Source organism: Solanum dulcamara, chromosome 1 (assembly GCF_947179165.1).
Source record: "Solanum dulcamara chromosome 1, daSolDulc1.2, whole genome shotgun sequence".
Classification (NCBI taxonomy): domain Eukaryota; kingdom Viridiplantae; phylum Streptophyta; class Magnoliopsida; order Solanales; family Solanaceae; genus Solanum; species Solanum dulcamara.
In genome coordinates, this window is record NC_077237.1 from 82,742,420 (window position 1) to 82,814,508 (window position 72,089).

At 36.6% G+C, this 72,089-nt stretch overlaps 5 protein-coding genes and 1 long non-coding RNA gene across 6 annotated transcripts in view; 4 read left to right on the top strand and 2 right to left on the bottom strand.

Moving 5' to 3' along the window:
* Positions 1-5,506: 5,506 nt before the first annotated feature.
* On the bottom strand, positions 5,507-30,473 carry LOC129894928 (protein SABRE-like). Its single transcript, XM_055970520.1, has 24 exons — positions 30,419-30,473; positions 29,746-29,829; positions 29,165-29,325; positions 28,241-28,516; positions 26,375-26,634; positions 24,379-24,592; positions 24,035-24,205; positions 23,861-23,938; positions 22,969-23,220; positions 20,263-22,347; positions 17,369-19,262; positions 16,889-16,989; positions 13,790-14,146; positions 13,566-13,684; positions 13,132-13,381; positions 12,041-12,265; positions 10,564-10,703; positions 8,557-8,629; positions 8,240-8,341; positions 8,003-8,134; positions 7,454-7,783; positions 7,201-7,368; positions 6,639-7,011; positions 5,507-6,004 (listed from the first exon to the last, which is right to left on the bottom strand). The coding sequence occupies exons 1-24, from the start codon at positions 30,471-30,473 to the stop codon at positions 5,904-5,906; spliced, it is 8,001 nt and encodes a 2,666-aa protein (XP_055826495.1). The 3' UTR covers positions 5,507-5,903.
* A 1,040-nt stretch (positions 30,474-31,513) lies between these two features.
* LOC129880497 (uncharacterized) lies at positions 31,514-33,856 on the top strand. The gene is made up of 4 exons (XR_008765407.1): positions 31,514-31,634; positions 31,744-31,816; positions 32,280-32,356; positions 33,580-33,856. It is a non-coding gene; the product is annotated as an uncharacterized LOC129880497 (long non-coding RNA).
* Positions 33,857-52,204: 18,348 nt separating this feature from the next.
* LOC129894936 (uncharacterized) lies at positions 52,205-52,783 on the top strand. Its single transcript, XM_055970532.1, has 2 exons — positions 52,205-52,687; positions 52,772-52,783. The coding sequence occupies exons 1-2, from the start codon at positions 52,205-52,207 to the stop codon at positions 52,781-52,783; spliced, it is 495 nt and encodes a 164-aa protein (XP_055826507.1).
* A 5,335-nt stretch (positions 52,784-58,118) lies between these two features.
* Positions 58,119-60,026, top strand: LOC129880503 (farnesylcysteine lyase). The gene has a single exon (XM_055954573.1). It carries the CDS (start codon positions 58,293-58,295, stop codon positions 59,775-59,777), a length of 1,485 nt encoding a protein of 494 aa, XP_055810548.1. The 5' UTR covers positions 58,119-58,292; the 3' UTR covers positions 59,778-60,026.
* LOC129880509 (transcription initiation factor IIA subunit 2) lies at positions 60,018-65,145 on the bottom strand. The gene is made up of 4 exons (XM_055954586.1): positions 65,074-65,145; positions 64,805-64,954; positions 63,854-63,904; positions 60,018-60,462 (listed from the first exon to the last, which is right to left on the bottom strand). Exons 2-4 carry the CDS (start codon positions 64,931-64,933, stop codon positions 60,322-60,324), a joined length of 321 nt encoding a protein of 106 aa, XP_055810561.1. The 5' UTR covers positions 64,934-64,954; positions 65,074-65,145; the 3' UTR covers positions 60,018-60,321.
* A 5,506-nt stretch (positions 65,146-70,651) lies between these two features.
* The window catches only part of LOC129880517 (wall-associated receptor kinase-like 20), a 3,375-nt gene continuing 1,937 nt past the window's right edge, over positions 70,652-72,089 (top strand). Inside the window, exons 1-2 of the mRNA XM_055954597.1 lie at positions 70,652-71,616; positions 71,817-71,873. Of these exons, the coding sequence (XP_055810572.1) occupies positions 70,830-71,616; positions 71,817-71,873 (844 nt within the window). The 5' untranslated portion in view covers positions 70,652-70,829. The remainder of the gene's footprint in view (positions 71,617-71,816; positions 71,874-72,089) is intronic.

Sequence of the window (72,089 nt, forward strand, 5' to 3'; positions counted from 1 at the left end):
CCACCACAATTTTGCACATAATGCTTTTGATACATCAAATAAAGATCTAAATCCTATTCCTCCTTCTTCTTTTGGCTTACACAGATGTATCCAAGATGCCCAGTGTCTTCTTTTGCCTTCCTCACTATTGTTCCAGAAGAATTTTGCAAAGATTTTGTGCATGTCAGTGATAACACACTTTGGAGGTTTGATGGCTGATAACAGATGTATTGGTATACTCATTAATACATTATTGATCAGGACAACCTTTCCTTCAAATGATAGTAATCTTTCTTTCCAATTCTGCAGCTTCGTTTTGATTTTTTTGATCAGATCATTGTAGTCAGCCTTCCTTTTTCTTAAGTGAGTGATAGGGCAACCCAAGTATATGAAAGGAAAAGTACCTTTTTTGAAGCCAGTAATATTTTCCATCTGTTGTATCAGATCATTAGACACTTTACTGTGCACATAGAAGGAGCTCTTGTTTTTATTTATGAGCTGACCTGACAATTGCTCATATGCTTGTAGCACCTGCATAATTAATTTTAAAGAAGTAGCATTAGCAGAAGAAAAAATTATTGTATCATCTGCATAAGCTAGATGATTCAGATTTTCCCTCCATTTGGGCATTCCATAGCTTCTAAATTCATTATGCTCAAATAAAGAGTTTAATGATCTTGATAGAACTTTATTAGATAAGATGAATAGAGTAGGAGAGAGAGGGTCTCCTTGTTTCACCCCCCTGGTGGAGTGGAAGAACCCATGTGTTTGACCATTAACTAGTACAGAGTACCAGTTGTTTGCTATCAACCTCCAATCTTCCTTAAAACTCTGATTAAGTAACTCCATGACACTCTGTCATATGCTTTGGCCATATCAAGCTTGAGTACCACATTGGCTGGTTTTCCTCTTAGTCTAATGTCCGTCACTACTTCTTGAGTTAGGAGGACATTTTCAATGATACTTCTGCCTTTGATAAATTCAGACTGGTTAGGAGATATTATAGAAGGTAGGATGCCTTCCAGTTTATCCTGAACCACTCTAGAAATGACCTTATTGATAAAATTGCTGAGACTGATTGGTCTCATATCAGCAAAAGTTTCAATGTTGTTCTTTTTTGGTATCAGAACCAGGTTGGTATGTGTTACTGATTTAGGAAGAGTTTGGCCATCACAAAAGGCTTTCACCATTCTGTGCACGTCAATACCTACTATGTCCCAACACACCTGATAAAAGGTACCAGTCATCCCATCTGGACCAGCAGTACTATCTGGAGATAATGCAAAAACAGCCTTCTTCACCTCCTCTAAAGTTGGTATGCTTACCAGTTGATCATTAGTTTCCTGATCCACCATATTGGGAACATGTTTTAGCAGATTGAAATCAAGAATGGTAGCTTCTTGTGAGAATTGTTGTTGGTAGAAAATGCAAGCTTCTTCTGCTATTAGTGAATCCCCTTCTACCCAAGCACCTTGTTGATTTTTAATCCTTCTGATTTGTAATCTCTTCCTCCTACCTTTCACAATATTATGAAAATATCTTGTGTTTCTGTCACCCTCTGCAAAACTAGTCATATGTGACTTTTGCCTCCAGAATTCTTCCTCATAATGCAGGTATTTTTTTAAAGCTGCTTGTGCTTGTTGTAGTACCATCCTATTCTCAGGAGTAGGATCATCTTCAAAACATTGCTCTTTAATTCTAACCACCTCTTCTCTTACTGTTATTTGTTTAAAGATATCACCAAAAGTGGCCCTACTCCAATGAATTAAAGCAGATTTCACATTTTTCAATTTCAGTTTGAAACTGACAAAATCATTTCCTTCAAAATCTGTCATCCATGCTTGTTTAACAGCTTCCAAGAATGTGTCATGTTCTGTCCAGAATTTTAAAAATCTGAAAGGCTTCCTTATGTGTTGTGCAAATTCACCACAAGTAAGTAGTAAAGGAGCATGGTCTGAGCCAGTTCTGGATAGATGTTGCACTTCCAGGTGTGCAAACCAATCTTGTAATTTTGAGTTTGCAATCATCCTATTCAGCCTTTTGAATATACAGTCACTACCTATCCTCCCATTCCACCAAGTGAATATGCTGCCCTTATAATTTATTTCAAGTAGCTCACATGAGTTGATACAAAATGCAAAATCCTCGTATTCATGTGGGAAAACAGGCAATCCACCAATCTTCTCATCTTCATTCATAATGACATTAAAATCTCCACCTACCAACCAGGGTAGTTCCATTTGATCAGCCAGATTGTATAGACTATCCCATAAACTGATTCTATCAAGATGATCACACTTTGCATAGATCATTGTTACCATAAGTGATTTTTCCAATTCCTGGAAAAAAAGCTTTACAATAATCTGTTGTTCCTGATCCTGTATAATTTCCACATTTATATTTTCATTTACAAAGAACCATATTTTACCATTGCAGTTGTAGTGGGCATGTGTCATGCCTAATCTTCTTCTGAATGCCTGAATATGCCTATAGTGTTGAAAAGGTTCCATTAAAGCTATAATGGAAAATTTGTGATGTCTGTGTAACATTTGAACTCTGTGAAAAGCTTTTTGTGTTTTCACAGATCTGATATTCCAAAATAGTGTCTTCATCATCATTTAAAAATTGGCTTACAACCTCTCCTTGGCACCACTCTCATGGGAATAGTATCTATGTTTACTTGTTTCTTTCCTTTCTTGAGACTTTGTTGCTTAGACCTTGGTGAAAGATCTACTTCTTTGACCACAGTGCTTAAAATCTGCTCCACTGAATCCTCTTCTTCACTTTTAGAGAAAATGTCCTCTACATTTTGCACCTCAGTGGCCTCATGTATGTGATGAGAGATCACATCATGCAGTTCCTTCAAAGGAGAAGATTTTCTTTGGTGGATTGATGACTGAGAGCTGTTCATTTTCACTTGTGCCACTGCTAAATCCATACTCACTTCCCTTTGAGGAGGAAATGAGCCTATTCCATTGTCAATTGAGATGCTCAGATCTCCATCTTTCATTGTATCATTAGGATAGAATTCGTGGCTGTGATCCAAAGGTGCAAGATTTGAAGTCTGGTTTTCCTCAATCTCCAACTCCTTCTTGTCTGTTGTTGAAATCTGCATATCACTCCCACTTGTTTCTATCCCCTGCATTTCATTGACTGGGATCATTTCTGTCTGCTCCAAATTAAATCCTGAGTCGTGTCCATTTTCAGAAAGTATGTCCTCCTCATTAGTACTGATACCATCTTTATTTACTTGTTGTAAATCTGCTCTTGTTTCTTCAAAATTCTTAGAAAGATCAGTCGCTTCAATTTCCTTCTTGTTAGGATCTGTTTCATTAATAACACAGAGACCTTCATCAGTCACCTCACTCTCACTTTCGTGCTCATTTTTTAGTATCTGCCTTGTTTCCTCCTTGATCTTATCATCTGCTCCCTTGACTTCTACATTATCAGCTTCTTCTTCCAAAATTGTTCCTAACTCAGCAAAATTATTATGGGTCGAAACCACACTCCCCAACTTACCATGTTTCTTATTGTTGTTTATTCCTTTTTCCTTTTTTCCTGGATAAGTAACAACTTTCCCACTTGATAGAACTTTAGGAACATATATTTGGTAGGGGCGTGTCCATCCCTGTTGTCTTCTGCTTTTTGAATCGTACCCCTTCTCATGTTCCTTCCCCTTCTTCTTTGCAGCTTCATTGATGTTTGCCGTGTTTGCCACCAGGTTAGGATGCAGGACTCGACAGTCATCAATTGAATGTCCTTGTAACATGCATTGTGTGCAATATTTTGGCAAATGATCATATTGTATTCTCACCTTTTCAACTCTGATGTCCTTAGTCTTCTCATCTTCAATTTCCATCAGCACACACTTAGGTAGATCAGATAGCAAATCTACCTGGACCTTTACCCTTGCGCAGTTGGGTCTAGTTTTATTTATGGTAGCCATATCCAAAATTAGAGGTTTCCCAACTGCAGATGCCAAAGTAAATAACGATTCTTTCACAAAATATGTTGGGAGTAAATTCGGGAAAGAGATCCAGGCCATGGCTATTGATGTTTCTTCCTCAACCTTAAAGGTAGAAGTATAAATTAATGGCCTCATTTGATATGTAGAACCATCCTTAGATTTCAACCAATAGGCACCCTTCGAGGAAATATTGATGAAGTCCTCCATTAGAGAAAATCTTATCAGTAAGTGTCTGTCTCTCAAGAGACCGATATCACACTTTCCCTTCACTCCACACTGTTGAGGGATGATTGTTCTCAACTCTTGCAACTCCGGCCATCCATAAGAAAACTTACCCACTATAGCATTTTGTAGATTTTCCATCTGCTCCATTCTTGACACTTCTGCAGTTGTCCAGCGCACCACCGGGGTACCCTCAAGGTACGATACCTCTTTCATTGGTATGGAAGGACCTTTGGCTTTAGGAGAGATTCCATGCATAAGGATCTGGGCGAAGTTTGGTGAGGAAGAAGTGGATGATAGAGATGGTTGAGTATCACGAAGAGTTTGAGTGAGGAGGGGGAAGTTCATATGGTTCGTAGTTAGTGGAGTAGCCGCCGGTGATGGTTGGCCGGCGGCCAAATCGGCCATAGTTTTTTTTAGGTTAAAAAAAAAAACCTAGATCTGTTTGAGGACAACCCCTATTTTTGGTTTACTCAATAACTTTCTATGGTTACGAAAGAATACTTTAGTAACTTTCACGATTTTATGCAAAGTCGAGCTTATGTTGTTCTCTAAACAGTACCAAATTCCATGAATTCTGCATCATTCTACATTGCTAGCAAAGTCTCAATAAAACAGTTATAGTTACTAATTAGACACTTCTTCATCGCGCCATTTCCAAAAACCAAATGACGATCAAAATAAACACTAATTTTTAACTTCTAAACTCAAATTCAGTTGAACGGAAATCTTTTTAAATCAAACTATACAGAGAGAAAAAGGGGTAGTCCGATGCACAAAGCAACTCATGTTAGCAGGGTTTGGCAAAAGGCCACAACCCGCAACCACATCAATTCAAATAGATGGAAAGAGGATGAATTTAGAACATTTACGATATACATAAATATGACTTTTAACTTGGCTTCAGTTGACTATGACCTCTAACTTTACTAGTGCACAAGTAGATACTTTAACTATCCAAAACTTGAATAAATAAAACACTCGTACTACATGGCAATTTTGTGTCCTACGTGGCATCCTACGTATATTATGTTACGTAGGACACATGTGTCTACTTGTTTAATTTTATACAAGTTTAAGTGTCTACTTATGCATACCCAAAGTTAGAAGGCATAGATGTCAGCTGAAGACAATAAGGGTAACTTTGGGTCATTTTTCATTTTTTTTCTATGTTATAATGATATTGTTTGTTTAATTGACAAATATAGGCAAATGTGCACCAACTTTCAACGGCGAGGGCATAATTGACCCCAACTTTATACGGAGGGAAAAAGTAGATCATTTCGCAAATCATAGAGGCAATTTTGGACCTTTCTTCACAATCGTGATGCAGTGTGAAAGATTTTAGCAAATGAAATTTCATAATTTTACAGTGCTAAATGTATGGGTATTTGCAGTGATAAACTCTTTGGCTTTTTGCTAAACATAGGACATGATTACAAAATTTTGAACTATTACAGGTCCAAAAGTCCATTTTACATGGGTGACAGAATAAAAAGAAGAGTAAAAATGAACCATGACTCAAAGGTTGTCACCTCACATCTATTTTCCAATATATCTTCAGAGCTCTAAACGGCAATGATATGTTAATAGGTAGTGGACAGCTCTTACCTTGTTCTGCTTTTTAGAACAAGTAGGCATTTTCACATAATCTAAGCAGGAGTCGTCGAGGCTGCAATTGGCAGTCCCACTTTACATCCTAAAATCATATTTGTTTTACTGTTATCAAGTTCTGCTACTCTTGCTCGTAAGGTGATGTTTCGCTTGAAGAATCACTGTCAAATGTGGCGTTTGCACTTGGCGATGAGGGAAGTGAATCTTTATGAGAAGATAAACCTGGAAAGGAATAGTGGATCAGCAAAACAGTCACTGATACTCAGTGTAGCATGGAGGTTACAATATTTGATATTAGGGAAAATGGCTAAAATGACGCCTATACTACGGCTGGATTTGTAGTAACACAATTATACCTTATGGGGTTACTACGACCCCCCTGGATATTTTTAAAGCATTTCTTTGACATTTATTGGGTGAGCTGAATAACAAATCAAAGCTTTGTTATTTTATTTGTACGCACGTGCTGATAAAAAGGCAAAAACACAAAGGGGTTCGGTTGTCATCACTCATTTACACTCTTCGAACAAAAGAAAAACGGAAACCCTCTCCTTCACACTTCAATTTTTCCATGAAGAAATCACTTGAATCTCTTGGAATTTAATCTCGTGAATCACTATATTCTTCCATAATCGAGTTTTGGCTTGTGTCACGGCGGATATATGCCAAAAAATGCTTTAAGAAAGTATTCAAGGGGGATAATAGATCCCCCGTAAAGTATGAGTGTGTTACTGCAAACCCGGTCATAGTTTAGTCGTCATTTTAGCCATTTTCCCTTGATATAATGTTATCCTCATGAAAGACAGAAGGCCCAATATGCAAAAAGAGAACATTCGAATGTCAGAGATCAACCAACCTTTTGCTCCTCTAGGACGGAACTTCTTTGTATGTCGTCTAATCAGCTTCTTGGCCTTTGTTATGGTTAGTTGTCTGGCAAAGGGAGAGAAATCAGCCTCACCTTCGCTCCAGTCAGCGTGCAAGTCATCTTCTTCACCCCTCATTGTCCGAAGCACGAAAGCCTTAGCCTTTTTACGCTGAGAATTAAAAAGGCCTTTCACTGAGGTGACAAAACCATCACCTGCACCATCAGTGGGACGCTTAGGCCAGGATAACGGATTCTGCTCAGATTTTTCAGCTGAACCACCATCACTATCACTGAGATTCAGATCAATATTGGGAACACCAGAAGGACCGGCTTCCTTTTGGTTGTTTGCTTTAAACTTCTTTCCCTGTATTAAAATTAACAGACATAGGCCAGAGTTAAGCTTTAAGAACCCCCTGAGGTAATCTAACAGTCTCAGATACTTATCACAGAAGAGGGGTGGTTGTAATGTAGCTACATGAACCAGAAGCTGAAAACATTGATTTAATATTGGCTAGGCAATGAGAAGTTAAAAATAAATTCCAGGGATTATAACCTGCATTCCCGTTACTGATTTAAGAACTCCCCAGATGATATGCTTCCTAACTCGTGAGAATAATCTCTGCCAGGTCCCAGTAAATTCAACACGATGGAATGTATCCATCAGCAGTCTCATATCACCCACAGCAAATCTCGATCCTTCATAAGTAATTTGTAACTCAACCTAACCCATGCATAAATAAGAATGAGTTAGTTAAGGAACTAACAAATTTACAAAACAAACACATAATGACAAAAAATTGACTAACTTGACTAATCTTGATATTATGGAACTCTCTCATTCTTCGGGGCCTAGATTTTTTCTCGTCATGTGCCTTCCCCACCTTTTTCTCCTCGTTAGAACGACCAGATTTAATTAATTTCGATTCCTTGAATTTGTTTCTGTTAGCTTCATCTGGATGCTCAATACTTGCAAGGGACCCACTTTTGGAAGAAGAAACACTTGATGAGTGCATTTGCAGTACAAGTTCATTAGCAACAGATTCAGCTACATTTTCTTCCCAGTTTCTGTCAAAGGAGGACGTTCGTCTTAGCTTAGGGGCCACAACACTAGCATTAGCTTTTTGGTTCTTTGTTGCCTGCACACATTCAGCCCACAAAACTCATTTGTCGAAAAGGATATGCTCGAGAATTGTTTGGTTAGAGATTAAGCAAGTATACTGGAGAACTTGCCCATGTCTGTAAAATAAACTTGAATAAAGAGGACGCACGAAGCACAGTTCACTCCACCGTCTGCTTCCATTAGTTAGCAAGATGAATAAGCAAACAACAACCAGCTTAAGGAATCAGAGACTCACCTGGGATAAATCACCATAAGAGGAAGACTGAGAATCTTTAGGTAAATGGCTACTTGACACTGGTGCTTCCTGCACTGAAGAGCCTTTTTTTGCACGCTTGGCACCAGCAGTAGTTGAAACTTTCCATACTTCCTACAAAAAAAAATGTTTTGAACATTGTCTTGTCACATAATCAAAATATCACATGGGTTAAAAATCATTGTGTAGTACAACTGATAAATGGGACCTGAGACACACCTGCCGCCTGTGGGAGTCTTGTTCCTCTTCTGGAAAAAAATATGCCCACATCATGCTGTACATTGACTCAGTTAGATGTATCTTTAAGGGGTATATTTCCACCTACACAAAGGAAAACTCTAAACAGGTTATAAGAAGAATTATCACAAAAGACAACAAAAGAATGCAAAAGGATTGATCTCTTAGAACTGTCCTAATGCAAAGATCTAATGAATAATTCAATGAGATAAATTTAAGTTCCGGACTATGTGACATCTTCTCAAGAAAAGAAATAACTTAAAAGGTTCAATATCTTTCTCAAAAAGAACTATTATTACCTGCAACAGTTCAATGGTAGAGTTTCCGTCTTTCGGAGCCCCCTGTTTAGCATCTACCCGGACCATCACTTTTCTGAGGTAATGACAAGTAAAGATAGTATGATAACAATGCAATGGAACAAGAAAAAACAACATTATGATTTCTAAGAACATTGCTAGGTAAGCTACCAGTCCTCCCATTAGCAGATTTTTCAATTTTCATCTAATGATGCTTCTCTTTTTCCTTTTCAATATGGATGTGGTGACCAAAAAAAAGAAAAGAATTTTATGCAATGAAAGCCTAGTGGTTTTCAGAAGACATCGACATTAAGCCAAGTGTTGATACTCTTAATTCTAGGTAGAAGTAAAAGAGAGCTCTGTCTTGCCTTTGCCACACAAACTCGATGAATTAGACAGGAATCGAACACCAACTTTAACTAGGTTTCAGATAATAAGGTATACGGAGCTATTACAAGAGGACAGTTGTAATAATCAAGTACGTTCTGTTACTAATCAAATCATGTACACAGACGTAATAATGGGTAAGTACTTTGGCCAAAACTAATTGCCCAAATATGGAATAATTGAGTACTAGGACCAGATTTTGTTCAATTAAGTGCAAGATGATGGTTACAGGGCATGGATTAAGTGCAAAAGGATAAGCATAACAGATCAGGACATGACAGCCAATTAAGGGCATGAGACACTGTTCTGCGGACAGGAAAAATATGTTTCAGGTACTAGAGAAAAGCTGTAAATGAGGACATGTCCTGATGGAACATTATCTTCAATTCAGGAAAAGGATTACAGTGATAAAAGCTCATTAGACATACATACATAGCCATAAAACAGAAAGACTCAATCAATCAGTGGATTACACATGAGTCTGATAGTCCACATGGTAGTAGTATCTGGAAAGCTATCAGGATCCAATGGCAGGAGTTCTGGGGTAAGTGGAGATTTCTGAGGATGATGGAAGGAAGACGGCATTCTGGGAAGATCATTGTATTGGACAGAGCAGTTTAAAGGCCACTAATCCTGTACTATTTTCAATTTGTCCCCAAAGTAATGCTAGTATCAATCAAATGTGTAATCATCAAGGGTGGAACTTAAATTTTAGGAGGGCTCTTAATGATTAGGAAACTGAAATTGTTGCTGCAATGTTACAGTTGTTAGAATCCTTTAATGCCATAAATGAGAGACCAGACAGTCTCTGATGGAAATGTAATACCAAAGGTACCTTCTCAGTCAAATCTGCTTATTGGTACCTAAATCAGAGAGGCCCAATCAAGTTAAATTGGCATTGGAAGGAAGTTTGGAGGGCAAAAATCCCTATGAAAGTCTCATGCTTTATTTGGCTGGTGATCAGGAAAGCTTGTTTAACACAAGACAAGTTACAAAGAAGAGGTCGTCATATTTGTTCAAGATGTCTATTAATTGGGCAGACTGCTGAAAATAATGAGCATCTCTTTTTACCTTGTAAGACAACTACAAATCTGTGAAACATGTTCTTTTGTATTTTGGGTGTCAAATGGGTTATGCCTGGATCGACATTGGGTCTTCTTAGCTGCTGGAAGAGTGTGGGGAAAAGAAGTGGAGATGAAGATTGGTATATATGGTGGATAATTTGGAAAGAAAGGAACTCAAGACAATTTGAAGACATTAGCAGTCCTATCCAGAAGATTAGGATGAACTGTCTTAGTCTACTTCTTTTTTGGTGTAAACAGAATATGTGGGGCGATATAGGAAAATTAGTAGATTTAATTGGCAATTTATAAGTTTTCATCTTTTGAAAAGGGGCTCCTGTTTTGTTTGCAAGTATATTTTTGTAAAGTTCTTAACTTAGCATTTTTTTCATGTGCTAAGTTATGGTTTAATACAATCGGTTACCTTTGACTCAAAAAAGAAACAACAGAAAGATTCAATTAAGGCACCAACCAGCAAAAGGAGAAATGCACAAACAAGATGCATGACTAATAATGCAAGAAGGAGAACAGAGATGAAAAGAAACAAAAAGAGCAGCATTACTTTCCCCATTCTGGAGGAGGATTCCATGCTGATAGAAGCATATCTGACTTGGCATTCGGCAGGCAGTTTCTCATAACAAAGCACTTTATTGTGAACTTAGCAATCCCAATATCTTTGTAATCCCGGTCAAAATCATATATCTGCATTGAGAAATGGAAAATAAAATATTTTGATTCAAGTGGTTCCATGTGAAAGAAACTACATTCAGTTCTGATAACAAAAAATATCAGAATTGAAGATTACAAAACAGCTAAAAAGGACAAGTAATCACTTTTTCCTGGTCAAATGCATTACTAAAATCAAAAGAGCTTCAATAGCAAGAGAATACCCTCACCTAAGCCCTGATCTTCTTAGCCAGAACTTTACTGTTCAAATGTAAGTGTCCTGGTCTGAACTTTGCTAACCTTTTTTCTAATAAGAACCCATAAGTTGGGTGTCTTTATTGATAGCGAACAAAGCTACATAGTAGGAGGATATAGCTGGCAAATATTCAAGCACCAGAATAGGGAAAGAACCATTCTTTTACATTTAACTGACACCGAGTCTTGAAATTATATGTGCACTAGGCACTGCACTTTCATAAAGAATCCATGACATGCAGTGGACTGAGGGCTCTCCTCTTGTGGACCTAGCAGCTTCAAAATCATGGAGGTGCAAAAGACCACCCAGAATGTTTCTCTGCCTTGATTCGAAAAGATGGAACTTTGCTTACTTGAACCTTATTTCTAATGCAGATGTCTAGGTAAAGTAGTGTATTGGAATATATCCTACATTGAATAGACCAGCTAAAAATGATTCGATCATGCTATAGCAGTAAATCAAAAGCCTAGATGATGACTCACATCTGACTAAGGAATGATTTGTTTAGATTAACAAAAAAATTCATAGTTCAGAATGTTCTCTTTGCCACAAGTTTTGCAATCTCCAACTTGTGGATTAGTATGTAGTTTTCCAATATTTTTTGCCGTTCGTTATGGGGAAAGAGGGTTTTCACATTTTTCACAAAATTGCCACCTTTTGGAATAGAAGACCAACCTCAGCATGACGCAGAGTGCAAAACCCTAAGTTATGGAGTGTTTAACAGTACATTACCTGATTTGGGAAATTTCTAACTTCTAGAATAATCAAAAGATTTAGCTGCTAGTTCACTGTAGAACAGTGGTACAGTTTAGACTACTTTGATTATCTTCTGTTTATTGGGCGGAAGCAGAAAGGAGGTCCTGAACTAATAAGAGAACACAAAGGATTAGTTCACTGACAAACAAATACCAGACTCCCAAGCCAGCAGTTTCTACATAACAATTCATTTTGTTGCAGAATTTCAGTATTCCCTGTCAGCTGACTAGTGTGACATAAAAGCCTACTGATGAAAGATATGCATATTTTTTAACTGGTATCTCCTCAATAGAGAACCTCCATGGGAATTTCAGCCTAGGAAAGATTGAACCAAACATGATGAAATTATATAGAGACTCACCATGTCATTTATTTCAGCTTCACCAAATGATTTACCATCCACAAGCATACTCCAGACCACTTTATTAATTTGCAAAGAGATGCGCATAGCGCAAGAAGGACTTTTGTTTTTTTCTTTCTCCATCAACCGTAGCTGTGCCGCCTTCTGTAATGCCATTCTTAGAGAAGCAGATGAAACTTTTCTAGATTTTTTAGCATTTATCAGATCTTTCTTCAGTTTTTGCACCTGTAGACAGTCAACATAAGAAGCCTTCACTTTAATAGACCTCCTATTTAGTATTGTAATAAAATTTGTACAATGACCAATGACCGCCTGCCTTTCAGCCTTGGCATTCTGTTCCAAACAACCAGTAGTGTGACCCGTCTGTGTTTAAAACAACCGATGACACTAGTGACCACTCATGGTGAATCTACTAGAGACGAGGGACCAAACATGCAAATCATCATAACTAGGGTAAATTCCCCAAAGAAACTAGCTGCTAGGTTGAATACTGGGGTGCATTTCGAAAAAATGAATCGAAAGCAAACCAGCCAATTGTTATTAGGATTAACATAAGTTGGCCGCAAATGGAGTGTGCTTCAATATAACCGAATAAAGAGTTACACAGTAAGGAAAAGTAGTGCATGAATTAGATTGTAAGAGAAAGAAATTTAGAAATTTAATATAAGAAAACTAGCCACTTAAGCGGAACTAGAAACCTAAAACTGCAACTTTGCATCTTAATCAAAATCTTAAATCAGTTTTAGTACCTTTTTTTTGGATAAGGTCAAAGTTTTAGTACTTGCTTTAAAAAAATTTCCACTTCATATTTCAATTAGTTACAGTTTTCCAATTATTATGTTCATATAATTGCTATTTCTCTTTATAGTTACCTTTTCTGCATAACATAGGTATGTTTTATTTTTTTCTTCACTGCATCTTTCATTACTAAAGCTCACGCTTTAATTTTCTTTTCGTATAAAGCCCCAATAGACCTTGGGAACTTTTATATGTTTTTCGCCTTTGACAACACTGTTATTTCAGAAAAAAAAAGGTCGGGGACTTGTACCACATTCATAAAGGTGAAGGGCTTCAGAAAGTTCCTGTCTTACCAATATGGACCTTCCACCACTAATAATCCAGAGATCACCCTCCTTTACGGGGCCCGGGTCCGTGGAAACATCAGTACAAAGAGATAATTTCCTAATATCTTCCTGGATCAACTTCTGCGCTCGTGCTTTATGTTCAAGGTCCACTCTTGCTAATTCTACCTCTTCCACTCCATCAGGAACGACTTCATCAACCTCTTCTTCTTCGTCTTCATCACCACCTTCTGAATATGACAAACTAACTTTTCGAGGCCTGAAGTAGCAATCTCAATTAGCTTAGTTGAAAACTTAATATAAAATGATGATTTGGAAGCAACTGTCCTAAAATCCAAGTATTTATAGGAACAAAATAAGATAGATGCCACTCCCACATAAGCAAGTTAAATCTGTAAGATGTTCAGTAAAAATTAATGACACATTTTAATAGGTGTCCGTACTTTGGAGCCCGAGCAAGGAGAAGATTGGTCAACACATCTATCATAACTTGAAATTGGCGAGACGTCATTGCTGCTGTTATGTTGTGTGAATTGAATGACAGTTCCTTCAAGGGTTTCACCTGGATAGAACATTATCATAATTGAGAATCAAACAAAAGATAGTACACTTGTGATCCCATGAAACAATGTCAACAGGTTGTCACAGATTCAGAAACCAAGCATACCTTCAACTGTGTGGTTCCGCTTTTATGTCTAGTGTAGCGGAAATACATATCGCAAGGCATAAACACTCTTTCAAGTAGTGCTCCAGTGCGTTTAACTTTAGGTGAGCATCTACGAATTTTAGGGAGCCACTGCAGTCCAGCCCCTGGATCTACATCAGTTGGGGCAACATGTGCCTGTACCTGTTCTAACATCACAGACAACTCCATGCGATTCCACGTCATTTGTGGTTGAGACTCAGGAATTTGGACACCTCCTCCACCAAGAGCTTGCTCAATCACTTCGCAACCAATGGAAATAACTGAATGGAACGAACGAGCCAAAACACGACCGCTCACAGCAGCTAACAGAAATCTACCCTGTCAAGGAGCAAGGGTTGTGTAGCATTAGCATAGATGAAAAATCAAAGTATTGCTACAGATTACACATAGATCATCTTTAGACTTTCTTGTATCCGTAGGACTACCAATGTCATGTATGTTGGATTACAAATTTCCCTGAAAATGCTTACATAAGAACTCGGAATCGAACATGGAATTTGTAATGATACATTGATACTTATTCATAAGGCAATTTCTCAGTGTCTTCTAGCATTCAATGCTAGAATAAATCAAACTTGGAAGTTGGAAGCACTTGGGGGAAACAACACACACACTTCCAGTAACTGTACCATAAATTATCTCATATTCATAAATGATAAACCAAGTATTCATCGTTATGCAAGTGTTTCTGCTATTTTCTTTATTAGCAGATATTGTTCCAGGACCTCTGCTAAGTGCATCTCCTTGTTACCAGTAAGAAACTAAGAAACTCTCTCAGCTTTATTGAAAGTTTGTCATGTATGTGAGAGGCATAGTTCCATGCTCGAACGTATTTTAACCGAATATGTCCAAATGTATGCATGATATAATGCATATATAAGCAAAAATATGCAACGGGATATTAAGCCAAATTCCATCAACAAAGTTACTGTGAGCGCTGGAGGATATATCTGATAGTTGTATATAAAAGAAAACAAAAAGGTGCTTGGTTGTGAGGTAGTCCTGACTTGAAATCAAATTTTCCAACACATAGCTGTCGCAGCAGCATAAGGAAACAAGAAGAGTATTAGATGTTGGTTTTTTTTAATAACCAAGAAATCCCTGAGGGTCAACGGGGCATGGTTCACAACTCATTGGTTGATGGGCCCACACCTCTACCTTTCTCCACTAACATATTAGGATTTTTCTGCAACAGGGTTCAACCTGTGACATGCGCTTAACCCACACATCACCGTTGCGCTCTTACCACAAAACCAATTGGACGTTAGTTTTGGTCTAATTAATTTTGATTTTACCATGAAAATTATATCAAGAACTAGTCAAAAGAAAGAAATCTGACATTCAACAACAGAACCTAGTCGACCTAGTCTACACAATAAAACTACATAAAGAGTGAAATGTATACTTCCCACCAGAAAAAGTAGAAGTCTGCAAACCAGATGTATCAACTATTCAAGTTTCGCTCTCAATGGTTCCTAAGACTCAAATTACCATTTGGAAAGGGGAAAAGCTATACTTGTGAAAGCCATAATGGGGATACTGGAAAAAATCAATTAAAAGAACTGAAGACACATTTTGCATTCAAAGAGATTATGAGGTTAAAAGTTGCTCTAAGAGAAGTTTTATGTTCAAATGACAGTGCTCCATCACCACAGGCAAATATGGGAAACATATCGTAGAGATAATGGAGAATGCTCACATTTGAGGTTAAGAGATGGAATCTACAGAAAGTATTTTCTACCTCAAGCCATTAAGCAGTCCTAGAGGAGTACATTTTCTTAAAAGCTTCATGCAGCAAACCCCCAAGTCATAAGAAAAATCAATCAAGATCCAACATTCTCCTTCTTTGCAGGGGAAGGGAGAACTTGAAAATAAAATTGAAAAGAAAAGAAAAAGAAGCTCCATTGTAGAAAAGAGATAAATCATAAATCTTTAGATTCTTTTTTCTTTTGTAAGTACTTAGAGATTGTATAAATTTATGCACTAATTCAGTGCATCAGGCATAATTACAGGTTGTTCGATCCCTATTGAGTCTAGCATTCCATCAACATCACGTTCAATAACCAGATTGCAACAAAAACCTAACAAAAAATGCATCTCTGTCTAAGGTCGTGTATATTTCTCTTTTTGCCTTAAAAAATTCTGTTGTTTCTTTTGAGCCAGACAGTCCACCAAATGGCCTGAGGTATGGTATTCCATGTTTTTAGATATTTCTAACTAAACCCCTGTCAGTTCCAACCTTGCAAGAGCTCAATAATAATTTTGGCATGGTCCAACCCAAATCTTAGGATTCTTATTGTCAGACTGATGATAAAGGGTAGTATATAATACTGTACAAAGTTTAATCTCTTTACATATCTGCTAAATAGCAATGGTGATGAGAAAGTCATAAATATAATAAGGGTGAGAATCAATTTTTTTGTTGTTGAGAAGGTAAGGTGTTTTATATTAAGAATCAGCACCAAGAATGTGTTGTGATAACTGTACAGAAGAAGCACAAAAATACATCTAGCAAAAGTATACTCCTGACTAGGCCAGTCGTGATTCTATCAACTCAAGAATTAATACAGCATCATCCACATGTTCCATTCTACACCAAAAACAAAAGAAAGCTATACCAGGGGCTGGTTACTTATGAAGATAAGCTTTGCATTCTACTTATACCCTCATCACAAACTAATTGATTTGGCTGTATCAATCCTCTATATGCATTACAATATTTTTTGTTGGGTCTTGGATAAGTAAAAAACTTGTTAACCAACTTGAAGGCATTTCTCCTTGTTTTTCCCAATTTAAATAGAACAGATGGTCTTCAACAGACTTATCTCCTTGTGGTTCCTCCATTTTCCATTTCTTAATATGAATGAATGAATGAACGAACTAATCTCCTCTCTCGTCAGTTATAAAATCATCCAACAAATGGATCAAGCAACAGAGAAAGAAAATAAACAAATATTGATAATTAACTGTGAATAATAATGATGAAATAAACTATGAAATTATGACCTAGTTAGTCTTAAAATTAACATTTTCCCCAAGAATGAGTCTTTATCAACTTACATTTGCATCCTCGGAGTGAAGATTGAACTGTGGTTCAATGACATTCACCATAAAATGGCGAGTGCCCTCCCCCTCAGAGTCTTCAGCAATACCAAGTTTTTCTGGTAATAAAGAACAAAAAAGGACAACCCAAGCATTTAGCAGTGAGGAGTTCACCAAAAGATTCTCATGCACATCTCAAAGAGTATGTAAATGTTCCTCTTAATCACATGCACATGCAGCTATCTCCTGTTAGTTCAACAAACTGATTGTCAAAATGTTCCATCAAGTAAGCTGGATAAACCTAATACCTACAGTTACTAGTAAAAAAGTTGTTCCTGCTAGTCAGACTGTAAAATTAGTGAAATGCGTAGCCTAACTTTATAGATATCTACGCACTCCCTTCAGGAAATTGTGGCGTTATGCTTCCATATTCCCCAAAGTAGAATACACATTCCATTCCTAAGTATGACAAGAATTCAAGTTTCAGTTAGAGCTTACCTGTAGAACTAGACTGAGGAGTGTCTGCTTTGATTGCATTTGATGGAGGTGGTTCTGATTGTGATTTTGATGGCCCTGCAGGTTCTGGAGGAGATTTATGGTTATCATCTTGACTCCTTGATAGCCCTGCATCTTGACTGGGAGGAGACTTCTGGTTATCATCTTCGCGTGATTCAGTATTATTAATTACCTTACTCTCCTCCAGCAGCTTTCGTTGGGCGTATTGCCTAGAGGGAGATGGCTTTGAAGGTTCAAAGGCTTTAGATAATCCAGCTCCCCAGGACCGAACAGCATCTCTGATTTCAAGTGTCCACAAAATCTTAAGACCATAGACAAAGATACGTTGACAATTATCTGCTATCACTACATTGTATCCATCATCATCACTTGGGTCAGATCTTGTTTCCTCATCACTTCCACTCCCATTGTCGACCTCAGACCTAACGCAAGTCGTCTCTATATTTCTTCTACCAGCTTCTTGCCATGCCAATAACCTTTCTGGGTCAGCCTTTGGGGATTGCCTTCTGATGGTGAAGTACTCGGATGATAAAAGGAAACCATCATCTTGATGTCTGTCCATGCTGCCACTCCTACTGCTAGGTTTATCATTAGTAGACATATCCAAAAGCGCAGATTGTGAATCTTTTTTAGCCATTTGAACTACTTTTGCAACACTGATGCTATCATCTCTGCTGATAAATGCCTTTGGAATGTGAAGGTCAATTCCTTGGTACACAAGTTCAAGAGGATCACGTACACTCTCAAATGTAAATTTTTGCTTTCCCCGGCCTAAATAAATTTCTAATTTGAACTTTGCCACTGTAATTGTCAGCCCCTTCGCTGGGTCATCATCATATAAAGGCATATGCTTTATACATGTTGGTGTCGAATCAACTCTAAACATAAATTCGGTCATTACTCTATCCATTGACAGATTGCCAGATCTAGGAACTCTTGGAACTCCAAAACGGGGCCATCTTGAAAAGGTCCGCAACTTGTGAGGAGGAATGAAGTTTAAGTTCCAAAATTTGATTAGCCATGCCAAATCATGAGGACCAACCTGTATTGTTGGGGAATTGACTGACCCATTATCTTGCTTGAGAGCACCAGAGGCAGTACCGCTCGAGACACCTTGATTATCCGCAGAGGGTAATTCTGACTGATTATCATCGAAGGGAAGAGAGGGCCTAAGCAAAAGATTCCACCGTAGGGACAGAGACGTTGATCTAAAGGGATCAAAAACTTTTTCACGAGGCACACCTTCAATTGGAAGAGCAAATAAATAATGGTTTAGAGGATTTCCAGAATCACAACCCCATTCCATTATCACTTCAACACTAAAGGCCGGGGCTTCTATGAAAGTGCAAGAAAAGCCACTTGGATGTTTTAAGTTGGCGTTCTTCGACAAGATATCCAAACTGCTTAATAGAATCTTAAAGTCCTTTGCGAAAGCATAAATACGACCATCTGCCTGCTGGATTTCCAAATACCCAGTTGCTACCTTAAGCTTATTGGATTTTTCATAAGGATCAGTAGTGGAAAGAACATTGATTTGAGCCTCACCAAAATATAAGGTGGAGTTCCCATGAATGTAGTTTCTCATTTCATCCCACCATGGCAAGCTCTTTTCCTTTTTAGGTACTGGAGGATCCGGATTTGGATTTCTGATGCTCAAATGGGCCCTACGAAGGGCCACAGTGAAAGCATAGCTGAGATCAGTAAAAGCAGGTTCAAAACCAACTCCATACGAAATTTCTGCTTTCTGAAAATGTAAGGGCAAATCCAAATATGTTTTCATTGGTGGAGTTGTCCCAGTGAGTGATCGAAGCAGACGGACCTTCCTCCATCTCCCAATGAACACATTTTGCTGCATTTGGGGCTGAAAGGGTGTTGCCTGCAATTAATATTGACAAACAAGGTTCACCACTATTCCAGCGTACATCAACAGATTTCCACACAATCAAAAGGCAATTGATGAATAAACCTTTTGAAAAAACTGATAAATAAACTTCTCAAGAGAAAATAAATGAGAAAAAGTTGGACATCTTCTGCTTTAGGATTATCCAATTCCAAGGTGCAAGGATGAACATACAGTTAAATGTTATTATTATCTCACTCAAGATTATTTCACCTAGTAGAATCTTAGTTACAGCTTATGAAATCTTTGCTTATGGATGTCATTAGCGTACGAATGGACCTTAGCAAAAAGAGTTAAAAATACACACGACTCAGGAGTTTGTTGAGCATTAAGTGAACTAAAACACCGACCGAGTGAAAATAGAAGCAGCACTACTCGTCCTTGTAGCCATAACACAACAGAAAGTGAAATTAACAAGACAAAGGCAACACTTAAGACTGCACCATAATGAAAATAATATTTTGATTTATTCCTTAAGAGTGATATAACGCTGTAGTACTATCAAAGCTGATAGCTATGTCATGGTGATTTAACAGGGACTTTACTCATCTGTCACAATTAACATTTCAAGTCATATGGGTCATACTAATATTTCCAGTACTAGAGCAAGTAAAACTGTGCTTTGATTGGCAGAGTTTAAAACATTAGCACTTGCATGTGCAATACTTACGTCTAGTCTCTTCAATTTTTTAGAATGATCAAATGATAGCAGTTACAACAAATTTGGGAGGTCAAATTGAAAACTATTAGATGGAGAATCTCCTACTGTCTACATTATGAGAAGAAGCAACTTCATGTTCACAGCATATTGAGAAAATGAAGTATATAAGTATCACAGGATATCCAGAAACAAAATGGAGCAGACAGCAGATGCAGGAAAAGTTATTTGCCTTTTCATGACCATATATTTTCAGAAAAAGCCATAAGCGGTTGGAGGTCTGAGGAGGATGAAAAAACAAAGAGCTAGAGATTGCACCTGCTGAGCCATTATAAGACGGCCTTCACAACGGCCTGAATTAGCAGCAAGTAGAGGACATGTGTAGTTTCTTATCAGAATAGCAAGAGAACCTGTACGCAAATTGATGTTAGCACCATATAATCGTGAAAATGGGATGCTATGTGCACGACATACTGGATCGAGCTTTTGCAGAAGCTCTATCATCCCTGCATCACCTCCTTCAATTTTTGTCAAGCTTACATCTAATTCAGTAGCAGAAATTGAAAAAAGAGAAGTTCTTGCAGTGCTAAGCTTGAAACCCGCTTGAAATCCTTCAATACAGGCCCCAGATCCTTCTGCCTGAACAAGCTTCTGGCATGCTTGGTAATATGACCTGAATGACTGCTTGTAGATCTTCTCTCGCAGTTTCTGAATGGCTGAAGTATCCTCTACATCAATATCTTCTCCAATAATATTGATCTTGCCATCATCGAGAGGATCATTTCCTTCAGCAGCACTTCCACATTTTCCTCCTTTCGAAATAAGTTCATCAAGAAAGTTTAATCTGACAGCTGATTCACAAGCCCCGTTCTTCCATAGCTGATAATGTTCATCAAGCCATCCCTGTAGTGGTTCTTCTTCAATATCAGCTATGAGCTTCTTTATGCAGAGTCTGACTCGACCAAGTTTTGTTGAACTAATCTTTTTAGCTTTCGGTTTCTCTTCCTTATTGGGAAACATAAGTTTAGTCTTTGCAGCAGTTACGAGCTTTAAAGCTCGAATCATATCCTCAACAGAATCATCAATTGCACGCAACTGCAACCTGTACGGCAGGCATATATGAACATCAAGGGCTTGAATTACCCAATCCCATGTTGTGCCATTCTCAGGTTTTTCATTAGGTGCAGTGCTAGAGGGTTTGGGAATACGAGAGATTTGCATCCTGCTGCTTCTGAATATTCTTGCATCATTGAACTTGAGCATGATCCCTTCAAGAAGCATACCTATCTGAGCATTTTCTGAAAAGATCGACTGCACCTGAACATACAGCTCAACACCATCTCCAACTTCAGCAGATATATTAAGCACTTCCACATCAACAGCAAAAACCGATTCTCTTTTCTTGTGTTGTTTCTCCAGCTTTTGTGATTCCTTGGAGTCTTTGCTCTGCTCGTTATCTTTAAGATCTCCTTCTTTAGAAGGATCCTGAAGCTTCTGATTGTGCACGAGCAACTTCAATTGCAAAGCCAACTCAACCAATGCTATATGCGCATCAGGCTCCCATCTCACCGATATATCGGTAGCACTAAAGAGAGAGCACATCGCAATCTCTTTAAGGCCACCAGATCGTTTCACAAACTTTGTATTCTGCATGTCAAGCAATGTAACTTTAGTTCCAAGGTTTCTATCTTGTAAATGTTCTTGATAGATAGATTTGGCTCTTCCAAGCTCCACTTGTGTTGATTGTTTCTCCTTGTTCATACAAAATTTGAGGTGGGAAATATCAACGGACACAGAATACTTCACTTTTTCTAGCTCATCTGGAGCTGTAGATATTATATTTGCGGTGCGGGGTGTACCATCAGCTAAAACACTAATCACAGTACGACCACCCTGAGATCCGTAGTTGACCCGTTTCGGGTCAGGAACAACAGCATTTTCCAAGCCCACCTCTCCACTTATATTTAAAGAGCACTGTTGTAGATTGAATTTTATTACATGAATCCCTTTTCCTGATGGCTTGGATGATTTCGTTCCCTGAGTAGTTGCTTTCTTACCAGAAACAGAAAAACTCTTCAGGAAACGCTTGAAAGAGAAAGCTGCCGAAATCAGGGATGCGAGGCGCCTATAGGTCAAGTATATACTCATGCCAGTAAAATCAATAGAGAGAACTTTTTTACAGTTAAGACCGTCTTCAGGTGAATCCAGAGTTTTCCTGCCTAAATCAAGACTGACTTTTACTATATGAATTAGTGAAGTGTTTATTTCAACCCTAAACAGGTCCTTTAAGCATTCTTGATGCTCGTCAGACATGTTAAGATTAAATTCAACAATTTCCACTTGCACTGCTGCATCTGCACTTGATGAATTGTTGGAAAAGACATGTAATGACTGAGAACAACCCTACAATTTACAGATGAAAAAGGACAATGTATCATGTTTTTATAATGAAGGACAATGCATCATATTTATGATTTTAAGCAGAAGAGGACAAAATAACATGTCTACAATGAATTGTATTTTACTGATACCAGCCGACGTGCTAATTATCCATGCTAATAGTGATGTAAATTTTTCTGTTAAGTACTTTGCATAGAAGGAGAAACTAATTGAAGTTGAAAACAACACGGCCTTGAATACAAGGGAAGGAAAAGAAAATCAGTTCACACAAAAGCTTACCAACTCCGTGAATCCTTTGTAGCTGAGAAGTTGTAAATTATAGGAAAGAGTTCAAGACCAATATCTTTACCATGCTGATGCAACTACCACCTTAACCCACAAAATTTCAGCAGATCTGTATTTAAATATTTAAGTATTGCATTCTAGCTAAATCATCCAAACAGCTAAAGTAAATTTGTGCAAAAAGCCAGACTCAATTTTTTTTTCTTTGAGCTAGGATCAGTAAATGTTTTCTGTGTGAAGTGAAAACATAAAAAAATTGAGAAGGATCAAAGAGAAGAATTTCGAGTCAGGAACAACATTTCAACAAGAGTCAAAGATGTGTATAAACTACAGAAGTCTTACATGACACAATGGCAAGCCATTAAGATCATAGACCATTATAGTCAATTCAGGGGCAGAAATAGTGGAGGTCCATATGATGGCTTTATGATCAGATGACCTTGATTTTTCACGAGTAGAACTTTCTTCTCGGAGTACCATCTTCTTTTTCTTTGAAGCATGAAGGCGCAGCCAAGGATTTAATCTAGTAATTATGAGCTTGCACCGGGTACCTCCCAGCTTAACACCAATTTCACATCTGATCGGTGAAGCAGGCTGAAAACAAAAGGTTACGAATGATCAAATTGCAGGAGAAGAAATTGACTTAAGAATTACAGAAATAATGAATGCCAAAGGGAAGCATTAAAAAGATGATATACAGCAATACCCATGAATCCTTATAAATGGTGCTGTAGAAGAGCACACATATAGAGGTAAACCCTTAACAAACACAACATATGTTATAGCAGCAACATGCAAAACCATGCAAACATTTCAAATCCTGATAAAGAAAATAAAAATTATGTTTGCAACTAAAACTACAGGAATATTTAGGAACAAACTCCTACAGACCTTGCAGAACTGCCAGCTAATCAACGCGATTACATACAAGAATCATGTGTTAGAAGTTAGCCACTAAGAAACAAAGGTTAAAGAACACGTAAAAAGGACCTAGACCCCTCCCTAGGCATAATTTTCTTCATCATGCTTGGTATTTTGAGGAAGGCAATATCTAATCATCTTAATTACCGTATCAAATTTTGAGGACTTCACTGAGGTACAAATAATATGCCCAAGTTTGTCTTCTCAAGAGTGAAAGAAGAAACTTTACCACGTGGTACAATGTTACCTGTATAGCAGAGTGCCAAAAATACGAAAGCTAAGAAATCGGTACCATTAAAAGCAAGCATTTTACCTCAACTGGAATATAAACTGAAGCGATTATTTCAAGTTTTGATAACTCGAGGATTGATGTGCCAGCATCTTTAAGTAGCTACAGAATAGTAAAGAATCAATATTTAGATAAATAATAGGCAATAGAAATTTTATCGTAAAGAAGAGTTTTAAGGAATTAACCAGGCAAACATACATGAATCTCACTGATCTCCAACTGAACGTGAAGTTGTGTGATTTCTCCAACATCTTCAACCGATTGAGTTTTTGAGCCTTTTAGTTGGATGCCCATAATGCTATTCTCAACCATAAAACCCTCTACTCGGTGCACGAACTTCATATCCACTTTGGGTAAAGTGAAGCTAAGCTATCAAACAAAATACAGTAAGTAGAGTGCTGGTATGCAGTATGTCAATCATGTATTATTTACCAAGCATTGCACGAGATGCTGCCTAATTCACAAGTCACTTCTATTTTAACTGCTAGATAAAAGCTGTTACCCTAACTGCATCTGTTTTTGAGAATAAGGAAATAACTGACCTTTTCTGGAAACATAGAAGCATATTTTTCTCTCATAACAGCCAATGCTGCTGGTTTTTTCTCTGGTTTTTCAGCAGTACCAGATTCATTCATCGGCTTTACAGTAACATGTACAGTTTCAGCACCTTTCTTTTTAAGAAGCAGCTGCTCATTCAGATTAACAGAAATTTCACCATTTCTGATATCCACATTCCTAACAACAATTCCTGCTTCCCTAAATGGAAAGAAACAGCAAAGAGAAGGAATGAGACACAGTAGACATCAGAATAAAAGATCAAAAGTTGGTTTCTCTAAGATCAGATTACATGACTATAGATAGAAATCCCAATGATGGGAAACTATCACGTTAGTTTTGGAGAGAGATGGGACCCGTTATTCAAATGTTCACACATTTGAATAAGTCACGACTAAATGATTTAAATCAAGCATGTGCCTACCATATGAAGTAAAAGAATAGTAGCAAACAGGGTCTATCGGATGATATACTTCCCGTCTAATCTAACAATGAGAAGTGAGAAGATCTAATTAAGTTGATTGTTTTTATGCCCCAAAACTTTATCGTTTCAAAAAGCTGGTTGTTGTTTAAATAACTGGTGAACCTTTTATCTAGCAAAGCCAAGAAAAACTTGTCCCCTTCATGCAGGACATATTTAAGTTAAAAGGTCAAATATTGTTCCAATGTCACTTTCAAGCACAGTGTGCATGATATAGCAACTCTAGCTCAAACCTGTTTATGATAAAGTAAGGTGATTTTATTCACAATAACAGCACCAGGAAAGTGCTATTTTTATCGAGCACCAAGAAACTCTAGCCCAAATATTTACATCCCTATAATTGTGTATTTGATTGATTTCAGATATCTACTATCAATCCAATTCCAATGAATTGTGGAACTTCGATCTTACTGCCTTCCTTTTTGTTTCTTGATTGACAATCTACCATCCTATTTTTCCTGTGATTGGGGTTTTAAAAGTATCCTTTTCCTATATAAATATAGGTGGTACATCCTTATAAACAAGAAATTAGGTTCTCCACAATGAAATTTGTCTCTAACCTTTAAGATTTATCAAAGAACTTTTAGGGTGCTAAATCAGCCCCTTTTGACATATCCATGGTTCCCATCAAACAAGAAGACGTGATCGAAGAAAGTTCCTTCTTGCTCAACCTGTATAAGCTCAATTCGTTCTTTCATTCTCAATCTTAATGCAGTTAGATATGGAAAGGGAGCTGTAACTACCTCTACATAAATTGCATGTCGAACAGCTGCTTTCTTAATAAATAAGTTGGGACCACTCATTCTTTACATAAGAATAAGCTTCTAAGGTTTAATTGGACAAAATGACTTGCTTTAGATGAGAAACCAAACAAAGCTCTAGTTTAGCTATTTGCCACTTGTGTACAGCATATTGAGAGTCACCGTTACTCTGTAACATAAGGCATCTTATGTTGTCAGGGAGGAGAACTATTTTCCATCTTTTGGAAATTTAGTTGTAGGAGATGCTTGAAGACTCTACTTCCAAAGAAGACTAAACCATTTTGGTTTACATTTTTATACTTATAAGTTATAACCTATAAAAAGCAAGAATATGTAGAAATAGTTGAGCCAAATGATTATCCTAGAATAGGATTCTCTTGGTTTAAAACATCAAAGGTAATGAGATGGATCGAGCTGTTAGAATGTCATAACACGAATTAATTGAGATGGCCGGCCCAGCGGCAAAGGGTGTTCAAAGTATTCAGAAAGTTGCATGTTCTATCCTTTAAAAAAATAAAAAATAATGGCATGGACATTATGGTACTCTGAAAGCTTATTTTCTGATTTAATGCAACCAGAAAGTATATGCCAACAAAGTCTGTCTCACCATGTACAGGCTAAAAGAGAAGTAACTACAATTGGAATGACAAGAGGGGAGGTGCTATAAATTGTCAGTTACTGAATAGGCTAAGCTACATAAATGATTTTTTTCAAACAATGAAACAATTGAAAAAAGTATACCTATCATGGCCAAACTCACACAAGAGATAAACCTCCTCGCAACTGAAAGGAGCAGAGGTCTTTTCCGTCATGGTTTGTATTGCATGGTTGGCAGGGAAAGATCCACTGTGCACTGATGATTGACCAGAACTGGTTTGTGATTCGCATAAGAGAACAAGAATAGAAACAATGCGAAACTTGACAGACAAGGTTGGCTCTGGTCCACTATCTTTAGATATATCAAGTGTCATTTCTTTAACTTCCAAACCAGCTTTTGGTGTCTACAAAATTTAAAAAGTGAACCAACATGCATAAGAAACAAAAAATATGAGTGGGGAAAAAACTAACAAAATAAACAAGCTAAACATAAGCACAAAAAAGGGAAAATTAAAGAACATGTACATCACAACCAATTAGGAACATACTCAGGTCAAAATGGATGTCCCATTAAGAACAACTTTATATAGCTATCACTGCATCGACATACTACACAAAGGCTACAGCCCATTGCAACACAGTAACTACTTTTGTACATTTCCTTCACTTTATGGGTAATGCATTTCCATGCAAATAAAGCATTAAAAATATTCCACACTACCACTAACTAATGTAGTACAAATTATCCTCTTCTTGGTAGTGCTTTTTAATAATCTGTACCCAAAAATATAAGAAGAGTCTAAAATATTTAATTCAGTGTCCCATATATAACTTTGAAAAAGTAAACAAGAACACATTTTTTCTTTTGGTAGGTAAGATAATTGAATTAGAAGCAGTTAAAGGGGAACCCATGTACACCGGAGTATACCAATAAACCAAAAGTTATATCCAAGCCTCAAAGTACCTATCCCCCAAATATCTCAGATAAGTTATTACAGCAAATGAACCCCTTAAGACAACACTCAGCTCATTGAGGTTCTCGTCATTTTCATATCTTGACATACTAACATTGTTGATCACACCAACTCCAAGCATTTTTTATTCCATTTCTTGTTTTTTCTCTGTTACTTTTTGTTCTTGCCTGCACTCTTAAAGCTACTTCCTTGCAAGCTCTTCTCAGTTTGCACCGACTGAACATTTACCTTTACTTCATATAGTCCCACTATCTCCCCAAAAATGCCTAAAGTTGTAAAATGCTGCCCTCCTGAAACTGTTCTGGCACGCCCTCATGTTTAAGTATAGAACACATCAACACGTTACAATGGCACTCATATAAATTCTTAAATATTAGCCACAAGTTGCAGATTACATAATTCGGGTTAATATTAGTAGGATCTCTATTTTCACATTTATCGCCAAATCTGATAACCCAAAAATTTAATATGTTCCCATCAGCCAATTATGTACTTCAACTGGTTTCTTTTGTTTTTTCTAAATAACGGTATTGTCCGGGCAAGCTTGCACACACTCGACTATTCCACTGGGTACCTTTTATCTCCCACTACCACAGATATCGGGTGAGTCTGCCCACTAAAGCTTAGACAAATGGGAAAAAGCCACCTAGTTTTTGTCTTTGTTGGGATTTGAACCTTGATCTCCAAGTATACTTCAACTGATTTCTTGTATGCATTACAATTCGAATCCTACTATGATAAGTTGAACAGAAAGGAAGTAGTGCACGCTACAAGCAAAATCAATTAATATCCTTGTTTTGTTATTACCGCTCACACATAAAGAAAAAATCTCAGTGACTCAAAAGATTATACAAATATTGTAATAAGTATTTTCAGCATGAACAATCACAAAAGTCATAAATTTGACAAAAAGATAACTGCAAAAGCAACATCCATTGGAGTTTTTGGTGCAACAATATGGTGGAAGAAAAGGCAAGTAAAACAATAATCATAAACACCAAAAAGATCCAAGTGTGATGATTGGAATCAGGCTTACCTTTACAACCGTCTCAGTTATAGAAACCGACAAGAACCTGGCTATATTAGTTACAATCATCCACTTTCCTCTACCTAATTTCCAAGATTTACGAGATCTTGTTCTCTTTGAGCTTGTTTTCTTTGAGCTTTTACTTGAGGCCCTCGTTACAACTTTTAGTCCACATATTAACAGATGTAGTTTAGGATCCCTGGAAATCAAACCAGCCCCGATCTTAACCAAGGACTGTCGAATACTGAGTCTGACTTCGCTGATGGATATGCTCTCAACAGCACCCTGAAAATTATCAGTTATCGTGATGAGAATAATGATTTAAAGTAACCTATGACTCAGGAATAAATAGAACAACTTGTAGGGATTGTTGTCTTGACAAGTAAACAATCACAAACTTGCAACTCAAGGCCAAAACAGTTATACAGGGTTAAGAATTCCCTTAAGTGTAAGACAGTAGACAAATCACTGTGCACTAGGTGCAAGAACCATCCCGAGTACTGAATAACATACCTTACCACAACATTAATTTCTACATTTGGAACTCAAAGACATAGTACAAAAAATGGCAAATGTTATCTTTAAAATTCTAGATACCCAATTTTTTCCTAATAAATGGAAATGCTTGCTAACAAGGACACTGTTCCAGTAAGGTCATATCCTGGAACTTAGAAGATCTGATGCCAAGAATGCCAAAGTAATCTTCCACGTTCTTAGCTGATTTAAAACCTTGCTTTCTGTCATGGACAAAGCTGGTCAAGTGTACATCACTCTAAGTACTTCAGACAATGTATGCATACACCGAAATAGTGTGAAAAAGCAATCTCTGTTTACACATTATTTAAGGATTTCTGCTACTGAAGTATATTCTTACAGGCAATGATTTATATATCTTAGCAGCAACATTCCCAATAACAACAGAAAACCCAATACTTGGAGAATACTAGGCATTCCGTTCTCCTTCTCCCATTTGTTAATCGTTACAGAAGCAAAAACACACAGAATAACAAAAGGAGTAATAACAACCTTATAGACAACAGACACTTGTGGCTCACAAACCACTTTGAATGAAGAATCCAATTTTTCCAAAGGCACTGGATAGCCAATACTAAATGATTCATTCTAATGAGAAGGCCTTGCCCACAACAGTCCAACTCAAGCTATGATGAAAGAATCATCTCTAGATTAGTTACATGATCTCTGGCAAGTCTTGCCAAAGGGTAGACAGTAGACACCAAGTGAATATGTGCAAGTTTGGAAAATGATGGCTACTAACACTGTGTCAATCAAGGTCTTCAAGAGTATACTATCAGGACAGCAAGTAGCTATGTGAAATTGACAATGTACTAGCCTAATACATCATAAGTTGAGTTGCCTCTGGTATCTCTACCAATACACTTGGCTTGCAAAGAGAAAATGCTTTCCAGGAAAACTATGGTAAATGTTCTTACACTAGAACTAGCAATTAAAGCTTTAAGAATAAAAGTCACATTTCAGATCCTAACATGACAAACATGTCACGGGGAGGAGAATCTCTGTAGGACTTATAATTCCAAAGACATCAGTAGGACCTAGAAGTGGAAGAGCTCCAAAACCTCCTTGAGCAATTGTACAAGAAAAAAATTTTCAATGATGGAACAGGATACATGGAAATGGGAGGGGCATAGCAATTGGCTGTTCACTGTGAGTCATTCTATCATAGATTACATAGGAGCAGGCTATGAGGCTTCCCTCATTCATCTTTATGGATCACAAGACAATCAAGAAAAGTATGCTTCTTATTAAGGCAGTATGTGAAGCTATCCTGCAGCTGAGAACCTGAGAACGGGTAACAAAGCACAAATCAACCGGATGCACCCAAGGGTGTGGCCTAGTGGTCAATGAAGTAGTTTGAGAACCGTGAGTCTCAGGTTCTATTCCCAACTGGCAAAACACACTTGGTGATGTCTTCCCATCTGTCCAAACCTTGATGGGTAGTGTTACCCGGTACGTGTGCTGGTAAAAAATAGCATGTGCCCCATGGAATTAGTCAAAATGCACACAAGCTAGCCCGGACACCACGGTTATCAAGAAAAAAAAGTTCATAACAATTGGTGCTTCATGTGCCAAAAAAAATAATCAGGGAAGGTGGCATAGTAATTGTGAGGTTCAGTTTGGAACCTGGATCCTTTAAGAGCTGTTCCTAACCTGAGCATTCAAAAAGAAAGCACAGAGCATGGGAAGTGGTTCCGCTGGCACTCATATTGTAATGACCCTCAAGGTCATTTTTTTGGAATTTTTGTAAAATGACCATTTTACCCCTCCATTTAGATGCCCCGAGTCGTTTCTAATTGTTACCGGGTGTTGATTTTTAGAAAATCTTATGAAAAGTTAAGTCCTTGGAAATTTTGAGTTTCATAAGCTTTAAGTATTAAAAAGTGGTATTTGGGGTCAATTGGAGCTACGGGTCTCGGAATGGAATTCCGTCGATTCCAGCAGCTCCGAAATGTCGAAATAGGCTTAGAAGACTTTATGGAATCAGTTTTGGAGCTGTAACGAAGATTTGAGGCCTTGAGTTGAGAATTTGAGGAACTTTAAGCCAAGGTTTGACTTTGGTCAACTTTTGGAGTTTCGATGCTCGGAATGGAATTCCGATGACTCCGTTGGATTCAGGAGATGGTTTTTGGTCTAGAAGAACTGTTGGTTGAATTTTTAGAGGTCCCGAGTCCGTTTTGGTATTTTGAAGGCCTAAGTTGGTTTAGTTGCGACTTTTCGAATTTTGGGCCAACGAAATCTCGAATTCAAATTCTGATGGTTCCATCAGCTCTGGAATGACCAAATTAGGCTAGTAGCATTGTTGGAATGACTATCGAGTCAATCGATACGAGTTTGGGATCATTTGGAGCTTTTAACTTTAAAAGTTAGCCTATGGTTAACTTTGGTCAACATTCTTGGAAAACGCGCTCGAATAAAAATTCTGACATCGCGGTTAGTTCCAAAATGTCGATTTTGGTCAGGAACGACCTTTCGTTCGCTTCCCGAGGCTCCCGAGCTAATATCGAGACCCGTTGTGGAAAATGGCTCTTGGGTGTGGGGCCCACTTTTTATTAAAATGATCTCGTATGGAAATTCTGAATGCGCCATTGAGTCCGTAACGTCATATTTAGTGGGGTAGAATATTTGGTTTATTTTTATCGGATTCCGAACGAATTCCGAGTACCCCATCGGAGATTTTGGATTCTCCGAAATCTGAAAAAAACACAGCTACAGCAACAGCCCATTTTGGGTTTTTTTCTCCAACTTTAAAACCCCATAACTTGAGTATTAGGGCTCCAAATTGGTTGATTCAAAAGGCAAAATTGTGAGGTTTTTCGTGGAGAACGCATTGGAGAGATTGAAAACTGATTTGGAGCATTCGATTCAGGTAAAAATCGCGATTTTAATTGCAGTTGTGTCTATTTTCGGATCTAATTTTTGAAGAACTTTGAGTAATTGTTTCTTGACCTATATAAATCCGATTTTGGTGATTCAAGGGTCTAAATTCAAGAGAATTTCGTGAGGAATCTCGTAGTAATCTCATAAACGCGAGAAGAAGCTTTGTTCGAGGTAAAAATGCGTTTTAAGTTACTGATTTAGTCATTTTCGGAATGAAATTTTGTGGAATTTTGGAAGAGTGTATCTTGGTCAATATAACTCCGTTTTGAGTGATTCTTGATTCTAGATTGTGGGGTTTTTCTCAAGAAACGTTATGGTGTAATTTATTTTGATTGACAGATTTTTGTTTTTGAGAAATCGACGTGTAAAGAGGCTGCCTTATATCATTTTCTTAGTTTGAAAATGTGGGAATTGATTTTTGATCGTCTTACGTAATTTCTCACCCCGAATTGTGTTATAAATCTGATTTGTGAGCTTGGTGTGACGTTTAGAACCTGTTTTGGGGGTCAAATCCGGAATTTCGTATGTGGGTCCCACAATTCCCGTTTTCGACCCCAAAATTGGTCCGTCTTCAAAAAATCATGAAATTAGTGTCTAAACGACCATATCGACGTTGTGGTTCTATTTTTGACAGCTTGGCAGCGTTTCGAGGCTGTTTGAAAGGGAAAATCTCCAGCACAGTGATTTGGAGCCCGCGTGTTTGGCCTACAGGTAGGCTACGGTTTTACCTTTCTTTAGATTGAGCTGGAATGTGTGAAAGCATGTTGAAATAGTTGGAATTTGGGTTGGGTAGTTTGATTGTATATCTTAGGTGTTAGAAATCATGTTTTAGGCTTATTATCGGGTTTTCAGATATTTAGAAGCATGTGTATCTTGTCGTTATTTGTTAGCATTACAAGTATAGTTGAATGAGTATGTTGTTGATACGGTGGGGTATGTTGGCCTTAGTATAGGATGTAAACTTGCTTTAGATGTCCCGGCGTCGCTCTGGTAGACTTAGATCCTTGTAGAATAGTGTAGCGGGCTAGTGCCTAGTAGTTTGGCCTTAGCTAGGCGTTACTCTTGCTCTTAAAAATACCACCATCCATAACTCGGTATAATCGTGACTTTCGTGATGCGTCGACAATACTAGATTTCGTGATCGTTGACTTTGGCTCTGGTTTCAGTTTTGGCGGCATATTGGTTGACTCATCGGGATGGAGATTCTCGGTACTATTATTGTTTAGTTTGAAAGGGGAATATTCGGCACCATAGGATAAAATATCTGTGAGCATCCGGGTACCCAGTCCCGGCCTCCATTCTGAATTATCGGGGAGCATCCGGGTACCCAGCCCCGGCCTCCGCCGACTTGCTAGTATGACGAGCATCTGGGTATCCAGTCCTGACCTCGATCATATCGATGTGTTATGGCGAGCATCCGGGTACCCAGTCCCGGCCTCGACCGCACTTATGTATTATGGCAAGCATCCGGGTACCCAGTCCCGGCCTTGGCCACTTTGAACATTCGGGTGAGCATCTGGGTCCCAGTCCCGGCTTCGACCCCTAAGTCACCACTAGATTGATTGACTCTTAGAGATTTTGGGTTTGGAAATGATATAGTACTTCGGCTCCTAACATCGCAGACTCTTGGTTCCTAGCCTTGGTAGTTGTAGCTATTCTGTGTACTCGGCGGGCTTATGGGGGTTCGTCCGAGTTTTTATTTAACTTGCGCACGAGTGTCCCAGTTGGGCTTATGGGGCCCAGTTGGGTATAGTTAGCTGTAGTTTTCATAGGTAGTACTCTTTTCCCTTTTGATGCTTATGTTGACTCCTATTTAGGCTATTCTTCTTTTTCATATTATTTTTATCTTTTCTGCTCAGTCGGCCTATGATGCCTACTGGGTACCTGTTGTCTTGCTACTCATACTACACTCTGCATTTACTTTCGTGATGCAGGACCAAGCACCAGCTATCGCCGTGGATAAATTGAGCCTGTTGCAGTCAACTTCGGAGACTAGGGTGAGTACTTGGCGTTTTTAGATCATTCCTGTCTCCTTCAGCATGGATGGCCCGTCTTTTACCTTCTGAGACTAGCCAGTTGTTTTATATCTTTTCGGTCCACTTTCGGGACTTGTACTCGTATTTTATTTTGTAGCAGCTCTGTACTTGTGACTTCCAGGTTCTAGGAGGGATCTTTAGTTGTTTAAAACATGTTTTGGTTTACTTCTACTTATTCATTCTGTTTACTTTTATAAATCGATGCTCTTATATAGTTTCTGCCCTCAAACACATTACTTGAAGTTCCGGGTTGACGGGTTAGCTTACCTACTAGAGGGTTATAGTAGGTGTCATCATGACCTAAGAAATTGGGTCGTGACACATATGGACAATTTAGATTGAAAATTGAAGAGTTCTGAAAGAGTAGAAAGATTTATATTTCTTTCTTCTTTTCCCGGCACCTACTATATTTTGTAGAGAATCATATTTTTGTACAAGTTTTCAAGAAACTATAGTCTGCATGTATGAGCCACTGAAAACTCCAAACTGGACCCTAATACTTCCTACTATTTAACACTGCTCTTCTGTCATTACTATCCAGATCGTCCCCATACCTACTTTTACTCCAAGAATCACACCATTAAAGTCTATTTGGATCATGAAAAATTAAAGCATTAAGTCCTAAATGTAAGATTAGATATGATTATAAATCAAATGACCTTCTAATTACATATTATCTACCCTTCTAACCAACTTCATAAGAAGTACATCACCTAGCAAGGTTGACAACAAGCAGTATGTAGTTGGAAAAACTATGCATGAAGTCAGACACAGTCAGCTAAAAGAATAAATATAAACAAAAACAAAATATAGATTTGGTTGAGTTAAAAAACGTTCTGTCAAATAAAGACAGTATCAAAGACAATTGGAATTACTACCTTAATGTATAGATCAAAGTGAAAGAGAAAAAGGGGACAAAGGTAAAAGAAACGACGGACCTTGTTGAACTTCACCGCCACGTCTCTCAAGCAATTACATCCTCCAACACGGAATGAAATGGAGGCTTTCATGACCCGGCTTAAAATCCATATGAACAACCTAAAAGAAAATCTGAGCAAGAAATGCATAAAGAACACAAACTAAAAATAATTCAATGAATGTAAAAGGAACAAGATATTGAAGAAAAGAAAAATGCGATTCACAGATTCAAGATTGACCAAAATGGGACACTCAAATGTTTTAGTTAACACAATTTATTTGGATAGAACTAGACTGCTTAATGCTGACAATAAAAAGAATGGAAAATCTTCTGCAATCACTATTAAGACTCAATATTTTGCACCAAAAAGAAGCATAACACAAGCATATCATCAAAACATCACTACCCCAATTAAGTTAAGCCTTACATTCTACAAAACCACTCTATCAAATCAATATAGAGAAGAGAAATGTGAAAGGATTGAAACAACTATATTCTATCTGCTACATGTACTAGTGTCTGATATGTTTCTAGAATATCATTAGTACAACCGCCAACGGTCACTTATTCAAGTAATGGATTATAGTTCTCCAGCATTTTTCAAGAAAACACTAGCACAACCTTAAAGTTTAACTGATGATAAATAATTCCCCCGCCGTCTCATTTTAATAGACATGAAGTTGACGATGTTAAATATTTACTTATATAATCCTTTGTTTTTGTTTCAGAAAGAATGACGAGTGTGCACTATTAGGGTCAATCCATTCAATTTTCTGAGTAAATTCAGACATTGGTTCCTTCATTTAAAGAAAACAATTAAACTTAGCACATTTTAAGTTGATGAGAGTACTATAAGTTATAGTATATTTTTATAATATAAATATATTTTGCAAAATACTAGACGATTTCTTCTCATATGCCTAAGTCTTAGTGGGCAACACTACCTAGTACTTGTGATAGTGTGAGGATGGGATAGTTCACGTGTGCATAAATTGGCTCGAACACTACCATCATAAATAATAAAAACACTTGGAATGTGTGGATATGGCAATTAACTGTGAACATGATATAGGATGAGGCCATACAACTAAATTGCACCAGCTAACTCATATTAGATCTCTGGTTATCAAAGAAATATATTTTTTAATATATATAAAAAATCATAGTCAAACAAAAACTATTTGGGGAGAGAGTCACATAAAAATTGAAACTATTGTTGTGTTGTAGTATTGTTCTGTTACTATATGTTGTTTCTTGTACTTCCATTATTTCTTTTTTTAGACTACTTTGGACTGTTTTCCTTGAGCTGATGGTCTATCGAAAACAGTCTCTCTACATTACTTTGTGGGACTACACTGGGAATGTTGTTGTTGTTGTTGTTGTACTCACATAAAATGGAAAAGAGAGCATATTGATAATTATATGATTGGAAGTATTGTTTTGTTGTAGTACTATTCTGTAACTATATGTTATTTCTTATGTTTCCATTTCTAGACTACTTTAGATAGAATCTATCGAAAATAATCCCTCTACTAGGGGCGTCTAGAGGCGGGAGTGAACCCCCTTGGCAGAAAATTACACTATATGTATAAGATAATTTTTCTGTATTTATGTACATAATTAATTTTGAACCTCTTGAACAAGAAACAAAGTGTAGCATAATGGATAGCGGCTTTCAAATGAACCCTTGCGTTCAGGGTTTGAATCTCACTATACGTATTACATTTTTAGCTTTTGTTATTTCTTTTCATTTAATTTCGGGAAAAAACACTAGCATGGCCCATTCTTTCACTATTAATTAACTTTTTTTAAGAAAAAATATTGCTGAAATAGTAGATTTAATCCCAATAGAAAGCAAACAGTCCCAAAAAATCGAACCACCTGACTAAAAATTATGCATCCGCCACTACTCTCTACCTCACTTTGTAAGACTACACTTAGTATGTTGTTGTTGTAGTCGCATAAAATGGAAAAGAGAGCATTCTGATAACTATATGACTGGAAGTGTTCCAAAATTGCAAAATCAAACATAACAACAAAAAAATGGGAGGGAACAAGTAACAGTTGCAATATAAGTGTGACAGAAAACAAACAATTCACATATAAACAATCGATTTACTAAATAGTACTACTACTTGAAATGCATTTGACTTACTTGATTATACTCCATAGTATAGCCGAAACAACAAAGAAACCGAACATATACTTAGCCAAAGAAGCAGCCATGGCGGATCAAATCGAATCAAATCGATATCGTATCTCACTGATAAATCATTGTTCAAAGAAGAAAAAATCAATCCCTATACACTTTTTTCTGCATTACTAAAAAAAGATCGAAACTTTGAGAAAAACAAAAAATAAAGAAATGAATTCGAGTTGGCTATTGAAGAATAATACGGAGAAATTGACAGAGAAGCGAGGTAGAAGACGGATGAGAAAAGGTCAATGTGAGTGATTATAGGAGAAGGACGTAAAAAGAACTGTGTTCGATCCGCCATATTTGCATACAGAAAAACAGAGAGAAGCTTCTACGTTAACAATTTGGCTTAACATATACTAAAAAGGAAAAAAAATATAAATTTGTCCCAAAAACAACGCCTTTGGATTGCCTTATAAGTTTTTCAATTATTTTTTTTTTAGCGTTTGGCTGGCTCATTTATACTTAAAATAAGCCTAATAAATAATTAAATTTATTTGAATATATTTATTTCAAACAGCTTGAAAACAGCTTATAAATCAAAAAAATAAATTGGGTTACACTTATCTTTTTTAAAACATTTATAAGCTGCTTAAAATAAGTTCATTCGAACAAACTAAAAATGTTCTATTTTGGCTTGTTATTATACAAATTTGTTTTTTTCCCTTGTTTTTGAACTTATTGAAATAGATAAAGGCTGAATTTATCAGTAGTCACCTAAAATTAACAGTAATTAATTAGTATTTTAGCTTTTGTTGTTCTTCAAAAATATTTATTTTTTCCAACACTCACTTTTTAAAAACAAATATAAAAACAAAAAATTTACGGCTTCCAAAAATTTGACCAAACATACTATTAGAATAAAATATCATAATTTCTTGAAAACAAATCAAAATAATATACTTTTTAAATTAAAATAAAGATAGTAACTGTCAAATCACCATTTTACGAATGCAAATTATGGCAGCGGGAAAAAAAATACTCATTGTCGTATTAAAATCACTGCAATTGTTCTTTTATTTTTCAATATGTATCGTTTTGAGAGGAAAACAAATTCTCATATGGTAGCTTTGTTTGGATCGGTCTCAAATAAAGAAAAATTGTGGCAAGCGTCAATTTATTGAGTGTTTTGCTATGAATACATTATACACTCTAAATGTTCATCTAATATTAATAGGCGAAATTCATTGGTGGTCCTCTAAAGTTGACACCAACTTTCACTTAGACACATAAACTAGGAGATGTTCATTTAGACACCTCATGTAAAGGATCCGATGTGTCATTTTGACACTTTTTAAATAATTTGTTATTGACCTCAAGCGCGTGTATCACGATTGCGTCCACATGAATTAGTTGGCCAATTATATCATGTCAACTCATTATTTTTTTTCATGTCATATTGGCTCCAAATTTAAAGGGTGAAATGTTGATCTTTCAACTCCCATTTTCTCTTCTTCACTTCACCGATCAAAACCCTAGGTAAGAATAGGATTGTAACTTCGACTTAAAGGTTCAATTTTTCTTGATTTTCATTCAATTCTTCGTTAGTGCTAACTATTATGTTAATTTATGTTGCCAATTTCCAGGTTTAAAGGTTGAAATCAATTGTTGGAGATTGTTATTTTATCGGGCTTTACGACATTGGAGAAATCGAAGGTTCTATCAACTACTTCTTGTGTTTGTATGTTTCATTCTTGAAGAAGGTGTATGTTCAGTTTGTTAACACTCTCTTTATTAGCATTCTGTAACTATGGTATTTTTTGAAAATTTTACTGATAAAGTAAGGGCCTTTTGGGGTATTTTCTTGTATTGGGGTCTTCTTTTTGAGATATGGACGACTATATTTTGACATGTTTTCATCATGGGGTCATGTTATCGCAGACCCTAACCCTACTTACAAAGGAGAAATAGATGTATTTGCTGTTGCTATTGATAAAGATTATTTTAGCCTTGTCGAGTTTCTTTCATACACTAAAGACCTTGGGTACACAAATGTGAAAGGTTTTTACTTTCAAAATGAAATTAACAATGAATTTGTTCAAGTTACTTCTGATATTCAATTGTTAGACTATGTGAAAGACTTAATAGATGGTGATGACCTTCATGTCTATGTGGTCCATGAAATTGATGAGTTAGAGGAATTACCAACTCCAGCTGATCTTTTAGCATGGCCAGACTCTATTAATGAATCTGTGGATGTAAATACTGATAGAAATGTGGAGAATGAGGTTGTTTCAGATGTGAATGAGATTGAGGCTGTTTCAGATGTAAATAAGGCTCAGGCTGAGTCAGATCTACCTAGTAGTGACTCAGATGTAAATTTCATTCCTGATGAAGATGGTTCAGATGTTGATGAAGAATTGAGATCCTTTAGAGCTGAAAGGAGGAACAAAAGAAATTCTAATCCTAGGAGAAAAAAGAAAGTACCTAAAAAAATACCAGTAGGTGAAGCTGGTATTGATAAAGGCTTTGAAGATATTGGAAGATATAAGAAGAATAGATATGTTGGCAGATTAGGAGAAGATGAAGAGTATATTGATAGCTCAGACTGTGATAGTGATGATAGCACGGATGTACTAGATGTAGAAGCTGTTAAGGGTGTTGATCAATCAGGAAGAAGGAAAAGTAAAAAGGTCAGGTATGATGATGAATGTGAAGTTTCTATTTTTGAACTTGGTATGATTTTTGAAAATGCTAAACAATTTAGAAAGGCTTTAACAAATTATGCAGTAGAATACACTTATCAGATTAAGTTAAGACCTAATAAAGCTCATAGAGTGAGGGCTAAATGTAAATTCAAAGAAAAATGCAAATGGTTGTGTTGTGGTGCAATTGATAGAGATTCTGATGACTTTTTGATCAAGAACTACCATCCTGTACATAAGTGTTCTCCATCAAATAAGAACAAAATGTGTACAAGTAAATTCCTAGCAAACAAATTCAAGGATGAAATAACTAAACAACCATCCTTAAAGATTTGGGAAATATAAGAATTGTGCAGGTAGAAGTTAGGATTATATATGGGTAAGACCATCTGTTACAAGGCAAAGCTAATGATTCTTAGAGAATCCATGGATGACTAGAATATAAAATTTGCAAGATTATGTGATTATGCTGAGGTTATAAAATAGACCAATCTTGATAGTTCTGTTTAAGTAAGAATGGATAGAGAAACTGCACAGGAAAGAATTTATTTGTGTACTTTTATGTGTGCTTAGATACATTGAAAAAGGGATGGAAGGAAGGATGTAGAAGAATAATAGGATTTTGATGGATATTTCTTAAAGGGTGCTTTGCAAGGGTGAACTTCTAGTAACAGTTGGCAAAAATGGAAATAATCAAATGTTTCCTATAGCCTGAAAATTTGTAGATAAGGAAACTAAACATAGTTGGAGTTTCTTTATCAATTACTTAAAAGAGGACCTGCAATTGGGTACTGGACAGGATCTTACTGTGATGGTAGATATGCAAAAGGTAATTACCTATTATATTTGCTAAAGTTATTAAGTTATCTATTAAGTATTGAATTGTATTTTGTTTTCTTTGCACGTTTTTCATGCAGCTGTTGATGAACTTCTACCAAATACTGAAGTTAGAAGGTGTGGTATACATATTTGATCTAATTGGGATCAAACCTGAAAGGGAGAGGAAAGGAGAAAAAAATTATGGAGATGTTCAAAAGCAAGTTTTGAAGTGAAGTTCAAGGAGGAGCTTCATAAAATGAGCAAACTTGATAAGGATATTTGTGCTAATTTATTGCATTATCCAAAAATGCCATAGGTTAGGGCATTCTTTCAAGATCATTCCAAATAATGTAGTTGAAAATAACATATGTGAGACCTTTAATGTTACACCCCACCCTTTTTAAACTCAGAATGTTTCATAAGTTCCTTGGACATTATCATATGAACCGGATATGCTACGACACTATCAAATGACTCCAACGAAGGGAGGATGTGATACCCCGTAGTAGAGAAGGTTGGAAGGGGAATCATATAAGAATCCGGAAGGAATAGGAGGCCAAGTAACGAGTCGTAGGACTCGACTTATCTACGTAAGCTACTAATTTAGAAATCTTACATACATGAGTTACTTGATTACATACCAAGCTTACGTAGAAAGGGTTTCATAGGCTCTTAAAGTGAAACGAGATTACGAACCTACGAGAGGGAGCAAAAACTAGTTTCCGAACTTACGAAAGTGAAGCAAGCAGGTGACAAGCAGGCAGGTGACTCACCTACTTGGGATGGACCCCACGCTGCCATGTGGCAGCCCCTAACTGGTTGCATAGATATGGTGGACCAATCACGGCTGGACACGTGTCACCCTGACACGTGTCACCCCCATAGCCACCCTATATATATGTGTATTGTGACTAATTATTTCATTCCTAGCCAGAAAATCAGTCCAAAACATGGAGAGAAAACGTGAAAAATGAAGAAGGGAAAGGCAGCCATGTCTGGAAGAATTTAAGGGTAAGTTCTTCAATTTTCTTCCGTGAATTAATTATATACGGTGTACCTTAAGTATGTGGATACGTATATATGTATTTTAAGACCTTCATGGAAGTAAAACTCCAGCTTTTCAATTGGAATTTGGAAGAGAAAATAAGAGAAAGTCAAAGGAGAAAATGTTAAGAATTAATTAACCAACCCGTTTTTGGAAGGGACAGTGGTTAGTAATATTGGTATAACTTCTTTTGTACAGATTCTTTTCGAGTGATTTAATATGTTTTGGAAAGGTATTTCGTGGTTCTATAACTTTTATTCAGACTCCAAAATCCAGTTCTACTTTTATCAGCTTCAAAAGTGGTGATGAAGTGTAGAGGAGGTACTGCTCAAATTTGGTTTTGGAAATTCTACACGGACAGCTGTAAGTATTTTGGTCATATCTTTTTGTAAAAAATTGATGTAGGGATGATTCGAAATTATTTGCGACCCTAATACATATGTATATAACTTTCATGAAGGGCGTAAATCCTGTTTCCCTCCATTACCCCTTCGAAACGAAGCGACAAGGTGAAACAGTAAACTGTCCAGATTTCACATTTTGGATAGTTTTGGCGAGTTTGACAAGTTTAACGTAAGGTAAGGTTTCTTCTTTAAATTTGAGCTTTATGTGTTCTGATGGAGCATGTTACACGCCCTATTGGTGGCTGGAAATATGAAAATGGCTTAGAAATACTTGGCGTTCGGAATAAACTAATTTGTAGTCGTTATAGTTGAATTGTTGTCGAAACAAAGTGTTGTTCTTGTGAGTTGCTCTGCAGGGGTGTGGCTTGTTGTTTCAGGGCCTAAATATGTCCTAATGTGGGTTAGGGTGCTGCTGGTAGAAGCCACATGACCCCTCATTATGTATAATTAAAGGCGTCACAAAATAAAGGCTAGACGCCCTATTGAGATATCGTATTTTTGGAATAAGTCGTTTGGAGTGTATGTTGTATATTGTTGGTATGAATTGCTGCAGGTTGTTGTTGTTGGTTGGCTGTAGGTATTAGGTACCTAATTGTAAATTTGGATAGGGCACATTATAGGGGAGGTGCTGCCCAATTTTCGTTAACGCCTTAACAAACTAAAGAACTAGTCGAGGAAACGACTAAGGGAATAGATTCCATTAGCATTAAGGCGTAACCTCAGATACTGAAAAGTTAAGAGTAGTTGATATTCGTATTACTTTATATTGAATAGGTTCAGAAGACGACGAGGCGAGCAGGATAAAGGGTAACTCCCAAGAGGTATGTAAAGCTTTCTTGTGGCATGTTTTGGTATAAGCACGTACAATTATCTTTCTTTCCTTTTGGCAAGTTTTAGCCTTAAGTGAATTGTATGTGGAATGTGGGAATAATTCCATTCCCAGAACTCCAGGTACGCCCCATAATCCCTAACTACAGTTAAGTGTTAACACTCCTACAAGGATTGAGTATTACCTGTTAAGGCTTGTACGTGCTAAAGAATAGTGTATGGGAAACTATCTTTCCCTTCTCTTGATATGTATTTGGTACGAAAGTGAGATTTGAATGCCATAGTGGCTCACTGAGCCCTATAATGGGCCGGGTATGAAATATGTGTATGAAGGTCATCTAAAACAAAGTACAGATTACATAAAGCTTAGTCTCTTTCTTCTTTTGGGCATGTCTTTGTCTTAGTTGTAAGTTGAATATGATCTGAGCTCTCGGGTAACTCCATCCTCAAACATCTCTTATTTACTTCTGAATATAGAACTCCTACAATAGTCGAACTATTTCCCTGGAAACTATTATAGGCTAAAGAAATAACAAATATACAGGCTCCAAGTCTTACAGACTATATGTTAACAAATGTTTCTGGTTCCATAAGCGATTTGGCTTTACTTTAGTACATGTCTAGGAGCCCCGAGATTATAATTGAGACAGCCCATAATGGCATTTAGAGGACACTCGAGATGACTACACCGTTACTCGGGTCCTAAAATAAAAGCTTAACTTTCTTATTCTGTCGAGTCTCTGATAATGATTTAAATTGCATATAGTTACTCACTACTCTATTCGTGTATATTGTAACACTTCTTTCCCTGAGTCCCGGGCCAGGATATGTTCTCGTGCACAGTTCACTGCATTATTCACTGAGTCCCTCAATAGAGGGCCAGGATACGTGTATAAATATATGATGATGTGTTGTAATAAGGTGGTGATGGCACTGGGGCCATGATGGTTTTACAGAGATGATTTACAAAGATGATTCACCGGACCCCCGAAAGGGCCGGCTATATCATATGACTCGAACATGCATGTTTTTGTAATTCATAAAGTACAGGTACAGGTTTCTGAATTGATATCTTATCCCCTGATTCTCTATCTCAGATATGTTTCCAGTTGTATTATATTATGTTTTACATACTCAGTACACATATCGTACTGACCCCCTTTCTCGGGGGGCTGCGTTCATGCCCGCAGGTACAGATACAAATTTTGGGAGTCCGTCAGCTTAGGATTCCATGCAGCTCAGCTGGAAGAGGCTCCATTGTATCGGAGCCTAGTTTTTGATACTGTCCACGGATGTATAGAAATTGTTTTATCCATTCAGGGGTACGGCGGGGGCCCTGTCCCGCCATATGTTGTCATTTATATGCTTAGAGGTCTGCAGACATGTATATGTGGGTTGTGTATGTCAGTTTGATTCAGCTGAATCTACATGATATATGATATATGTTATTATGTTATGGCAGCCTTGTCGGCTTGCGTGCCCTGTCATGTTGTGATACAAACGAAAAGGGCTACAGTTTATGAAAATGTTATCGCCTAGTGGGGCTCTGTTACATGATATTGTCTTATTCACGATTCAATGTGACCTCAGCTAATAGATATGTGTACGGGGGGTCCAGGTCGGACCCCAGTCGCGGCCTACGGGGTTGGGTCATGACAGAAGTGGTATCAGAGCAGTTCATCCTCGGAGTGTCTGCAGACCGTGTCTAATAGAGTCTTGGTTATCGATGTGTTGCGCGCCACATCTATAAACAGGAAGCTATAGGACATTTAGGATGTTACTTTTCTTCTACATCTGAGATCGTGCTTTAGATCCGAGTCATAGGAAAATTCCTTATACTAACTTTGGATCTTAACAGAAGGACGACACCAATAGAAGGAGGTAATTGACGACATGGAAAGTTAGGAAGCATGCAGGTAAGTAAAGTAAAGCCACGGAAGATATCCGTCGGGTAAGGTATTGAAATATTAAGTTGAAACCTGAAAGAAAAGCAGACAAAAAGTGCAACAGATGTAGTTTGGAGTTGGACATATGAGGTAAGTCTAGTATTTTTATATTATTGTTAACGTTGAAAGCCCTGTGTGGCTGCGATATGAGATGACATTGAAAGCCCTGTGTGGCTATGATATGATATGTATATATATATATATATTGGCCCTGTGAGGCATTGTTGGTATTTTCTGCGTGCAGGTTTTGGCATAAGTAAGAAATGTAGAGGAAACTTTGTCGAAATTTTCCCAGAACAAGGAAAAGGGAATGAAACATAGATTTTTGGATGTCCTGGAGATTGATATCAAGTACCCTTATTATGTTTAATTAAAACTATAAGAGGTACTCTTCATGTCGTCAATAAGGGATACTTTTCTTACTCGAGGAAATTATTTTGAAGAAACAAAAGTCTGTCTGAGCAGTACAGTTCAGACCGTAGTATCTCCAACCGTAATTGTGTTGTAAAAAAAAAAGAGGCTCAGGATGAAGGATAAGATGTCACGCGAACGAGTATCACTCTTTTTGGGAAAAAAATACCAAACCTCCAATTCCTAATTGTAAATCAGATGAGTTGTTTATAGCTTGAGGATAAACTCAGAAGGAGACCAGGTAGGTCAAGTATTAGAAGAAGTACTGTGATGTTTAAGAGGTTCTAATTTCTTCCAACAATAGTTGGAAAATGATGTACGATAATAGTTTATAATTTGCCACCGATTAATTGGGGAAAGAACTTCTAATAAAAGCACCTCAAAGAGATGTCAGGAACCAAATATATATACGAGTTAAAAGGGGGATAGGTAAGTATGAACTGAACAGTGTGATATGAGTATGCAGGGATAAATTGGAGCCACTAGTAAGACGCACTTAGTACGCGTTGCCTAAGTTAAAGGCCTGCATTGAGAACGCAGTAAGAGCATGGGGCTTAAGATACAAAGAAATGACGCGGGTACACCACGTCGCCCCAAAAATAGTGGAACCCTCAAGGGACGAGGATGGCAAACTTAAGGAATAATTGGCACAACTTGTATTCGTCCCAAGAAACAAAGGATATAGGTTGGGACAAAGCCACTACTTTAAGAAAACCTGGAATAGTTATTCCCAGAATACTAGTACCGCCTAATTGAAATTGGAATGACTACAAGTACATACAGAGGAAAGCACGAGTACCCTCTAAAGGGGGGAAGTTAATGAGAAAATGGCAAAAGTAAGGTGAAGGCAATCGATATGTAATATATTTGAGATGGACGTCTAAACTTCAATAAGATATCCTGCCGAACCAAGTTAGAAAGGTCTGGAAGCCACCAGTAATTGAACAGAAGCCAGAATGCTACATAAGGCAGCGTTAAGAAGTTTGTGACGAGACCCTGAACAACATAACACTAGAAGGTGGCTGCGTATAAAAATAGAAGAATGTACCAATGAAAGGATATCGAATAATTCAAGAGACACTACGAAGGATAATGATAACATGCTAGACCAAAAGCCAAAATGTTGGTTATAGAGTTAGTCGCAAATGATATTGCGATAGATAAATAAACAAAAAAAAGAATAGAAAGCCTCTTGTGGTAGAAAATATGGAGAACATAAAATGAATAAAGGATCGTGGAGCTAAAGGTCTACACCGATACTAGATGCAAGATAACAGATGAAAAGATGGGGCAAAACATAAAGACTCGCGAGACAACGCTGAGGTAAATCTGGAGCTAAGTTGAGTGCCTGCACCTCGTGGAAAAGGTTATAATGAAACGCGACATGAAGACTTCCCATGGAGGTCACCCATCTCAATATTACTCTTGCCCCAGCACGCTTAACTTCGAAATTCTGATGGAACTTAATGCGTAAGTACTGGTATGATCACACGAGATGGAAGAATCTGAACTAGCAACGGAGAAACGCTATGAGATTATGTACCCAGGGTATTATAAGATACGTTAAGGAAACTGTAACAAGGTCTTAAGAAAAACAATAAGGATTAGCTATTTGCTAACTGACGACACACTTGAGTACCACAGCTCTTCAACATAGAACTAGTTAATGAGAGGAAAACCGCTGAATGACTATATGTGCTAGTGGGCGAGGGAATTTTGACACCACTTGGTAGCCAACTCCGAGGGAGAAAAAGCAGAACCCAAAAAGGTAAGGGTACTAGCTGAGGTAATTTACAAATGACAGGGAGCAGTGCCCAAGGTCGGAAATCCCACAATATGACTAGGACTACAAAACTCATTTTGCACTCTAGCGCCAGATGACTCTAGAGGGAATGTTACTTGTGGAATAACAATATTAGTCCCTACTCCTTCGATCAAAGGTTACCTAATCCGCCGAGAAGGTGTAAAATTATAGAGTAAAAACAAAAACATGGTAGGACCTTACGGAGTCCCCACAGCAATTATCCCAAACGAAGGAGCCCAAGTTGCAACTAACTACCGATAGGTGCAAAGATAAGTTAAGCCAAACTACCGAGATGGAATTAGTACTACGGGTGAAGTAAGACATGGCCACGATTGGACCAAAGATCTACCCCAACCTCGAGTGTAGGAAGGGAGGAAAGGCAGGGCAAGATATGAGGACTAGCGAGGTAACGCTAGGATGCTTCTTGTACACTCTTGTATTCTTGTAAAGGTAAAAGAATGACACAAGATAATGTGTCTAGAGGATTATAAGCGGGGGTAAGGGAAATTGTGAAAAGGTTTAAGTAAAACTGACTGAACTAGCTGGTTACTATAGGATAGCGAGCTTCTATGCCAAAAATCTTTTGGAATTACACCAGATCATGTTAGACAAAGCACAGAATGACTACGAGCGCCGTTATATGGGGGGACTGCAACATTATTCGGTAGCCAACCCTAAGGATTGGAAAAAGAGGGGAAGAAGGACCCAAAAGATCGAATGCCAGTTAAAGTCCTGAAAAGAGTCGAGAAAGACTATACGAGGCTAACGGTTCCCAAATTATCCACGTCATTACGCACCCATTTTATACTTGGTAAGAGTAGGGTGCTATATGAGTTGTTGTGATTAGGCTAAGGAATCAGCCCATTTGCTTCCAATCAAGAGCACCTATGCTGCTGAAATTAGGGGGAGTTATAGAACATGGAGAATGGTAAGGTTCCGTGAGGTTTCCTCCTCTAATATCCAGATAAAGGGACTTCAATTATAATTAATGCCTTGAGATCAGTCCAAGAAGAGGTCAGGAGCACAAACAGGTCTTAGTACCGCATTTCTCCCTCGAGCTACTAAACAGACTGAGCGCACTATTAGACGCTATAAGATATGTCACGAGCCGGGAGATTAACTTCGAAGGTAGCCGGAATGATTATCCATCACTTATCAAGTTTCCTACAATAATAATTACTACACTAGTATTCCAATGGCCTCGACATGATTAAGCAAGCTATTGACTAAAAGCCCAGAGTCGGCAGGAATGACATACAGATAATCGACGTCGACATATAGAGTTCAAGTTGATGATTGGATGTTCATCATAGGGTCACCTAGAAAAGGAACTTGACCCAGAATATATCAGACTGTATCAAGTTACTTATAAGGTGGGCAACGTGGCTGGTAAGTTGAGCTTACCACTTGATTTGGAGACCATACACCCAGCCTATCAGATATAGATATTTTGCGAATGTACTAGCGATCCACCCATAGTATGTTTTATAAATGAAGTCCATGAGATGAAAGAGTTATCATATGAGGAGAAACTTATTTCCATCGTCGATTGGTAAATTAGAAGGTTGCGAACTGAGGACTTGCCTTCCGTCAAGGTACTGTGGCAAAAATCAAAACCAGAAAAGGGGATGACCTAAGGAATTAAAAAGAGGACATAAAACACCAGGTCAACAGGTAACCCCAACTCCTGAAACTCGTATACTAAGTACTTCGATGGAAATATGTGTAAGGAAATAGAAACGAATCCCTTGATGGTCTATATAAGTTCTAAGGGAAGTTTTGTTTAACATTCGGGGACGAATGTTCTAAAGGGGGGAGGATGTTACACCCCACTCTTTTTAAACTCAGAATGTTTCATAAGTTCCTTGGACATTACCATATGAACCGGATATGCTACGACACTATCAAATGACTCCAACGAAGGGAGGATGTGATACCCCGTAGTAGAGAAGGTTGGAAGGGAAATCATATAAGAATCCGGAAGGAATAGGAGGCCAAGTAACGAGTCGTAGGACTCGACTTATCTACGTAAGCTACTAATTTAGAAATCTTACATATATAAGTTACTTGATTACATACCAAGCTTACGTAGAAAGGGTTTCATAGGCTCTTAAAGTGAAACGAGATTACGAACCTACGAGAGGGAGCAAAAACTAGTTTCCGAACTTACGAAAGTGAAGCAAGCAGGTGACAAGCAGGCAGGTGACTCACCTACTTGGGATGGACCCCACGCTGCCATGTGGCAGCCCCTAACTGGTTGCATAGATATGGTGGACCAATCACGGCTGGACACGTGTCACCCTGACACGTGTCACCCCCATAGCCACCCTATATATATGTGTATTGTGACTAATTATTTCATTCCTAGCCAGAAAATCAGTCCAAAACATGGAGAGAAAACGTGAAAAATGAAGAAGGGAAAGGCAGCCATGTCTGGAAGAATTTAAGGGTAAGTTCTTCAATTTTCTTCCGTGAATTAATTATATACGGTGTACCTTAAGTATGTGGATACGTATATATGTATTTTAAGACCTTCATGGAAGTAAAACTCCAGCTTTTCAATTGGAATTTGGAAGAGAAAATAAGAGAAAGTCAAAGGAGAAAATGTTAAGAATTAATTAACCAACCCGTTTTTGGAAGGGACAGTGGTTAGTAATATTGGTATAACTTCTTTTGTACAGATTCTTTTCGAGTGATTTAATATGTTTTGGAAAGGTATTTCGTGGTTCTATAACTTTTATTCAGACTCCAAAATCCAGTTCTACTTTTATCAGCTTCAAAAGTGGTGATGAAGTGTAGAGGAGGTACTGCTCAAATTTGGTTTTGGAAATTCTACACGGACAGCTGTAAGTATTTTGGTCATATCTTTTTGTAAAAAATTGATGTAGGGATGATTCGAAATTATTTGCGACCCTAATACATATGTATATAACTTTCATGAAGGGCGTAAATCCTGTTTCCCTCCATTACCCCTTCGAAATGAAGCGACAAGGTGAAACAGTAAACTGTCCAGATTTCACATTTTGGATAGTTTTGGCGAGTTTGACAAGTTTAACGTAAGGTAAGGTTTCTTCTTTAAATTTGAGCTTTATGTGTTCTGATGGAGCATGTTACACGCCCTATTGGTGGCTGGAAATATGAAAATGGCTTAGAAATACTTGGCGTTCGGAATAAACTAATTTGTAGTCGTTATAGTTGAATTGTTGTCGAAACAAAGTGTTGTTCTTGTGAGTTGCTCTGCAGGGGTGTGGCTTGTTGTTTCAGGGCCTAAATATGTCCTAATGTGGGTTAGGGTGCTGCTGGTAGAAGCCACATTACCCCTCATTATGTATAATTAAAGGCGTCACAAAATAAAGGCTAGACGCCCTATTGAGATATCGTATTTTTGGAATAAGTCGTTTGGAGTGTATGTTGTATATTGTTGGTATGAATTGCTGCAGGTTGTTGTTGTTGGTTGGCTGTAGGTATTAGGTACCTAATTGTAAATTTGGATAGGGCACATTATAGGGGAGGTGCTGCCCAATTTTCGTTAACGCCTTAACAAACTAAAGAACTAGTCGAGGAAACGACTAAGGGAATAGATTCCATTAGCATTAAGGCGTAACCTCAGATACTGAAAAGTTAAGAGTAGTTGATATTCGTATTACTTTATATTGAATAGGTTCAGAAGACGACGAGGCGAGCAGGATAAAGGGTAACTCCCAAGAGGTATGTAAAGCTTTCTTGTGGCATGTTTTGGTATAAGCACGTACAATTATCTTTCTTTCCTTTTGGCAAGTTTTAGCCTTAAGTGAATTGTATGTGGAATGTGGGAATAATTCCATTCCCAGAACTCCAGGTACGCCCCATAATCCCTAACTACAGTTAAGTGTTAACACTCCTACAAGGATTGAGTATTACCTGTTAAGGCTTGTACGTGCTAAAGAATAGTGTATGGGAAACTATCTTTCCCTTCTCTTGATATGTATTTGGTACGAAAGTGAGATTTGAATGCCATAGTGGCTCACTGAGCCCTATAATGGGCCGGGTATGAAATATGTGTATGAAGGTCATCTAAAACAAAGTACAGATTACATAAAGCTTAGTCTCTTTCTTCTTTTGGGCATGTCTTTGTCTTAGTTGTAAGTTGAATATGATCTGAGCTCTCGGGTAACTCCATCCTCAAACATCTCTTATTTACTTCTGAATATAGAACTCCTACAATAGTCGAACTATTTCCCTGGAAACTATTATAGGCTAAAGAAATAACAAATATACAGGCTCCAAGTCTTACAGACTATATGTTAACAAATGTTTCTGGTTCCATAAGCGATTTGGCTTTACTTTAGTACATGTCTAGGAGCCCCGAGATTATAATTGAGACAGCCCATAATGGCATTTAGAGGACACTCGAGATGACTACACCGTTACTCGGGTCCTAAAATAAAAGCTTAACTTTCTTATTCTGTCGAGTCTCTGATAATGATTTAAATTGCATATAGTTACTCACTACTCTATTCGTGTATATTGTAACACTTCTTTCCCTGAGTCCCGGGCCAGGATATGTTCTCGTGCACAGTTCACTGCATTATTCACTGAGTCCCTCAATAGAGGGCCAGGATACGTGTATAAATATATGATGATGTGTTGTAATAAGGTGGTGATGGCACTGGGGCCATGATGGTTTTACAGAGATGATTTACAAAGATGATTCACCGGACCCCCGAAAGGGCCGGCTATATCATATGACTCGAACATGCATGTTTTTGTAATTCATAAAGTACAGGTACAGGTTTCTGAATTGATATCTTATCCCCTGATTCTCTATCTCAGATATGTTTCCAGTTGTATTATATTATGTTTTACATACTCAGTACACATATCGTACTGACCCCCTTTCTCGGGGGGCTGCGTTCATGCCCGCAGGTACAGATACAAATTTTGGGAGTCCGTCAGCTTAGGATTCCATGCAGCTCAGCTGGAAGAGGCTCCATTGTATCGGAGCCTAGTTTTTGATACTGTCCACGGATGTATAGAAATTATTTTATCCATTCAGGGGTACGGCGGGGGCCCTGTCCCGCCATATGTTGTCATTTATATGCTTAGAGGTCTGCAGACATGTATATGTGGGTTGTGTATGTCAGTTTGATTCAGCTGAATCTACATGATATATGATATATGTTATTATGTTATGGCAGCCTTGTCGGCTTGCGTGCCCTGTCATGTTGTGATACAAACGAAAAGGGCTACAGTTTATGAAAATGTTATCGCCTAGTGGGGCTCTGTTACATGATATTGTCTTATTCACGATTCAATGTGACCTCAGCTAATAGATATGTGTACGGGGGGTCCAGGTCGGACCCCAGTCGCGGCCTACGGGGTTGGGTCGTGACATTTAACTCATGGATCTTATCATATAGACACAAATCTATAATAATCATGTTGAAGGAAATTAGGAGAAAGATAATGAGTAGAACTGTGAACATGATTAAGTTTGCCAACACCTAGATATCTGATATTGCACCTATGGCTAGACTTATCTTAGAGGAGAATAAGAACAAGTCTAGGACATGTAAGGTTCTTTGGAATGCTAATATTGAATTTGAGATTGGAGAAGAGGAGTATAGGCATATAGTTAACTTGACTGATAGAGTTTGTAGTTGTAGAACTTGGCAACTGAGAGGCATTCCATGCCAACATGTTGTTTCTGCTTTGTGCCACATAGGACAGGAGCTTGAACCTCTTGTGGAGCATTGGTATAAGAAGGATACCTTGTTAAAGGCTTATAGTCATTTCATCCAACTAATTACAAATATAAAGATGTGGCCTGAAACTAACAATCCAAGGATTGAACGTCCTGAACCTAAACCAATGTCTGGCAGACCTGCAAGAAATAAAAGAAAGGGCAAAGATGAACCAAGAAAGAAGTATGGAAAAATGTCCAAACAAGGGGTGAAACAGACTTGTTCTAAGTGTAAACTAGAAAGTCATAACAAGAGATATTGCAAGGTAACATAATTTATATTTGCTTGTGTCTTTTTTAATCATTTGTTGAATTTTTAATGAACATATATTTTGTGCTTAAATATTCAGGTTACTGGTTAAAGTTTAGACGCAGCTAGCTATAATTCACAATTTACTGATTAAATCTCACAAGAAAGTAGCCAACCTGAACCAAGAAGCTCCAGCCAACCTGAACCAACAACATCAAGCAAGCATGTTTTTTTCAAAAATAGTTTGTGCTGATATAAGTAGAGTTAAGAGGGTGAATGAATCTGCAAGCTCAAGCCAACCACCACCATATGTGGATACAAGTATTCCTGTTACAAGAGGAATAATAAGTCAACTACCTCCGAGGAAAAAAGAGAATATTGAACAAAAGAGAGGAGGAGTTGCAACTGGAGAAGATTCTGTAAGAGGGGGGCCAAAGAAGCCAAGTAATGGTGGATCAAGTAATGTTGGATTTGACATCTTCACAAGTGCAAGTGGAACCCAAATACTCAATGTATGTTGTTTTCTCCTTTGGTTACATACTAATCTTCACAAGTGCAGCTTACTTACTAATTCTGGTTTCTCTTTTTCTGTAAAAGCAGCCAGGGACTTCAAGTCAAAAAATTCTACCAACAGGTTCAAATTTTAAGGATGCTAGTTCAATAGGCATAGACCTTGGTTTTAAGCCTAGAGGCTTGAGATGGAAAAACAGAGATGCTGTGACTACCTCCTAGTTGTAGCAAATGGCAAACAAAAAGAAAAGTAACAACAACACCAATTTTAAATACTTTTTGCTATGTAATGTAATCACCAAACAATTGTTATGTTTGCTTTATTTTGGTACTATTAAACACTTTTGAGGATTGTAGCCTTGTTAAACTGATCTACTGATCTTGGTATTTAGCATAATGCTAACTTTGATCTCATTGTGGAGTATGTTTTTGAGTTACATTGTGATATTGTTAAATATTTTGGTATTAAATTATCACGAGTGTTGCTATGTTTTTAGAACATTTTTGTTTATATTTTGAGTGACAACAAAATTGTGAATTGTATACAACAATAACATCAAAATACATACAAATTTGGCCTAGGTAGAAATTTACAACAACAAGAAGAAGATGAAGTTTCATTTCATCCAAAGCATGAAGTTTCATTTCATTACATAGACAACTTTACAGCAACAACAACATTAAAATAATATTAGACCACCACCTATACCTAATGATAGACCACCACCTATACCCGAACAACACAACACAACACATTCTAACAATTAGGCTTCAATGTCCGTATTCCAAACATTACCAACCAGTAGCAATGACACTAACAATAAATATATTTCTTGCTCGATTTATTTTTTCATCAAAAGCCTTGACTTTCTTCAACAAACCCAGATTACCTTATTTGCTTGAGGAGGGTGTCGATCTTCATGTCAATAAAAATAATCGCAGCCACCCATTTTCTACAAAATCAATCAGAAAAAAATTAGAAGCCCACAATTAACTATTTAATTAACTTTTAAAAAAATAAAGAATTACTTTACCTTTGAAATTTTACAAGTAAAAAATCTACGACCTAGATTTAGTTGGATCCAAGAAGTCTTTAATTGTGCTTCATTACCACATTTACAATATCGACATTCATCCAAAGAGGCCATGGAAGAGTTGGAAAAGCTCGACATGGAAGTGTTGAAGAAGCTCAACATGAAAGAGAGAAAAAACAAAGAAGAAGAGAGAAAATTGAATTTTTTTTTTAAATTAGAGAAAGAAATACTAATTTAGGGCAAAATTGAAGAAGAAAGGATATAAATACAAAGAGTGAGAGAGATATTACCGTTATAGGCCAAGTTGGATGCCACATCAGATTAAAAAATAGGTTCTACGCGCCTTAGATCGGTACAAAACACGCGAAGTGCCAACTGTATAAAAAGTGTCAAAATGACACAGCGGACCCCTACATGAAGTGTCTAAAATAAACATCTCTTGGTTTAGGTGTCTAAGTGAAAGTTGGTGTCAACTTTAAGGGGCCACCAATGGATTTCGCCAATGGCGGACCCAGCATGTGTCCAGGGGGTTCATCCGAACCCCTTTCGGCAAAAAATTATACTATTTATATATGGTTAAAATATTTTTTTATGTATAAATAGTAGATTCGAATCCCCTTCGGCTAGTTCGTGTGTCTACTTTTTCAGATTTTAAACCCCCTTATTAAAAATCCTGATTCCGCCATTGGATTTCACCATATTATTATAGCTCTTTGAAAAGTTTTACAATATTTTTCATAAAATTTATGATCAAATAAATAGTTTATAAGCAATTTTAAATGGTAACACATGATAAACACGTGGCACTCATGCCAACATACAACAAAGCTACATAGTAACCCATGCATATGTGACGAGTGATAATTTTTTTTAATGTCAAGAAAAATCCACAGTCACTATTCTGTGGGTGCACATACAGTAAAATTCTCGCTCTTATGCACTAATTCACAAATTATGCAAGAAAGGTAATTCATATTAGACAAGTCTGATGCAACTAGGTCGATCCAGAAGACAAACCTTTTACTTTCGCTGGTAAAGAATTTCGAACTTGAGATCTCCAACATGAAAGTACAAAAGTCCCAAACCTAAAGGGTGACAATTGATAATATTTTGTTGGCTAATTTTGAAGGTTACCAACATGTTAAGTTCTCATCGAAAAGTGATCACTTTTATTTGGATTTATATATACCTTATTCTGACTTCATCATTCGCATAAACTAAGAACTTCAAGTTCAAGAAGAAAGACTTCTATATGCAAAATTTTAAATGAGAATTTCTAAGAGATAAGTGTTAAACATATACTTAATCTATTTCTTTTTTTTGAGTTTCATATCTAAGTTATTAAGAGTGTGAGTTTCATACATATACTATCACTTATTAGTTTGACAAATACACCTTTCTCTTTTATTCCACTATCATCATGGTGTATGTACTATAGTCTCTCTTTCACTTAAAAAAATTGTCACATCACACTTTGTATGGACAAAATATTTCACCTTGACAAAAATTAAATAAATTATTAGAAGGTAAAATTAAAGATTAAAGTAAATAATTTATGAAAGATTAAAGTAAATAATTTCACCTTGACAAAAACTAAATAATTTATTAGAAGTTAAAATTAAAGATTAAAGTATTACTATTTCCCTACCCCCGCCCTCCAAAAAATAATAATTATAAAATAAAATATAAAATATTTTTCTTATCTTGATCCACTACTTTCTCTTACCATATCCCCCCCCCCCAATTTTTTAATTTTTAAATTCTTTTATAAAAGTTTTTTTAAAAAAAAAAATCTTACTTCATCCCCCCGCCCTTCAAATAATAATTTAGATATTATTTTAATACTTTTTTAAAAAAAATCTACCTCGCCCCACCCAACCCTCCGCTTTCCAATTTTTTTTCTCATTTTGTGTTAGATATATACATATGATTTTAGGAAAGTATTTTTTACTTGCTGTAAGACTTTTCTTATAATACAATTTTTATTTCTATTATATTTGGTATGCAAGTAGAAAAAAATATTTTCCTAAAAATATATGCACATATCTAACTCAAAATGAGAAAAATGTGGAAAAAAAATTAAGAGCTGAGGGTTAGATGGGGTGAGTATAATTTTATTTTATTTTTTTAAAAAAACATTTTTAAGGAAGGAGTGGGGAGGGGGTGAGGTATGAATATTTTTAAAATATTTTATAGAAGAAATTTTAAAAAATAAAAGGACCGAGATTGTCAGGGGGGAGGGGGGAGGGGGAGGGAGAGTGCTGGAGTGGGTGAGAAAATATTTTAAATTTATTTTTTAAAAAATTAATTTCTTTTTGAAAAAATAATATCTTTTTTGGGGGATAAAAATTCTTTAGTTTTTAACTTTTAATTAATATTAATAGTTTATTTAATTTTTGTCAAGATGGATTATTTTATCCATGTGGAATGTCATGTGGCAAGATTTCGCAAAAAATAGAAAAAGCAGAGAGTGTGTATTACACACACCACTGAGACATGTTTTTCAAACTAATAAATGATAGTTTAAGTATGAAACTCACACTTCCAATAGTTTAGACATAAAACTCAAAATAATGAGATAATTTAGGTGTGTTTTTGACACTTATCTCAATTTCTAAATGATTTGAAATTGGAAGTGGGAATTTTATTATTTTGGAATTTAGTATCTATATGCAAATTTTTAATAGGCGCTTGGTCATATATTTTGAATATTTTTATTTTATTTGAAATTTATAGAATAACTAAAGATGAGGTTATATTTAGAAAGAATCGATATATCCAAAAAAGAAAATCCTTCCTCAGATTCGAATCAATTTTCTTAGTAATTCAGCTCGAATAAAGTGAAAGCACTTGACAGATTCGTCTACTTCAGATACGCTAACGGATAGAGTTTTTTTATGGTATATTGAGAACCATATAGTTTTCCGCCAATCAAAAATCTCCTAACAATTAACATTATCAGGTAGGCCCAAGAATCTCTAACTGAGCGAATCAAATCAAAGCATTCTCCAATAAGGGCATCATGAGATGTAGCGGTATCTCTCCTCAGTAGATTAACACCACTAGCGCAGACGAGCAACTTGTTCCGATGGCGTAAATCATCGATTTCTTGAAAAGAGTTCATAAATGAAAAAGTCTGTTAAGTCACAATTCAATATTTATATTTTTTCAAATAATATTTGAAATGATGTTTATGTTTAAATGTATCTAACAAATACAATTTCAAAAGTGGAAAGTGAGTTGAAAAATATGTTACACGCTTTGTTTTAATTTATTTGTAAGATTTTAACTTAACACAAGTTTAAGAAAGTAGAAAAGAACTTTTGAATTGTGGTCTTAAACTAAAGATAAGTTCTGTGTCAAATTTTTTTTTGATATAATAATGTAAAAAACTAAGAATTAAAAAGTTGTCAAGAAAAGAGATATTTTTCTTAACAGACTAAAAAGAAAAGTAAGACAAACATATTGAAACCGAGGAGTATAAATATTTTCCATATTTGAAACACAATTTAAAGTTGAACTTGAAATTTTCATGATCAAATATTGATTTTCAAATAAAAACATTGTCAAAAACAAACTTAAAATATTTCAATTATTTGAGTTTTTTAATATTAACTATCAGGTGTGTGTATTTTCTTCATGAACTATCTTCAACTATTTATCAAAATATATCATAATTATTAATTATTTGAGTTTCATACCTGAATTTTTAGATGATAAAAATAAATAATTAATAATTTATGTGTGTTTTGATCAATAATTAAAGATAATTCAGTTAAAAAATCTACACATCAAATATAAAACTCAAGAAATCAAAGTAGATGTGTTTTTCGCCTTTTATCTAAAAGGTTTTTTGTTTTGTTTTTAAAAAGAAGTAAATAATTTTATAATTCAACTCCATTTTTTTTTTACCTTAATTGGCATTGACTTTGATCCCATGAAGCTTCTCCTTCATTCTAACACTCAACAAAATCTATTTGTCTCCCAATAGTCTCCAGCGTAAGATAAACTTCTGGCTGATATAAGAGACTCCATTGATATTATCAAGCAAGGAAAAAGCTCAAATACAAAGCAAGCATGAAGAATCTCTACCTGGTTTTGTCACTTATACTCATCTCCACGGCCATTGCCACCGCCGTCGCCGTTGACTCGGAATCATCATCTCCGACTGTCTGCATTATCGGCAGCGGAATCAGCGGATCCTCAGTGGCGCACTTTCTCCGGAGTTATTCCAGTTCCGAAATCGGCGAAATTAGAATCTTCGAGAGGCATGATGTCGTCGGAGGACGCACGGCGACGGTGACTATTTCCGGAGAGACATTCGAGGCTGGTGCATCCATCCTTCATCCGAAGAACTACCACGCTTTGAATTACACTAAGTATCTAAATCTCTCTGTCCGAGAACCTCCTCCTTCTGAATCTGATTCGTCTTTCGGTATATGGAACGGACGTGATTTCGTTTTCAAAACCCTAAGTTTCAATTCGAATTTCCCTATTTTCCAACGCGTTGTGTCCTTCGCTAATTCGGTCTTAATTTTCTTTCGCTACGGATTCTCTCTGTTTCGCATGAACAATTTCGTCGACAACACCGTGAACAATTTTTTGAAGTATTATCAAGGTTTTGAGTCACGGCCAGTGTTCGAAACTGTGGAAGAGATGCTTAAATGGTCCGGGCTATACAATTTGACGAGAAGAACACTACAGGAGGAGTTACTCGATTTTCGTTTGTCTCCTCGGATCATTGAAGAACTAGTCACCGTTATTACCAGAATCAACTACGGGCAAAGTATCAGCATCAGTGGACTTGCCGGAGCTGTTTCTTTAGCTGGAGGTGATTCAGGTGTATGGTCAGTTGAAGGCGGAAATCGGCAAATGGCTGCTGGTTTGATCAATCATTCAGATGTGAAATTGCACCTTAATGAAGAAGTAGAATCAGTTTCTTTCATAGAGAAAAAATATCAACTCAACACCACAAAGGGAAAGAGTTATCAATGTGGAATAACAGTCGTGGCTACACCTTTGGATGAGGTGAACATTCAATTTCTTCCGGGAATATCAATCCCGGAGAGGAAATTACAGCACACATATACGACATTCGTTAGAGGTGTGTTGAATCCGGCTTATTTTGGTTTAGGTTCGTTATCAGAAGTTCCACAACTGGTAGGCACTGTTGAGACTCCTGATGTTCCCTTTTCGAGTATCTCGGTTCTTAAGCAACATAAGGAGAATGATATGTCCTACAAGGTGTTCTCGCGTAAACCTCTTGACGATGCTTTATTAGATCGGGTTTTCAGTGTGAGAAATGAGACAATCAAGATAGACTGGGGTGCATATCCTCATTATCATGCTCCTGAGGTATTTGCGCCGTTTATCTTGGATGGTCAGCACTTGTACTATGTGAATGCTTTTGAGAATGCAGCTAGCACCATAGAAACAAGTGCTGTTGCTGCTGAAAATATTGCAAGGCTGATTCTTTCTAGGCTTACTGGGCAAAAACCCGCAAGTTCAGTGAAATTGAAAAGCTTTGGGGACGATGCATATGATGTGCATGCAGACTTGTGAGTCGATACCACTTGCCTCTTTGCCATACATGTAGAATATGTTGGAGTTTTCGGGTGTTAAAAGAGTGTATTTATTTACATGCTACTATACATACAAAGCAAGCTATTCAGCTTTGTTGGCTCCGTGGTCTTATAATAGCCTCGCGTGTATCGGAATTCACTGAGTTTTCTTTTTGGTGTACTTCTTTTGTATCTTTTTGCGTCTACTTGATGCCATCAATGAAACTACTTCATCAAAAAATAAAGTAAATTCTTGAGCTCATATCAATGACAGAGATACTAAAGTTAAACATTGTACAAAAGGTCCATAATAAAATACATTGGCATCATAGATGTAACAGTTTTGACTACGGATAGCTACTGATGTTTGCTGGTTTGGACAAAATATAGGTGTTAAACGGCCCTGGAAATATAATACCTAGAATGGATATAACCACAACTGCACTTCACCCTCTTCTCTCAAGACTTATCTTATGTCGATTTCTACATTAATAATTATAGAAATGCAAATTTGTAACAGAAAATTCTCTCCAGCAGCTGTCTTCTCACTGTGTGAGCAGCTTTGAGTCACATGCCACAATCTTAACGCGGTTAACAGTCTCCTGGCATTCCTCGCTCTTGAACACAGCATCTTGTAAGATAAAGGTCCACACATTGTCACAGAACCTGTAGGTGTGAAGATGTCCCTGCAACCATAGTTGCTCAAATTAAAAAAAGAATATAACTTAAGCAATTTCATAGAATGGAAAGCCAAAATTCAGCAATTGTTAGAGGACAAAAACAAATAAAAAGGGTTGAGGTACCCGACAGAAAAAAATTGCTGGCAAGAGGACAGAATTCTTCACAAATAAGTTTGACAATGGATAGTATAGCAAAATCAAAGAGAAGACAAAAAAAAGGAGGACCTATTAACAGAGGCCCTAGGCTCAATTTCAAGGTTGCAGAAAGCAAGAACATAAGATCTCATTTAACAACTAAAGAAATCTGAGCACCCTCTTGAACACCTATCCCACTTGCAGAAATAGTCGTGCATATTTTAACATCTAACAGAATGTTCTTGATGGATATATATATATATATATCCCCTCCAATGCACTAAAAAGTGTGACCTGGAGGTCAACCATTATTGAAGCTGGAATGAAGGCCATGGAAGACCATGATTCAAATCCCAAACGAGGCAAGCAGGGTGATTTAATCCTATCTGTCTAAGCCTTATAGGCAGAGTTATCTGGTACCTGTAATAATAGGAGTTGTATGTACCAATATCCATGTGCCAAATACTTGACTTCCAAATGTAATGTTACAAATTCTATCCTATTCCCCAAAGGAGTTGATTAACATCTACCTTGACTCTGTGAAAGGCACTCGCTTTTTGACAGGTTGTGCGTACTTCTATCAATTATTTTCAAGTTGAACAATAGCTTCTACTCATGAACTTCTATGGCAGCCTTCATGGTAAGTGGAGAGACATGTTGGGTAACAAAGATAATAGAATAAACAAGGGAACGTAATGAGTACAAGAGCAAAGTAGCAGCTATCAAAGGAGTCTACATATTAACGTACTTTACTTCAATCTGAAACGTGACTTGTCTATTATGCTTCAGGCATCAACCATAGTTTTAATTGTGACAGTTGTATAATTATCATAGCAGTAAGTCCTCGGGCTTTACTGTGAGAGTTGTCAAGTCAGAGGTTTGTAGTACAATTTGTGATTTAAAATTTGCATGTCGACAACTTCAAATCTTGCTGTCATCAAGAAATATTAGCTAGTAAAATCACTTTATTTCGAGTAAAGCCCAGATTGAAAGATTGCTGTATTTTAGAAGACCAACTTCTTCATATATTTGCTTTTCTCAAGGGAAAGCACTTCTCAGTTGCCATTAAAATTTACAAAAATGTTTCTTATAATTCAAGCTCAGCTACTGAGCAATCTTCCACCAGACCTACTACCTTCAAGGACATCAACTGAGAGACTGCTTCTCATTTAACTACTTAAGATACCTGCCACCCTCATCCCATCCCCAAAAAGAAAACATTTGAGTGATTTTCATGACTCCTGATGGTCAGGAGACATAATTTGGGTATATCACCTACCGTTGCCTTATAGATGTCGATTGCAGAGAACAAACAAATCAACAAAATCAGCTTCCTCTGTCTGATTGCAATTACTTGGCAACAGAACTCCTCCTTTATGAAGATAACTAGACTCGTCTCCTAGATATTTATGATGTCAGTCATATCATATACGACAGGGATAAAGATAGCGATTAATCCTCTATCCTTTTCAAATTTTTTTGTTTTTCCTAAAGGAGAATGATAAGCTTCAGTCAGATGGATTGGAATGAGCATGATTCAAGCGGAATACCTCAAGTTTTGCAACTTCAATACCTATGGGGTCCCTTCTCAAATGTTATTAGACAAAGGAAACATAAAAACTATGAGCCTGATTTATTATAATTTAAAAGAAAAGGAAAAGATCTGAGAATGACTATATCTCAAAAGTAGTATGCTCTATATCAACAAAACACACAAATCCATCAGGATGCAGTCCATCAAAAGTTGCTTCTAAGTTGACAATTTTGAGATCAAAGCACCTTTTCCACTTTGTTTTTTGGGGAGATTGGTTTGAAAGACCAGAGTAATTTCGCTAAGATACTGTCAATCTTAGAATGAGACAAGCTTAACATTTTAAGAGATGTTTTCCTCTGTCACAATACTTCTGTAGCATTTTCTCAGTAGCAGGCTAAACATCATCCTTTCCACAGACATAATTTCTCATCACTATATGCGAAAAGTAACGCTTGATTATCCATTGACATTGATAACAGAGCAGCATTTTTGGGATAACTAGAAGTAATATTGGGGCAGCCACATTATGCATCGAGTTTCATACCGTGCGCGGTGCGCCAACTGACCCTCAGGGATTTCTCAGTAATCAAAGGGAAAAAAAGGTCTGCCTTATCTACGTTTTTGGTTTTGTTCTAGATTCATAGAACAACATTATTCAAACCCATCGATGGTGTTAAGAATGAGGGGAACCAGCTGATACCCTAAACTTACAAATAATAAGACACAAACATTTCTATATATGGTGAAACTATTTGAGAGGCCAAAGATATCTTAACAGAAAAACAAGCTAATACCCATACCAACATAAATGAGGTTTAGAGAAATGTTGTTCATTGGTAGATAACATCCCAAGTTCTATATCTTATTTCGAGTCCAGACCAAGCGAGGAATATAGGACAATAACCCCTACCCCTGCCCACTCCGACATTAACAGGACAATATGGATTATCTTAATGAAGTGATATACTAATTGACAACACCTACATATCTCTCTCTATTAATGGAAGTGCCATTTTAAGAATCAAAACTATATCTTAAATGAAAGAAACAGCTAATTCCAAAAGATCATTTTTTTTTGTGGAGACGGAAAAGTCTCCATAAGATAAATATTAGTTTTATACTTTTTATGAAAACCATAAATATTAGCTTTTCTTGCTCTTTAAGGTACGAGGTGTGGAACGACAAGTATCCCCAGTTCTAGGAAAACATAAGCATGAATATACATAATTCATCAGGTCCTTCATCTTCTATTCTTTTAAATAAAGCCAATAGAAACAGTTCAGTCACTACTACTATTTTCGTTCTTTTTTTTTACATATCTAATACTGGTAAATTAATAATCTGCAAAAAAAAGAGGAGCCAGAATGTCAAAAAATCATCAAAATAACTTATAATGAAGCGACTCATTAGGCTGGGCAAATGAAAATATTGTGATGTCACCTCGTCTAACGAAAATTAACAGACACACGAATGATTCAATCAGCTTCTTCATCTTCTATTCTTTTAAATAAAACTAACAGAGACAGATTCGACCACTTCTACTAGGAAATTAGTAGATCATTTCGTAAATTTTCAAATTTATAAAAAAGATACATAAAGCCAAAAAAGAGTCGGTGATTCTTAATTATGCAAATATGAAACTGATCCAGTGAATATTATAGGTGTGAACTCATAATATGGATATAAACTGACAGACAAACAGAACATAAGAAAAAAAATTAGAAGTACCTTAATAGTAACTTTGCTCTTTACTTGAGTCTCCAAAGCTTCAGTCATTGACTGCATTGCAACAACATAAGCAATAAATATAGCCTAAAGCCAAAAAAATCAAAACAATGAAAAGTAGTTTTTACTATTATCCACGACTTTAGAACTAGAATATTTTTGTATTGATATGTACATATATACAGGCATATCAAGGACAGTATACACTTACAGAAATAGATTGCCACTAAATGCGAGGGCAGATGCAGAGCTATTGTAATAGACATGAACCATATACATAGGGGATCTATTGTTCGAAAAAATATAATTTTACTTTCAACTTTAACCCAGTAACACAAAATAGTAGTGGATGCAATGAAGTCCCACACTCTTTGACTTAAAATCCAAGAAATTAAGCTAACGTTTGACTATAGAATTTGAAAATTGTCTTCAAATATCTGTTTTGCCATGAAATTTGATCAGATTTTGAAATTACGATCTTCAAGTATTTAGTTCCCAAAAACTAGCTCAGACCAGTTTTGGGATTTTTGGGATTTCCACTCACAAAACTTCAATTTTTTTAGTTCCAAAAACTAGCTCAGACCAATTTTGGAATTTCCACTCACAGAATCAGACCAGTTTTGGGATTTTTGGAATTTCCACTCACAAAACTTCATTTATTTTCCAAATAAAATGCATATCCAAACACAGCTTCAAATTTCAAACATCACAAATTCAAAGACTCAATTTTTCAAGTTCAACTTCAAAATCTATGGTCAAATGGGGAGCTAAATGCAAGGAACGATGGCATGCTTGGGCACATCGCACTAGACTTGAACCATATACATAGTTGAACAATCTCCAAACAAAATTACACCATAATTTCTATTTAATTTTGCATATTAACTTTGTACCCAAAGCCACAAAATAATAGTATATCCACTTAAAATCCTAGATCCAGGTTAAAAAAAAGACCTTGTCAAACTGAACGAGAACTTGAATGGCGTGCTCCGGGCTAAGAATTCCGTTAGATACCATTTCATCAAGTGTTTCAGTCAAGCACATACCAATTGTTGACCTCCTGTATAGCTCAAACGTCGCCATTTTTTAGTCCTTTTTCGAGATCTGCGAAAAATATAAAATAACAATCAGCTCAAAATACAAAACAGATTCTTCAATAAAACAATAATAGGATTCAATTATGTACAAAAATTCAGGTTAATTAAGGGAGAAAGGAGAGTTACGATTGAAGAACGAGAGAGACAGAGAGAGAGGAGAGAGGAATTTGTTTGAAGAGAGGGAAAGTAATTTGGGGCTTTTTATACCCTAATATTCGTAGCGGATGGCTTATATAGGCGACCGGTGGAATTGTGAAGTGAAATGACGGAATTAGCCTTCCATTGCCCTCTCAGTAGTTTTTAAATTATTTTTTAAATTGTGAAATGTTTAGGAAACACAAAATAAGTCAAAAATTAAAAGTTGGTGGTGTGCCAAACTTATGACTTTTAGAGTATTTTAAGCAACTTATAAGTTGAAAATAACCTATAAATCAAAAAAATTAGTTGGGTTGCACCTAATTTTTAAAAAAACTTATAAGCAGTTTTCAACTTATTAGTTATTTAAAATAAATTCATCTAAACAAGCTCTTAGTTTTTTGCTTATAAGTCACTTAAAAAAAGTCAATTCAAACACCCCTAAAGCTATCGTTTGACTATAGATTTTAAAAATTATTTTTAACTATTTAATTGATCATAAATTTAATTAGATTTTGGCAATTTGATCTTTAATTATTCTTTAAAAAAAGCTTACCAATGTAATTTTTTTTATTGATAGCTTATTATTCGTCAATCTATTCAATTTTGGAATCAAGCCTGCTATTAATGTGGGTATCTACGTTTTCAGAGTGTGGTCCACAACTAAAATTCAAGAAAAATGCATGTTGAAACACTTCAAATTTTAAAAACCACAACTTCAAAAATATAATAATCAAATTTTCAAATTTGATCTTCAAAATCTATGACCAATTCAAACAGGTGCAAAGTATACTTCCTCCGTTCCCTTTTAAGTAAAAAAAAATTAACTTTAACATTTTGAAGTAATTTTCTAAGGATTCAAAAATGTATTAAGTTTAGATGAATAAACAAGAATATAACAAATGATAAAATGATTGCGAAGCTATATAATAGAAATGGAGTAGTTAGATAAATAAATAAATAAGTGTGGCTTGAATTCCAGCCTCGATGGTTGGCAATGTCATTAGGAAAACTTCTTAATTAATATTAATATCGTAACAATAGAGCTTTTGAACAGTTAAGTGCTTTAGAATAGCAACATACAAAGTGTATTGCGTAGCCAATGAATCAGAATCATATGCTCTCCTACAAAAAAAATAAGACTATTTTGGAGATGGATAAGGGCAATCACGCTCAGAGGCGTGAGTTGTGTTAATAATATTTCATATTGATAGTTAGAAAAATTGAAAAATTATATATAAGTTGTAGGATTTTTTTATTGATGTGAGTTGGTTCGGAGAAACTCGTGTGGGCTTGATTGAAAGTAGACAATATCACACTTTGTTAAAAGTAACTTTATATTGATTTAGCTTAACAATTGATATCATAATATAACTTTAGCAGGATGAGTATAACGGAGGCAGATGATATAACTTTAGCAGGATGAGTATAACAGAGGCAGATGATAGTGTGGGAGGACTATAACACCTTGACTTTTTGAAATGTCTAAACTAACTGATACCTTCGTGGAAAGACTAAAAGTGACTAATATGTTAAGAAGGATGTGGTATGACTCATTTAAATTGTTCAAGGGTCGTATCTCAAGTTTCGAAGTTAAACAAGTTGAAAAAAAAGTTAGTAAAAGTAGTGAAAGTTATCGTAATGTTTCTTTATAAAGATTTCTCTAAAATTTGGATCAAATGTCTTGGAGGTTTTCTCCAATCTATAAAGAGTAATGGGGCCACAACCTATCAAATCAAAGGTCTACGAGTCTAGCTTCCAATGCGTCAAACTGTTCGTCCATACGCTTTAGAGTAGAGAGATATTTGCATTTTCGTGAGATGACACGAGCAAGCACGTCGAGGTGGGTCCCAAGCCCCTATGTCAGTTTTGTTTTATAGAGGACCTTCTCCTTGGTTATTTTTCAAGAAAATCATATTCAAACCCACTAAAAAACAGATAATAATCCCACAAATCCTCTATGGATGTTAGGATTCTCGACTCGAAAGTTTAACGAAAGTAGCTCGTGAGCTCAATGTTGTGGTATAGTTTTCTCGTCGATTTTGGCTTTGGTCATTGTTACTGCAAAGAATCAGCTCATTTTTCTTCATATTTCATATCCTTATGTTAAGATAATCTACCCCTACAATCCTCCTTTGTAATTTCATGATCTAGTATCATTTTTATAAACTTTCAAGCTATAAAATGGTGTTTTAGATATTGTGGCTCCAGACAACCCCTGTCTTGTTAAGTTTGATTATTATTGTTATGTACTGATGGTGTTAAGGCTTTGGAGACACTGGGGGTTGGTTTGATTCTTATCGAAGTCACACAAAATAATTGTTGGATTAAATGACGTGAAATATGCTTTGAAATAGTGCCTCGGGAGCTCATCGCTCCTTTGAGATGTGATTAGCACATTATTGTTGGATTTAGCTGTCATTTGTTATTGTTATTGGCCTCATTTTATTCTTTGGAGTTGGTTGGACGCAAATTAACACCTTATTGATTGTCTACGACTTGTTCTCATAGCCTTGTTGATTCTAGCAATTGTTGTGTTATGATAGGTTGGTCGAGTTTCATACAGACACCTTTGAGCCTTCAGTTGAAAGGTATGTTAAGTCTATTCCCTTCTTTTAGCATATTTCCTTAAAGCTTAGAAGCAATACAAGAAGGTTGTTGTTATCGTTGTTATATTTGTAGCCATGATTGTTGGTTGTTGGCTACTGAAGTGGATATAATCCTCCCTTGTCGGGATTCCAATTCAGTTAGTAGAGGCCCTATTGGGGCACGACTTAGAGGTTATTCGTATAAGTTGTTTGCTTTTAGCCTATTAAATTTCTATTATTGTCCTTGAGGCTATTGTGGTTAGCTGCAGAAATGTGATCTCAGCCTAAAAGGGTTATGTTCTCTGCCTACGGGGCTATATTGATGCCTAAAAGGGCTATGTTCTTCCTATAGGGTTATATTGATGCCTAAAAGGGCTATGTTCTGCCTATGGGGCTATATTGATGCCTAAGAAGGCTATGAGTTGCCTACGAGGCTATAATGATGTCTAAGAAGGCTATGAGTTGTCTACGGGGCTATATCGATGCCTAAGAAGGCTATGTCTTGCCTACGAGGCTATTTTGTTGCCTAGAAAGACTATGAGTTGCCCATGGGGCTATATTGATGCCTAAGATGGCTATGTGTTGCCTATGGGGCTATGTTGATGCAAAAGAGGACTATGAGTTGACAATAAGGATATATTGATGCCTAAGAGGGTTATGTGCTACCTACGGGGCTATGTTGTTGCCTAGAAGGGCTATGCGATTGCCTACGATGCTAGGGGACTATCCATAGGGGTATAAAGAATAATTTGACACCTTATGGGCTTATGGGGGCCTAGGCAGTTGATATTGTTTGTTGTTTGTACCTGTTGAGCTTACAGGGCTTGGTTAGGTTGTTATTTGATTATTTTTTATATGTTTAGAATCAGGAACGGATTAGTGTGCTGAATTTATTCTTGATTTATTTATCTAATTACTCTCAGTATATCATGATACCTTCTCATAGTTTATCGCCTTTCATACTTGGTACATTATTTCGTACTGATTTTGTACTGATGCCCTATTGCTTAGGGGCACTGCATTCATACCCACAGGTCACGACAAATGACCCGATAGACCTCCTCAGCAGCAGAGTTGACTTCTATCAGGTTGTTAACTCTTTTCTTTTGGAGCTTCTAGAGTTTGGAGGTTTGTTAGCTTTTGTTGTGTATATTTTTGGGTAGGTCAGGGCCCTGTACCACGAAACTTTATTACTCTTAGAAGCCTACAGACTAGTGTGTAGGTTGTATAGCTATGTTATAGCCATGTTGGCCTAGTTTGTTGGTTTGATGAGGCTTGCTAGCTATTTGATATATTGTCTTGATATATACCTTCTTTTAGTTTCAATATAGAGACAATGGTGGCCTCGACGCCCCAAATAGGGCTTATGTGCTAGTTGGCTATTTCTTTTATATATTGTTGGGAGTAGCTGTTTCTTTTATAGAACAAGTGCCTTGCCGGTCGAGGACTTAATTTTAAGTGGAGATATACTTATTTGTTCTTGATTGCGTGTGGCTGCCATGTGCTAATAGCAAATGGTTTAGCAGAGTCGGCTCGAGCCTGAGTTTTGGCATTATATGCCAGTTGCGCCCCTTGAGTTTGGAGCGTGACAAATGACTGAGGTAGATGATGACGTGGGGTCCAATTTATTTTCTCTTACATGCGTAGAGATACATGTACAACAAGAAACTAATTACGAAATTTGATTGCTATAAAATACTCCGACGATATAGATGACATACGATATTTCTCAAAAATTTACTCAAAAATCATAGTAATGGTCCATATAAAACTTAATTCATAAAGAGATTATTTAGTGCTGTGAACAAAATCACATATTAATAGCTAATTATTCTTTGCAAACTACATATAAGATATACAATCTCTAAATGGTATACAACTTTTTTTGTTTTAAATCATAAAAATTTGATCTAGCTTGTGTTTGACCATAAATTTCTAAAATATTTTTGGGTGAAGTTTCACCGTGTATGATTTTATGAGAAATGTTTGACTTTTAAAAAAATATGATTTATACCCATAAGTGAGAAAAATTATTAAAATTACCCATAAGTTTGTATTATTATTATCCGTTAAAAAATAACTTTATAACATAATTAATGACAATTAATAACAACAAAACAATAATATGGGTAAGAGCAGTACAATATCACATACTCAAACTTATCACTGAGTGAGAATAAATTATAGCCCATTAAAAATAAGTTATTCTTTAGGAAAAGAACACTTAAAAAGAAAAACAATTTACAAGCAGCTACCTTCTTACTTTCACATCCCCTTGTTTTTAACTGTTAAATCGCTTTTACTCTTTGATACTATCGAAATATATATATAACATGCATTGTTTAAGTGAAAAAATTACTCAATTACTGTTTAATACTATCAAAGTATATACAAATATCATCAATGTGTGTGTGTGTATATATATATTCTGATGGTATTAAGAATGAAGAAGTAATGGTTCAGTGAATTGAACAAGGGGCAGACGGATAAATAGTTTGTGCCGTGAGTTCAATCTGGGCAATAGTTTGAGTGGGTCCAATTTGGGTAAATATTTTTTCTAATGGGTCCAATTTAGGTAAATATTTTACATAATAAATTCAATTTGTGTAATTTTTCTTTATTCTACGGAGTTGGTTGTAGATAAATATTAATTGAGATTAATAAATAATTAGATTTATTTTTAAAAATTCTCAAATACTAGAATTTGATCCAATTTTTTTTTTTTTTTCTAAAACTTGAAAATTTAAATTGTTTGTCAAATATATTTGTTAAATAATGATAAGTTATATGGTCAAACATTAATTTATTTTTTTCCAAATATTTTATAGCCGAACGACATCTTAAATTAGATAATATCACACTTTATCAATAGTATCTTTGAGTCGATTTAACTCAATAAAGCGCAATCAATAAAGAACAAAACAAGAAAGGAAAATGAAAATCCTATTAAAGTCAAAGTCAACTTTTTAGAATCTTCCAAATCTCTGACTCCTCCACTATCTTCGAAATTCCAATCCTTACCAAAGAAAATACACACAAAAAACAAAATAAACAACTACAACCTCATTGACTAAGAAAGCTAAAGAAGAAAATAAGAAGAATAAATTTACTTTAAAAATCAATCAACACCCCCTCTTCACCTTGCCCCTCAAAAAAGTCATGGCATCCATCCTCCTCCTGCTGCTGCTAATCTGCACAACCCCTGCAGCACTTTCTGCTCGTCGTTGTGCTGATTGTGGGTCTTCTCCTGTCCCTTACCCACTCAGTACTGGCCCTGATTGTGGTGACCAATCATACAAAATACGTTGCAGTAGTAACACCCAAACCCAACAACTCTTCTTCGATACTCTCAACAATACCTATCCAATCCGTTCAATTTCTCCTGAATCCCAAAGGCTCACTATCCAACCATCACCCTTTTTGTCGAATACCACCTGCATCACGCAGGACATTTCTTACGGGGGTGTTCTGTTGAATTCTTCTCTTCCTTTCAACATTACGAGCAGCAACACAATCATTTTCCTTAACTGTTCCGAGATCTTGCTTACGACTCCGCTTAATTGCTCGTCGGAGAGTCTGTGTCATACTTACGTGAATGAAAGTTCTGAAAATGGTGGAGCTATTGGCGCGTGTAGGAACGCGCCGATTTGTTGTACGTTTAAGGCAGGTGGATCGTCGACGTCGGATAAGATTCGGGTTAGGGAATCGGGTTGTCGGGCTTATCGGAGTTTTGTGAATTTGGATTCGACGTTACCGGTTAGTAGATGGCCGGAACCCGGGATGGAATTGCAGTGGGTTTCACCACCGGAGCCGGTTTGTACGGCTCAGTCCAATTGTGATTCTGACTCGACTTGTAGACCCGACCCGGATTTGAATGGAGGTATCAGCAGATGTTTTTGTCACTCCGGGTTTCATTGGGATCCAATTGCCGCTTTATGTGCCCAGGGTAAGTAAAATAGTTAATTTTCGTGGAAGAAAATAATTTTTTGAGATCTATATAAAAATGAAGATGTGTTACGTATAAAAAATAATGATCTCTTATTAAAAATGATATAAAATAATTTTTTTTAAAAGGCTAAAAAATCATTTCTTCCGAGTTGTATTTGGGTGTTACTATGTTTAACTATTTCTTAATTTGATACGCAGATGTGACATGCCAAAATCCTGATGGTTGTGGTAGCGACCACACTGCACTCATAGCAGGTAAATTGTATAATGGGGCCGCCCACGATTGAATATATGATTTGGGATTATGATGCTAAATTAGCGTTTGAACATGTAATTTGGAATCGTGATTCGAATCACACGTTCTCGTAAAAGCAGGATTTAGGATTTCAAATCGTGATTTATTTTTTTTTAAAAATGTTAATTCAACCCATAATTTTATATTTTATATAAAAAATATCCAACATTTTAAAT

What these genes read in the sequence shown, in the direction of transcription:
- LOC129880503 (XM_055954573.1), top strand. Translation starts at nt 58,293, where the DNA reads ATGAAGAATCTCTACCTGGTTTTGTCACTTATACTCATCTCCACGGCC.
- LOC129894928 (XM_055970520.1), bottom strand. Translation starts at nt 30,473, where the DNA reads ATGAGTGCCAGCGGAACCACTTCCCATGCTCTGTGCTTTCTTTTTGAA. An exon ending in GATTCTCCTCCCCGTGACAT is followed by an intron (nt 29,326 to 29,745) that starts GTTTGTCATGTT and finishes TTGGCTATCCAG; the next exon opens with TGCCTTTGGAAAAATTGGAT. An exon ending in CTCCTTGCTCGGGCTCCAAA is followed by an intron (nt 13,382 to 13,565) that starts GTACGGACACCT and finishes TTGCTACTTCAG; the next exon opens with GCCTCGAAAAGTTAGTTTGT.
- LOC129880509 (XM_055954586.1), bottom strand. Translation starts at nt 64,933, where the DNA reads ATGGCGACGTTTGAGCTATACAGGAGGTCAACAATTGGTATGTGCTTG. An exon ending in TTCTCGTTCAGTTTGACAAG is followed by an intron (nt 63,905 to 64,804) that starts GTCTTTTTTTTA and finishes GTTGCAATGCAG; the next exon opens with TCAATGACTGAAGCTTTGGA. An exon ending in AGAGCAAAGTTACTATTAAG is followed by an intron (nt 60,463 to 63,853) that starts GTACTTCTAATT and finishes CTATGGTTGCAG; the next exon opens with GGACATCTTCACACCTACAG.
- LOC129894936 (XM_055970532.1), top strand. Translation starts at nt 52,205, where the DNA reads ATGGCTAGACTTATCTTAGAGGAGAATAAGAACAAGTCTAGGACATGT.